The 72,089-nt window shown below is 37.8% G+C and overlaps 1 protein-coding gene and 1 pseudogene across 1 annotated transcript; both read left to right on the top strand.

Annotated features, from left to right (window-relative positions):
* Nucleotides 1–35,522: 35,522 nt before the first annotated feature.
* On the top strand, nt 35,523–42,466 carry LOC133796066 (coatomer subunit delta-1-like; annotated as a pseudogene).
* On the top strand, nt 39,714–41,669 carry LOC133793540 (N-terminal acetyltransferase A complex auxiliary subunit NAA15-like). The gene is made up of 4 exons (XM_062230868.1): nt 39,714–39,821; nt 40,281–40,430; nt 40,677–40,792; nt 41,482–41,669. The coding sequence occupies exons 1-4, from the start codon at nt 39,714–39,716 to the stop codon at nt 41,594–41,596; spliced, it is 489 nt and encodes a 162-aa protein (XP_062086852.1). The 3' UTR covers nt 41,597–41,669.
* Nucleotides 42,467–72,089: the final 29,623 nt, after the last annotated feature.

The following is a 72,089-nucleotide window of genomic DNA, read 5'->3' as shown; positions in this document are numbered from 1 at the left end:
CTAATCTTTCTCTTTCTGTTTAGTTATTTTTTTTTCTTTTCAAAATGTTGATTTTAAGGTCTTGTTCTATTCTCATTATTAGTACTTGTTTGTAAATGTTGTAGAAGATGGCATGCTTGTGTATTTTCATTACAGAGTTCAAGTGTTGGTATTGAATTTAGTGTTTGTATGAAATGTCAAGAGAGGTTGGTGGTGAAGTGCTAATGTATTTTTTTATATAGTTTTCTTGAATATTTTTTATAATAATGTTTACAAGTTATCAGACATTATATATCAACTGTAACGCCCTACTTCCTTAGAGCCGTTACTAAGTGAGTTTTTAAAAGAAAATTTGTGCAGTGAACTCGCTAACCGAGGATTTTAAAACAAAAGTGTGACTAAGAAAAAGTTAAGGCTGTAATCTTTGAAAATGCGTTGCTTCATTGAAAACTTCTAGTACTAAACATTTGGGATCCCAAAATAAGGTTTGAAAACTGTTTACAACCTAAAATAAGTTCATAATTGCCTAATTAGTAAAATCTCAGATTATTACAGCCATTTCTCAAATAAACCCCCAACCAAAGCAGTCGGGCAGGCCAAACATGTACGCGTCGCTTCACGCTCTCCGTACTCATGGCTGGTTGACTCAATCTATGCCCTTACCTGCAACACAGAGCACCCGTGAGCCGAAGCCCAGCAAGAAAACTCAAGCAGTTCATTATATGCAAATTATACAGTTAATCATATCAGATAGTCCACAGATAAACAGGTCAACCATTTGACTTAAGCAACCCGGCCATGCCGCCCCAAAAGCCTTACCAAAGCCTGGGGTCTCGGTCCTCACCTTAAGGATATCACATGTATCCATGGGGTCCCTCCCTGACTACAAGCACTCCACGTGCTATGTGGTACTTCCGGCCCCACTGTCGTTCTCGGCTCCATTGCTGTTCTCGGCTCCTCGCCGTATCATGCAACTATAATCACAGATAGTCTAACTCAAATAACATTTGAACATATATCAATTCAATCAAGTCTGGACCCTAACATGTAATGCGATATGGGGCCGTGCCCTGCAATCATCTCAGCATGCAATATAGGGCCGAGCCCTGCAATCACATCATGGGCCCATGCCCTGTCTTACGGGTGCTATAGTTTTCTTACCTTTCAATTCGATGGCTTTCAACACTTGACTCCTTGAGCACGATCCCACTCGAGCCTTAGCGCACACCTAAACACAGTCATAGGTCAAAGTCAACACCGAACCCCAAGTCTGAAAACCTAGCCTCGGGACCAATCCCGAGCCCCCCGGGAAGTCCTAGATCCACAAAACAAGGTGGCGGAGTCGAACCCCGAACCCTAGGTCAAAATCCCTCACAAATAGCCCAAAAACCCCATTCTGGGCGCAGGGTAGCGCTACAGCGCTCAAAAGAGAGCGCTATAGTGCTACAAGCAGAATCAGCACCACCCCAGAAAGAAGGCCTAGCGCTACAGTGCCCAAAGACTAGCGCTGTAGCGCTAGTTGCAGGCAGGCAAACCCCAACTTCTTTTTCTGCGATTTCTTTGAGCCAATCTCAACCCAAACTTCCCCAAATCTTTACCAAACTGAAAATCAAGCTTATAAACACTCTCCACTCATCCCAAGCATCCCCAAATCTCAAAACCCAAGCTCATGCATCCCATATCTCAAGATTCACCATAGATGAACCCTAAACCCAGAAATTCAGTCAAACCACAAAGTTAAAGGCTTAGAATTCATACCGTCGATGCAACTTCGACCTTGATTCATTCCCTAGACCTCCATAATTTGCTCTTCCTCAAAGCTTGCCTAGAAATTCCCATCAACTCAGCTCAAAACACAGCTCAAACCAACCAAACCCTTAAAACTGAAAACTCTAAAAACTTACCTCAAAAGTTGATGTGTTCTTGCAAATTATTTGCCAAATCTTCAAGTATAACCTTAAGATCCTTGATGCTCAGCCTATCCTAGCTCTCCTCTGAGCTTTGCTCCAAGAAAAATGGAGAGAAATGGTGCAAGAATGCACAAACCGATCCTTTGGAAAACCCCTCTGTTTTCTCTCTTTTCTTTCTTTCCTTTTTATTTCTTTTCTTTCTTTTTTCTCCACAGCCATCACACTTTCTCTATAAATCCCACTAAGTGTATAAAGCCTCAATAATAAATCTCTAAAAATCCAATTGACCAAAATGCCCTCCCTATTAATTCTAAACTCTTTTGTCCAAGTAGGGCCATTTTAGTCATTTTACCCAATTCCCGCTAATCCTCAAGTGTCTCTAATATTTTCCCGTTGCTTTCCAATACCTGATAAATCACCAAATATGTATTCCTTACTATCAAAATTAACCTCAATATAATCTCTAAATTCCTGCTTATACCCCCAGGCTTAACCCAAGCCGGGTATAAATTCTTCCTTGACTTTCCGCTAATCCGCTCACTGGGATCGTCTCGAGTCACAAGTCACAGATACATCCACATACCAATGTGGTCTCAACCATCATCACATAATAATACAGTTATGCCCCAAAATGGCCAAAATTACAATTATGCCCTTCTAACACAATCAGGGCCTACATGCATACTAATACACATAGTCATGCATCTCAAATATTCAAATAGTCATATAACACGCTTTAAATCATAATCATGCATAAAACTCATAAAAAATCAAACATAAAGTCCATCATGCCATCCAGGCACACTAATCAAGGCCCTTAAGCCTTAATAGCAATTTTGGGTCGTAACATCAACTAGCTCCCACAGGAAGGCCCTCATAATAACTACACTTGAAGAACCCAACTTCAAACGAAACTTGAATATTTATGCTGTTTAAATATAACAGTTCTTATATATACTTATATATATATATTGATAAACCTCCTATACAGTACACCTACTCTAGGAGGAAACACAATTAATGGCCAATGGCTGGTTGAATTCTTTATGGAAGTTTAATGATTTGGTTTGATTTTTATTTAATGGCTATTTCTATTTTAATAGTTTCTGTTTTGGGTTTGTTTCCTGTTTGGGATCAAGCGTGTTTGGGTAAGTCAGGGGAATAAAAAGGGATGAGAATGAGGAGTTAGGCATGTTTGATTTTGTGTAATTGAGCGCTAGCTCTTGGAGAGAAACCAGGTCTCTCGAATATCCTGGATTGTTCTTTGTTATTTCAATAAAATTCTCTCTCATTTTCCTCATTCTTGTTTTATATTTTCTGTGATATACTATCAGAGTGTATCGTATATATACTGAACAAAGTTCTTATATATACTGAACAAAGTTCTTATATTCAGCCAGATTTCACAGACCAATCATAATTACAATTTAGTACAAATTAAGTTACATACTCATGTATCACAAAAAATATATTGAATATAAATCCATATACATATATAATTGATAAATTACTACCTGTTCACGTGAGATTTTGGTCCCAATGAGCCCAGGTGTGACAATTGTTATGCCAATGATTGAACCAACTTCATTTCTCAGTGTCTCACAAAAATGCTGCCTTGCTTGCCTAAGTATATATAACAGAGAATACTGTAATTTACACAAAAAATAGGGCATTCTACAGTCCCAAACATTAAGCAAACTGTCATATAGATTAAAGACCAAACATATTGGTAAAAGTATCACATGCACCCAAACATTTTTCATGGACATCTTCTCTGTTCTTATATCAGATAAAGTATAATAAAATGGTTTAAATTGAGGAAAATGGATTGACAATATATCAAGAACAAACTGAAAAAAGTTGAACATGTTTAATTATTGGGATAAACTACCATCCACCATTTCAGATTCAGCCTTCTCATTTTTCAAGGTTGAACATGTCATCCTTCAATTAGATTATTTATTGAAAGAACATATTCTAAAGCAAGTGAAAGATGTTTGAGAGAAAAGATTGAAATAATAATATAGATATGTAGAACACTTTACATGACAAGGACAATGCTTGTTTTGTTAAACATACATTGTTAATCATAAAGATTACTAAAGGCTCATTGCTAGTTATGAAATGGAATAAAGTAAATGGATTGTATGTGTTAGATGGGTAAACTGTATCTATTGCTGAAGCCGATGCTATTAAAGTTCAAGAAAATGAGATGCAACTATGACACCAAAAGATGGGTCATATAAGTGAACGAGGCTTGAGGGAACTACATGGCTTTTGCTAATATATAGATATAGACTTCCTCTTAAGCTACTAAATATCTAGTGATCAGAAGGCTGAACTTAATTATCAATGGAATGCACAATTTACTTAATGATTGTGAAGTGTAATAAGTTCTGACACCATAATACAAAAACTATGTATTGGGTCATCCCATCAAGCAAAAGTAACCAACAATGACCTTTGTGTGCTTTTTTAATAAAATAAGTGGAAAAGTCTATGTTAAGTTCAGCTCTACTAGCACTAAAGCTATTGTCAAGGGTCAATTTTCAATAAAAGTTTGTTTTTTTATTATCTTCAGATTGAGAATGAATATGGAGTACAAAGTAAGTTATTTGGCCCTCCTACTCATAACTAAATGACTTGGGCTGCAAAAATGGCTGTTGGGTTGGACACTGGAGTGCACCTAAACAAGCAATCCATAGCATCTATATTTAATAAAAAAGACTTTAATAAAAAGGGCTGCTCATAACTATATTTCTCCTTTATTAAAGAACAAAAGACTTTCATTTATTAAAGAAACAAGCAATCCATAGCATCTAACACAAGAAATATACACAAATATGCACCTACAAAAAAAAAACACATAAAGCACACATATGCTTCCATAGGGATGAAAGAGAGAAGGAAATGGGTATACCAGGAAGAGACACGGGATATTTCCCATCATACTAATGGTTAGCATACTTTATACACTTAGGAAAGAAACACCTAGAAGCATATATAGGTAAAATCAAACTGAATACAATATGGAAGCCCACACTGCAATAGATCCTCGGGGCTCAATAGCTAAGAAAAATATATAGGCGTAAGCAACTATTTAATTGAATAAATTAAAATAAAATTGACGAATTGTTGTGAATCTTGTGATAGGGGAAATAGGAAAAGAGCAAAAAAGAAACTTGAATACCTTATTACATAATTTCCTTTATTATCAAAAGGGCATGGCAAAGAAAGTGCACGATTCTTTGTAAGAAACCAAAATTTGTCAGATGAGACAGGGACAGTGATCGGCGACTGCAAACACAGTTTGGTGAAGAAAATATCTTATCATCACATCAGCAGAAAACAGATTTAATTGCTAAACTGCAGTGAGAGTCACAGTGGGTGAATTATCTCATCTAAAAGTGAAAGCATGGTCCTTATTCATATTACTAATTTAAGCACAAGCTGAGGTAGATTTTGTTCCTTATCTAATGTCCAGAGACATTCATGTACACACTTAGTTTAACATAGGATCACTTCCCGAAAGTTTTACTGTATTACATTAATAATTTACATACATGACTAAAGAACTCGGTTAAAATAAAAGAAATCAAGGAGAGCAATCAATTACCTCTTCCTGTTTCCACTGAGGAAGAAGTTCGTTTAATGCCCGAGGTTAAAAAACATTCCCAGAAATTATGTGTGCACCTAATGAGAGTCATAAAGACAGTGAGCCACAAGCGTAAGAGATAACCCACCTATATCTGCAAGTCTAATACTTCGTAAAATCACAAGAGATAGAATCAACCAAAAAAACAAAAAAAAAATTGTATAAGGAACAAAACGAAAGAAATTATTTATGCGAATGCCTGAACCAGTCAATCTCATTTCACAAAAATGAGAAATAGAGCAATGCATTACCCAAACTGTAAAGAGAAATCTAAAACATAAAATGCAAAGATTTTTAATTTCTAGGGGAAACACAAACCAATTCGAGAGTCAATTTTTGGGCTTTCGGAAATAAAAAAAGAAAACAAAACTACATACCAATAATAGTAGCTCAATCATGAAAAAGAAAAACCCTCTCAAAATCGATTACTCTTTGGGTTCTTTCAAGCCTCTGAATAAATGGAGAAACGAGAAAGAAGAAGAGAGAGAAGAAAGGGAGCTAGAGAGAGAGCAAGGGAAAGCATTTGGTGATGGTGATGAGAACATTACTTGATTTCAAACCAAAGCCTCCAGGGAAGATCGTGCCTCCTAGCCTCAGAAGGGACTGGTCGATTCTAATGGTGGGTATTGAGTAAATGGAAGATTCGATGCAGGGAGAGGCACAGATGGGTGCGAAGAAGAAAACGGGGGAGTTATAGGCGGGCTAGGAAACGGAAGAGTCAAAGAAGCCGACGAGGCAAAGCCCCAGAGATTGAACCGAAGAGAAGTCGCCTCTCTGCCGCCGCCGACGAACTAGAACTCCTATATCGCCTTCGAATGTGGTGTAGCCCTTCTCTGGATTTGTCTTTCGTGAAGGGGAGTGAGAGACCGAGAGAGATAGGTCTCATTTAAATGGGTATACGGGAAATGGGTACACGGGAAATGGGTATACCAGGAAGAGAAATAGAGAAGAAAATGAGACACGGGAGAGTATACCAGGAAGATAAAGAGAGAAGAAAATGAGACGGGAAATGGGTATACGAGAAATGGGTACACGGGAAAGGGGAGTCTACTGTAGAAAAAACTTAGGCATATTTGGCGCTATTTTATTTTCCCTTGCCGCGTGAAACTTTCCTAATATACAATAACTCTTTTTAAATAGTATTATAATGATGTGTTATGGTAATGGGTGTTTGGTGTAGCGAGAGGGAATTCCTCCTCTAGGCCTAGCCAAGTCTGTCGCGTTGCGCCTGGGTGGAAGGCCCTAGGCTTTGCGGACGCTAGTGGCCTGGCGGAGTCATTGGACCCCGTGAACTTCAGGGTTGTTGGCTCGACGAGCCCTCTTCAATTTCTAGGATGCCTCAACCTTTTCTTTCCAACAAGGTAGAGGCGTCGGTGGTGCTCTAACTGGTTGTTCTTGTGCCACATCAACAGGGTGCGCAGGAGGCACACTCGCTGGTTGAGCAGGTGACACTCCAGCTGGGTTCGCAGGTGGCATGCCAGATGGCTGCCTCGGTGGTACTTCTCCTTTAGGGTCCACTTGCATCCCTTGAACTGCAAAAGTGGCCTTCATGGCATTAACCACCTCTTGTAAGGTGATGATACTACCCTCTTGAGCCTCTATATTTTGTTCTTGGGAGGAAACTTGGTTTCTAAGGGCCACTACTTTTGTTGGCTCCTTTGTTGAAACGACTGTGAGTACTAACTCTTGTAGTAGTCTTCTCCATCCTCACTGTCGTAGTCATCATTTCCATCGTAATAATCGACGTGGGTCACTATTGGATCAACCGGTGGAGGCAGTCAGAGAAGTTGTTAGTTAGTTAGGGATCTGTTATGAATCTGTTATTGTACAACTATAGTTTATTTTACAATTCTCTTCTCTTCTAGCTTAGACTTGTATATATAAGTTTTTTAGTTGTAACTTATCAATACACAAAGATTATTCATTCACAAACTCTTTCTTCATATTTTCCTAATAATTCTGTTGCCCCCATCATTATTAGTCGCTCCGACACCATCATCACCTTCTTCTCCAACCTCCCCCTCTCGGACAGAGCTCTCCAGACCCACAACTAGCAGTGGCAGCAAATAAATGACTATATTAACTTTGTATACATTAAAAAAATAATCGTTTTGATGATGAATTTTTTGATATTTTATCAAAAGTCATTTTACAAAAAATTATCAAAAGTTGAGATTTTTTAAGAGGTAATGATATTCTTTTTTAGTTAAATTTAAATTTTGTTTAGATTGTTTTTAATTGTTAGGTTTCATTTTATTTAAAAAAAAAGGGTAGGTAACCATTTGGTACCCTGTGTTTCTTCAAAGTATCATTTTGGTCTCCTATGTTTACAATAATGCTAATTTGGTACCTTATATTTTGAAATCGTACATATTTTGTACCATGTATTATAAAATCGTACATATTTTTTTACCTCAAACTCAAATTTAATTAATAAAATTTTACAAATTTAATCTAAATACTCTCAATTATACGAGTTCCAAATTTATATTTAATTACTTAATTACATTAACTGATGATAACTTAGTCATATTGACAAAATTTTATCTATCAAATCAAAGTCTAAGGTATCAAATATGTATGATTTTAAAATATAAGGTACCATATAAGCATTATTGAAAACAGATGATACCAAAATGATACTTTGCAAAATCACAGAGCACCAAATGAGTAAATTCCCTAAAAAAAATTATTATAGAACCTATATGGGTCCGGGAAAAAATAGAAAATCTTATTTCAATTTACATATTTACTAGAAATGAGACTCATTACAAGAATATTTTTTTAGTGTTAATTTTTCTTAGGGAAGTTTACAAAAATACTTAAGATATTAAAAAAAATATATGGAATCTCGAAAAAAATTACAAAAATATGGAGAGAAATAATCGTAAATATATAAATTTTTTATAAATAAAATTTACAAATTTGTAACCAAAGATTACAAATTTGTAACTAAATGTTCCAATTTTATAAAAACTATTTACAGACTAAATAGAAAACTATAACAAGCAGTAACAAGAGTGTTATCCATATTTTTGTTAAATTATTTATTTTTCAAATTTTTTAAAAATTTATAGTGCTATGTGTAATTTTTTCTTTTTTTAATTTATTTTAAAAAATATTTAAGAAATTAAAATTAAAATGGGCAAACAAAACTTTATAGTGACTTAAATGCACATTTTTAAACTACTTAATAATTTTGCTGAAAACTTTTTATTTAAACTAGCTTATCGGAAAATGACTAATAATTGTACTAAAATAATTAACTTTTGCCAAAAAAAATACTTTGTGATTTAAGTATAAAAAGAAATAATCAACGCATATTATATTGTATTACCACCTTATGTATTTTTGTAAAGATTTATATTATTAGATACAATATAGAAAATGACGTTGGCAATTTGAATGATTTTTTTCATGTTTATTATAGTTTTTGGTGTCATGTTTCTTGTACGCAAGGAGCATGTGGTAGTCTATGATTAGGTAGCTTTTTTCTTTCTCTCTCTCTATTTTTTTTGAAGGTTGGATCTAATTCTAATACAATAATTAAAAGTGGACACTAAAAGAAAAAACGCGATCAACTTAGTGACAATTTTTTTCCTAACAGCATAAATTTGTTTAACTAAATATCACTTATAATTTCAACAAATATTTATTGAATAAAAAAATATTTAATTATAAATTATTATAGTAAATTATAAATTATTATTGATATAATTGTAGTCATAATCATATATATAATGATAAAAATATTATGACAAAAATACAATTAATTATAGTAAAGTACGTTCTTTCCTCTAATACTTTTAGTAACACTTTCTTAGTGATGAAATAATTATGAATATATTTTTATTTATAAATTTTCGCTTTTAGCTAACACTAATCAACCAAATATATGATTGCCTCTGTTTGTTATCCATTTAAAAATATATATATTTATAATTTGTAACTTTTGATGAATTTATGTAATTAATAATCAAATTCAGATATACAAAATATAATAAAGTTTTGTTTGGATCTTTTGAAAGTAATTATTTTTTATTAATATTTGATGATGGGGATTTTCTTTTATATTCGATCATTAATTAATTAACACAAAAAATAGTATTATGTCAAATAAAATTTTAAAATTAATATGCACGTGATCGTCTTTTCTCGGTGCATAAATGCACTCTGAAAAGTATTTTCTAAAACAGCATCGGATGTGCATTTTTTTTTTTAGTGGTGTCAATTTTCTTTGGTATTTTAACTCGTTGGTGATTGTTTTTTGCCGGCGCGTATCATTTTACGCCGAGAAAAAATCAATTAGTGGGTATCTTTATCTGACGGCGTTCGCCGACAAAAGAAAGTGACAAAAAAGTTTTGAGCTTTCTTTTTCTAGTAAAAAAATTGGCCGAAAAAAGTCACATTGAGTGGCCATTGAAGTTTAGCCTTTTCGTACCTAACTCATCCATATTTATTTTGAGAAACATCATATATTTTGACCGATTTAACGTGGTACGTGGCTTGCCCCAATGAAGGTAGAAACCAATATGAAAAGTATATTTAGATTGATGCGATAACTACTAGTTCTTAGTACGTAACAAATTTAAATTAATTTTATAAAATGTTCTTTAGGTTGTTCTAAAGTTAAATTTAACATTGATTAAAAAAAATTAACTTTAATATTAGAAATAAAATTTAAAAGTATAATTAGAGAATGTTTGATAAGAATATGCTCATATTCATAAATATTAAAATATATTTATTATAAAAATTTATATAAATAATATTTTAAAAAAGAACAAAACTGAATATATCTTTAGCTAATTTTTTGTTTTCTCAATTTTTTTATCTTTTGTTTTTTTTTTCTATATAGTTTTTTAAAATTTGTGAGATATATATTTATGATTACTAATTTGCTTATGAAACAATCGAAGAAATAAACTTTTTGTAAAAACAACAAATAATAATGAAACGTTTGTTCATTTAAAAAAGATAATAATAATGAAGGAGAATTCTCGCATCCCTCACAGGACTGAGTCCTTCATGTGGGACCCAGATTTTTGTCAAGTGTCAAATTTATATTGGTATTAAAATATTGATTTTTTAGTATTTTGACTTAGTATAACCAGCTGTATTTTTTTAGCTGGCAATAGTTTAAATAAGTGGGGGTAGAAGCGTAATTTTAGGTCTAATAAATTGTATAGTTGAGGGTTTCATAGTAAATTCACGTAAGAGTCGGGACTTATTTACGATTGTGGACACGTAACTATTTGACTGTTGCTAAGTAACTATTATAATTGACTTAGACAAATGTATAATAAAATAACGTAACAAAAACTGAAGCCGTCTTATTTTTTTTATGCGGTATAAGAAATGAATATAATGTGGTGGCAAGTTTTTAATATTAATAATATATTTTTTTAAATGTATTGATTAATATTATATGTAACAATTATTTAAAAAACTACTAATTTGGTGGCTTTTGCCTATGTACATGGAGGGTGTACAAGTTCATATATGCACTGCGCAAATTGCCCTTGTTTTTGGTCCACTCCATTTGCATCAGTTTTGTCTTCTTCATGAACTCTTCGTAAGTCTTTTTCATAGAAGCCAGCTACGAGGTAAGAAAAGAGATGTCAAAGGTTGAAGCATTGTACATGGTCTCTAATGCACTCTGGTCGGTAGCCAACCTCAAGTTCTCTTCTATGAGATAGTTGATGTACTCCATTTGCTCAAGTCGTAGTTCAGCAAAGTGTGGGCAGCCAAACACATGCTTCTTTCCAGAGGGTGTGTACTCCATCATAAATAGAAAATGAAGACCAAGTGAAGAAAGTGGTTGATTATGTGATGGGGGTGAGGAGAACCATGAAATTTATGTATATATTTATATAAATGACAAATAAGATCATAAAGTAAAACTAGAAATGTGGTAACTTGTGCGAAGACGTAGTTGGTATTTAAATATTATTAATCAACCACTTAGTACACCATTTTATGTAGAAATATATGTGTTACATTATTACAGGAAGATCATAATTTATGTTTATGCACTAATTTGTTACGTACGACTTACGATTTGTTCTTTTTGCAAGCTACTTTTATTGCGTGGCATCTCAGACGCTGAAACACGTAACCCCTTATACAAGGTTGTCCATGATGACTTTCCTTTGGCTATTTACATATTAACATGAAAATAGAGTAAATTAATCATTTTGAATCTTATCCGCAGACAATGTATGGGCCCACCTACATGTGTTCTAAGAAAATAATTTATATAACAAAAGCAAAACATTCTACTGTAATCCCAAGTGGGTGAGTGTGCTTTCCATTATTTTGTTTTTTAATTTTTAAGTTTGTCGTGTCAAATAAATTCATCAAGTGACAGTGACTAGAGTAGGGCTTACGGCATGGTCTCCACATATTTGTCCACGTAATTAACAAAGAGTGAGCAACATGTAGCCATTTACTAAGCGGTACGAAGGGGTATACCTGTATTTTAACACATTGTTAATATCAGCCCCAATCTTACCGTTCACCAATAATCCAACAACTCACATTAGATGAAGGACTAAAACCTTCAAATACAACGGATGGACTTTAGAAAGGCCCAATAATGTAACGTTGTGAAAAGTAAAATGTGAAAAAAGACATAAAGCAATAAGTTACTTTATCAAACTATTTACAATAATAACATATACAAAAATATTTACAATTATAACATTTATTTTATACAGGATATAAATTCATTTTCTCTTATTCTCATCTTTCTCTATATATACATATATACATAGTACATTTTAATTTTTTTTGTTTTTTTAATGTTTCTTTATTTATCTCTCTTCTCGTTAACTTCAAAAATATTTTCCGGCCACATCGCTAGTTGGTTGGACTTAAAAGTAGTACCATCGCTACATATTCTTCAAGATGATCATTTTGATATGTGGGAAGTATATATTTTTTGGCCGTCACCGGAAAAGATGACCAAAATAAAAAGCAATATTTTAGTTTCTTTTTTATATTGTGTTGACCAAAAAGTAACTAAATTTTAAATTTGATCAAAATTTAATATACTAAAATTTGCACTACTATTTAACATTTAAAAGATAATATATTGTATTCTAAACAACTTAAATTTATTTAAAAATATTCCAAATAACTTTTTTTAAAATAGATTTTTTACGATATTGTTTGGTAACTTTTAAATAGAATATAAAAATGACTATTTTTTATAGCTCACTAAGTTTGTTGGTTACTTTAAATTTGTGGCATACTAAAAAGTTTAGTCATATATCAAATTGTAATCAATTGATATCTTAAATGATTTATAAAAATGAAAATTACATCTAGTATTGATTTTTTTTTTCATTTTATTTACACTTTTACCATTGTTGACTGCCTTTTTCGCTATCAACCTTAATAAGAGAGATTAAAGAAATGATTGTAAGAACTCAATGATTTTTATGTGGTTCATGTTATAAAAGAACCCTAGTTCACGAGTCTATAGTATTATGAGGATTGCAAGCTTGTGAATGCAAGCTTTTATGATTGCTCTGAGTACTAGTTGTTTTCTCTCCAAAAAATCGAACCCTTTACAATGAGACTCCCAACCCTATTTATAGAGGCTGGGGTCATTAATGTTAATCATCAGTAATTAATACACATTATTCCTACATTTGGGGGATTACTACACTTCAATGCATTGGGTTGCATTGAATAAAGACCACGACCCAGGAGAGATTTGCAGAGCCCACTGCAGAAAGGTCACCACTTTACAGGGAACATGCCCCTGGGATTGTCAGGGCATGCTATACGCACTCCTGTGTTAGGCGGCGTAGTGGGTGTGCGAATTTTCAAGTCGTACACTCGACAACAATGTTGACTGATCGCCTATAAAGGTTGTTAGACAATCCTCTAACTCTGAAAAGCCACACCTACTAACACGTTGCTCCTTATCCTAGGTCTGAGAACTAGAACCTCAAACCTGGGATGTGACCGAGAGACGAGACCCCTCGACTTAATCATCCGAGCTGGTAAACCTCCATCTCCGACACCAAACAACGGGGAGTAACTCACCAGGGCACCTATGACCCCCTGTTAGGAAAATATGTATTGAGTCAATGGAAATGGTAAGATAATACAACTCTATGCAATAATATTACAAATAAATATTGATTTATTAAATAAGGTTACAACTCTATAACTGAAAGTACAAACAAACAAAAAGAAGAAGAAGAAGAGAAGAAGAATAGAATAGTGAAAAATACAACACTAAGCAAAAGATTACAAGTAAAGTAAAGGTGTTTGAAACGAAAGAGAAGATTACAACTCTAAACAAATGTTACAAGCAAATAGAACAATAGAATAAGAAGAAAAGCAATAGAATAAAATGTAAGAACAGAAACACAAGTAAACTCTCACTTACACAACCTAAGTGAAGAGGGATGGAGATCACCAACTTGAACAATGTTTAAAAACTTTGTCCAAAAGCTTATTTCTCCCTAACTCAAGCACTAAGGGATCTCTCTCAGATTAAAGGAAAAATTTTCTGGAATTATCAAGCCTCAAGGTGTTTCTAAACAAGTGCTCTAATGGATAGAAATGTTGTGTCTTTCAAGTGAGCTATATGCTCCTATTTATAGAGTTTAGAGACCCCCATGACTGTTACCAATGTTTAATTGGATTAATATGGAATTAAAAATGAGATTTGTGAGTTATTTGGGCTTTTTTAGTTGTTCAACAAAGATTGAAAAAATTGAAAAATTGGTCAGAATTACACCTGTGGCTGCGACTAAGGACATTAGTGGCTGCGGTCACTGCTCTTTGTCTCACAGGCCGTGGCCACCAACATTCTGTGGCAGCGGCCACTGACCAATTTCAGTACTTGAAAATGTGTTGTTTTTCCAAACGGTTCCAAACCCTCCCAAATGATTTTGTAACCCTCAAAACACATTATTGGGGTTAAAAATCATATCTCTAATAGCCATTTCACATGTGGCTTAATGAAATTCATCTCAATATTATGTAACCCCAAATTTACACAATAAATGGTAATATTTGGAAGTTACAAATTTGTAACACCAAATATGTTACATATTTGGATATATCTCATATATCTAAATATTGTAACTCTCTATCATATGTTACAATATGTGACACTCTTTGTCACATTTATTTAATCTAAAACATTATAATATAATATAATATAATATAATATTACATTATATTATAAAATAATATAACATTCCCCCACTAGATTAAATAGTTATCTATTGTAACACTTAATTAATCAATCATTATATTTTAAAATATAACATCTCCCCCACTTGATTAAATAAGAACTCTCTCTTATAGGAGTCATTGCATTAGTGCATAAAGCAAAGTGTTTTTCAACTTGAACTTTATTATAATGTAATTATAAAAAAATTGTCGAAGATTTGGTTGCACTAGGCATTGAACCATCTTTTCATGATAACAAATCGGTGATAATATACACACCTTTGCGATGTTCACTTGAGACCTCTATGTCTCGCTTTGCACCGTTAATGGCCATGTGCACTTTCCATTCATGGTCATTCTGGAGAATACTCCCAATTCTCATGAGAGGCGGCACCACCTCTAGGTCCATGTAGGTAGAATTCTTACAGTATTTTGTTACCAAAATACTTGTCTTCACAAGACTGAATTCTATTAAAAAACCTTTCGGTTTTAACCCTCAACTTGGTAACTCACAACTACTTAATATCTCAGATGGGACTTGTTTTGAGTACAACTAATATTCACTTGATTGACTTATTGTTACCTATTGAACCTAACACTAGTTGAATAACTAGTGTTAAGATAGGTTACCATCAATCGTGAATCTCTTTAGGGAGTTTAAGTCCCATCCCTCGAGATGATGTAGCCACTAAATCCCTCATTAGTGGCTTAGTGAAAGGATCTGCCATATTTTCACTTGTTCTCACATAGGATATTGAGATGACTCCTCTTTGAATCAACTCTCTTACATATCCATGTCTTAGACTAATATGTCTAGACTTCCCATTATACACTCCGTTGTATGCTCTAGCTAATGTTGCTTGACCATCACAATGTATCGATATAGTGGATGCATTCTCTTTAATTAGGGGTATCTCTATTAACAGATCCCTTAACCATTCAGTCTCTTTGCCTGTAGCAGCTAGAGCTATAAACTCTGCTTCCATAGTGGAATGAGATATACATGTTTGTTTCTTGGAACCTCAAGAAATCGCTCCTCCACCAAGTGTAAATACCCAACCAGTTGTGGACAAGTTGTCCCCAAGATTGGATATCCAACTTGCATCTGTATATCCTTCTAAGATTGAAGGAAATTTGGAGTAGTGAAGGCTTAGTCCTTTACATTTCTTGAGATAACCTAGGACTCTTCCAATTTCCTTCCAGTGATCCACACTTGGATTACTTGTAAACCTACTAAGTTTACTTACCGCAAATGATATATTTAACGCCCTGGTTACCCCATAACAGTTACGGTGAACGGTGAACCAAAAATTTGACTCGCTACTCGAGTCCTTTGGTTAAAAACGTGCTTCTAAGTGTTATTAACAGGCTAAGGTGAAAAACAATAAAAAGGAAAGGATATATTTTGTTTAATACATAAAACTGTTCATGGGCCCATAAAAAACATTTACAAGTTATGTACAACTCAAAATGGTCACTACTGTTTCAAATTTACAAACCCGCTGACCTAAGCAGCAAAAATAGGGTAAACCCCCTAGTTCCTCTGAGAACTCCTTGGTTGTGGTGGTCAAGCGGCCACATATGTACACATCACCACCTAAGCTCTCCACTCAAGGCTGGGTGAGCTTTTCTTTCCCTTTACCTACACCACATAGCACCCATGAGCCAAGGCCCAGCAAGAAAACACAATATAGCATGATATAATATCAACAATGATCATAATAATCATTCAGGAATTTCAGTCCAAAACAGGTAAGTGACAGCCGCAAAAGTCACTAAGGTGGGTACAACTCCCTTTAGCCATGTGACGATAAGGTCACTGGGGCTAAACAAAAAAGTGAACCTTTCACTAGCTTAAATAGGATAGGTACATGACGACTAGTCACCAACATAACCTTCCTCCTGACTCTAGAGTCATAACTATGGCACACTGTTCCCTAGCCATGTGACAAGCAGTCACCTAGGCCTTTGGCCTTGGCTCTGAGTAACTAGTCCTAGATTACCCAAGCGCTTATAAGTTTCATCGACCTTAGGGTCGGTCCAGCATTAATGACTTAGAGTCATTCAACACTGATATTGATTAGATGTAATCTTCATTCGGCCATGCGTTCAGGACGCTTATGCCGTTTCTGACTCTTAGGTCAGTGATATACGACTAGTGCCGTCCCTGACTAGTCAGTGCCATACACTGTAAACAAAATTCACTAGCATTTAATATGCAATTAATGTCCACATTTATCAACCAACATACCTCAACAACAATCATGCATGTAACATACATAGGGTGCAGTTTTCTTACCTCTGATTCGAGCGAGAATGAATAAAAGAACGACCCTTGAGAACGATATGACTTTTAGCCCTTTAGCGATCACCTAGTCATAACCAAATATAGGACACCATCAATAAAATGATTAACAAAGGTTCCCGAACCAAGATCTAGCCTCCGGGACATCAATCCCCACTAATCCGGGTAGTAGGAACAATCTTGAGGCCTAAAACCAAGTTCGCGGGGCCAAAACACTCAAACAGGCTCAAACCTGTCCAAGGGCTGCGACCCTAACACCTTGAGCCGTGGCCCCCAGCCACTCCAGGAGCAAGGGCCGCGGCGCCCAGCAAGGCAAAATCGCTCCACCAGCTTATCCGAGCTAGGGTCGTGGCCCCCAACCCAGAACCATCCCCAAAATCGTTTTCCTTCATGCCAAACCCTCCAAAAACATACCTAAACACTTCCAAATCATCAAATCAAAGTTCCCAAGCTTCCCAATGATCCAAAACCATCAAATTCCGAGACTCAAACGAACCAAAAACTCAACGATTCACAAAAGCCAATTTGAAGCTTAGAAACTCTAAAAACTCCAAACTTAAAACTTTGATTACCTTTGATTGGGTTGTTTCTCATCAAATCCTTCGGTCAAGAAGCTTCTAATCTTTCCTAGGATCGCTATGCCTCGATCCTCGCTTGATTCCGACTCCTAGAACTCGAGATTTCTTCGAACGGTAAAACGAACTAACGGGAAAAGAATTAGAGGTTTTCTAACGTATGGTTCTATCTGACAAGCTACTTCAAGCTTAAGTAACCTCAAATAAAACCTAGTGCTCGGGGTCCTAAAAACACTCCCGGGGACATTATAGTCAAAACTTCCAGAATTTCTTCCTGATCTCAATAACTCCCAATTTATCAACAAATAACATTCTAATAACTCAATATCCCAATAAAAGACCAATATTATGATGAAACTGCTAATTTATAATATAAGACCTTCTCATGTCGAATAGCTCAAATATATCTCCATAACAATGGGATCTCATTCACAAATCACAATATGCACCCAAAATACACAAATATGCCCTCAACGGGCTAAATTACCAAAACACACTAATAATTAAATGTGGACCCACATGCATGCATATAACATCATATTATAATATAATTCACATAAACATGCATATATTCATTTAATGGCATAATTAAATAGTTATGGCCCTCCCGACCTACTAATCCAGCCATTAAACTGCATTAGGGATTCTGGGGCATTACAACTATCCCCTCCCATAAATTTCATCCTCAAAATTTACTTGAACAACTCGGGATACTGACTCTGCATATCTGAATTTAGCTCCCAGGTCGCTTCCTCGACCTTGCTGTTCCTCCACAAGACCTTAAGCAAAGGTATCATCTTATTCCTGAGAACCTTATTTTTTTTTATCAAGTATCTGAACTGGCTGCTCCTCAAAGGAGAGATCTGGCTCAAGCTCCAGATCTTCATAACTCAAAATATGATTCACATCAGATACATATCTTCGAAGAGCTGAAACATGGAATACATTATGCACGACAGACAACGCCGGAGGCAAAGCCAATCTGTAAGCCACTTGACCAACCTTCTCCAGGATCTCAAATTGACCTACAAACCTGAGGCTCAGCTTGCCCTTCTTCCCGAACCTTCTCACCCCTTTCCATGGCGAGACTCTAAGGAAGACATAGTCTCCCACCTGGAACTCCACGTTCCTACGCTTGGGATCTGCATAGCTCTTCTGCCTACTCTGAGAAGAGAGCATCCGAGCTTTAATCTTCTCAATAGCCTTAATTTTCCTCTGAACTGCCTCAGGACCCAAGTATCTCATTTCACTTGTCTCATCCCAATGAATGGGAGACCTACACTTCCTACCATACAGTATCTCATAAGGTGCAACTCCAATGGTAGACTGATAACTGTTATTGTAGGAAAACTCTATCAAAGGTAGATACTTACTCCAAGATCCACCAAAGTCCAGCACACGTGCCCGCAACATGTCTTCCAATATCTGGATCGTCCTCTCAGATTGCCCATCTGTCTGAGGATGATAAGAAGTACTGAACTTCAATTGTGTCCCCATGGCCTTCTGCAAACTCCCCCAGAACTTGGAAGTAAAAGTAGGGTCTCGATCTGACACGATCGACCTAGGCACTCCATGGAGGCGCACAATCTCTCTCACATAGAGATCTGCATATTAATCAACTGTATATGTTGTCCTCAGTGGCAAGAAGTGAGCTGACTTGGTGCAGTGATCCACTATCACCCAAATAGAATCATGCTGACCAACAGTCCTAGGTAAGCCCACCATGAAATCCATCGTGATGTCCTCCCATTTCCACTCTGGGATAACCAGAGGCTACAATAACCCTGCCAGCCTCTGATGCTCAGCCTTGACCTATTGACATGTCAAGCACTTAGCCACATACTCTACGACATCTCTCTTCATCCGTGGCCACCAATACAACGATCTCACATCTTCATACATCTTCGTGGTGCCTGGATGCAAAGAGTAAGGTGTAGTATGAGATTCATCCAGAATCTCTCGCCTCAAAGTAGTGTCTAACGGAACACATATTCGCCCCTTGTATCTCAACAAGCCTAACTCAAACACTATATAATCTCTGGATGCTCTAGCCAGAACATCCTCTCTGATCTTGATCAGTTGTGGATCACTCAGCTGACCCTCCTTAATTCTCTCCAACAACGTAGACTATAGCGTAATATTAGCCAACTAGCCCACTAGCAACTCTATACTAGCTCTGGTCATATCATCTGCTAACTCCCTGACTATTAGCCTCATACCATGAATCTGTCCCAGACCCTTCCTGCTTAAAGCATCAGCTACCACGTTGGCTTTTCCTGGATGATACAAAATCTCACAATCATAATCTTTTACTAACTCTAGGCAATGCCTTTGTCTCATATTCAAGTCTTTCTGGGTGAAGAAGTATTTCAGGCTCTTGTGGTCTGTATAGATCTCACACTTCTCTCCATAAAGATAATGCCTCCATATCTTTAAAGCAAAGACCACAACCGCCAACTCTAGATCATGAGTGGGATATCTCTTTTCATACTCCTTCAATTGACGAGAAGCATAAGCAATCACCTTCTCTGATTGCATCAGAACACAGCCCAAACCCTGATGAGAAGCATCACAATAAATCACAAACTTCTCTTGATCTGTCGGAAGACTCAAAATCGGAGCTGTAATCAATCTCTACTTCAGTTCTTGGAAGCTGTTCTCACATTTATCTGACCACACAAATTTCTGACTCTTGCGTGTCAGCTCAGTCAACGCAGTAGCAATCTTTGAGAACCCTTCCACGAAACGCCTATAATAACTTGCCAATCCAAGGAAACTTCTAACCTCAGAATCATTCTTTGGCCTTGGCCAATCTCTTACCGCCTCAATCTTTGCTGGATCTACCTTAATCCCCTCCTTACTGACAATGTGCCCAAGAAAGGATACATGAGTTAACCAGAACTCACATTTCTTGAATTTGGCAAATAATCTATGTTCCCTCAGTCCCTGTAGAACCAACCTCAAATGCTGTTCATGCTCTGACTCAGACTGAGAATATACCAGAATATCATCGGTGAAGACGATCACAAACGGGTCCAGATAATCCTTGAACACTCTGTTCATCAGATCCATAAAAGCAGCAGGGGCATTAGTCAATCCAAATGACATAACTAGGAACTCATAATGTCCATACCTGGTACGAAAAACAATCTTTGGTATGTCTTCCTCCTTGACCCTCAACTGATGATAACCAGAACGAAGGTCGATCTTTGAGAATACCTTCTTACCTTGCAACTGATCAAACAGATCATCTATCCTTGGCAAAGGATACTTGTTCTTAATTGTCAACTTATTCAGTTTTTTGTAATCAATACACATCCTAAGAGAACCATCTTTCTTTTTCACAAACATAACTGGCGCACCCCAAGGTGAGAAGCTAGGTCTGATAAAACCCAAGTCTAACAGTTTTTTCAACTGTACTTTTAATTCTTTCAACTCAGTTGGGTCCATTCTGTAAGGTCCTTTAGACACTGGCTCTGTCCTTGGTGCCAGTTTTATAATGAATTCAATTTCTCTGTGCGGTGGCAACCCTGGAAAATCTTCTGGAAACACATCCAGGAATTCACAAGCAAGTCTAGTCTCTTTGGGTCTCATTGGTACGACCTGAGTGGTATCAACCACACTGGCTAAGAATCCAATGCAACGTCCTTGCAATAAATCCCTAGCCCTCAATACAGAAATCATAGGTATGCGAGGTCCATGCACAGTACCAACAAACACAAAATGATCCTCACCTTCAGGCTCAAGGGTCACCATCTTTCTTCTGCAATCAATGGTTGCCCCATATTTTTCCAACCAATCCATACCCAATATCATATTGAAGTCAGTCATAACCAACTCTATCAAATCCACTGAAAACTCTCTGCCCTCCACTATCGCTGGCAAAGATCTGACCCATCTCCTGGATACTACTAACTCTCCAGTGGGTAACAAAGTTCCAAACCCCACAACATAGAAATCACAAGGTCTACACAGTCTATCAATAATACTACTAGCAACAAAAGAATGTGTAGCACCAGAATCAATCAATACATTATAAGGGGTTCCAACACTAAAAATTTGACCTGTAACTACTAAGGGAGAAGCCTCAGCTTCTGCTTGTGTCAATGCGAACACTCCAGTTGGGGCCGGTCTATCTGCTTTCCTGGGTTCTTCCTTTCTAGCCTTAGGGAAATCCTTTTTAAGATGACCCACTGCTCCACATGAGAAGCAGGCCCTTGCCCTACACTCTCCCAAATGATGCCTCTTGCATCTAGGGCACTTAGGATAAGACTTCCAGGCTTCATTACAACCTGGACGACCCATTGAAATACCACGGGGCCGCCTATTAGGACATGGAACTGGGAAGGTGTCAAGAACCTTCCTCTTATGCTCACTGAGGCCTATACCCCTACCAGAACACACAAATGGTGGACATGTCCTCCTGAACTCCTTTCTGGTTGCACTGTCTCGCCAAATCTTGTTTTCTGCACTCTCAGCTATGAGTGCCTTCTCAACCACCTTTACATAGGTAGTAACCCCAGCCATAGTGGTGATAAGTACATCACGGGCTAATCTTAGCTGTAGGCCCTGAAGAAATCTCTCTCTCCTGGTCTCATCAGTGGGCACCAGTTCCATGGCAAATTTTGCCAAACGATCAAATTTCAAGGCATACTCAATGACTGAAAATTTTCCCTGAAGTAGCCTAATAAACTCCTCAGCCTTCGCCACCCTGATATCATCATTATAATATTTTTCATTAAACAGAGTTTGAAACTCCTCCCAACTCAGGGCATTAACATTTCTGGTCTGGGTAATAACCTCCCACCAAATCCGGACATCCTCTCGAAACATATAAGTGGCACAGGCCACCCTCTCATTACCAGATACCCTCATGAAATCAAGGATAATGGTAATCATACTCATCCATTGCTCTGCCTTGGCAGGATCTGCAGTGCCCTCAAATACCAGAGGTTGCTGCTTCCTGAACCTTTCATAAAGAGGCTCCCATTTATTTCCAACCTCAAGTAGCTGCTGGCACCGATACAGGAGGTGCCTCTGATACACTGGCCACTGCAAGCACTTGCTGCTGTCTCAGGAGACGAAGCTCTTCTCCCTGTCTCAACACTCTCGCCTGCAGATCATTGATTATTTGCTGCCAGTTTACAGGAGCTGGCTGTGGAATCTGTGACTGGTCATTTTTCTGACCCTGACTATTATTATTCTGGCCTTGATAACTTTGGCCAGCTGAAGTATCTGTTTGCCCTGGATTCATTCTTATCTGATACCTTGCTGAAATAATGATCAATACGGCCAGTCAGGTAGTAATAACTAAGCCTCTTGCTGCCTTACAGTCCAAGAATAAGAAGACAATTATCATATTCCACAGTCATACAATATATAGGCAGATACATGTTTATAACATTTAGCACTTAGCATATATCACATAATAGTTCACAATCAACCATACTAATAAGTATGTTCCAGCAATTTCAGTACTAATTAGCACATGGTTTTTGAGAATATAATATTTCAGGGCACAGGTTTAACATGATGTCTCATGCTTACAGGTAAAGAATATATATTATATTTAAGCAGTTATACATATAACTACATAAATAATTACCAAACCATGAGTCGAGAGGATACTTCAGACAGTATGTCAGGAACTAGAGTAATAATCAGGCTTCTACTAGCCGGAGGGCAGTTGCGTCGCCGCCTGCTCAAAATAATAATTCCTGAGCTAGAGAAGAAGATAGGGCCCCTCCGATTGATGGAGAAGACTTGATAACCATCTCGGGCGGGCCTCATCTTGTAGGATCGGGCAAGAATGCCCAAAAGCGATACGTAAACGAGCTAAAAACTAGGTACGGGTCTCCTTATGAACCCGAACCTAGAGCTCCAAAATACCAAAACATTGAGTCTCAACCAATAACCTTTACTGAGGAGGATGCGTCCCATGTTCAGTTTCATCATAATGACCTACTGGTCATCACTCTCTAGCTCGCGAATAAGAGAGTTAACCAAGTTCTCATTGATAATGGGAGTTCAGTGAATATTCTCTATAAAGCCACCTTAGAAAAGATGGGACTCACGCTTTGAGACCTAAAAGCTTATGCAACGACATTGTACGGTTTTTCATGAGAGGGGATTGCTTGTATGGGGTCCATTGAACTCCCTGTAACCTTGGGAGACTATCCAGTCTCAACAACCAAGATGATGGAGTTTGTAGTAGTGGACCTACTGTCGGCCTACAACATGCTGCTTGGGAGACTCGCCCTAGTAGGGCTGGGGCCAGTCTTGTCTGTAAGGCATTTGGCCATCAAGTTCCTGACTTCTAGTGGCATCGAGACGTTGAGGGGATACCAGTTAGCCGGGAGGAAATGCTATAGCATTTCAATAAGGGGAAAGAAGCAGACGAGCGCACAAGCGCTCGTCATTATTCAGACTAAGGACGGGACAATCCTGGAGGTAGATGAAGAAATAAATCCAAGAGTGGAGGAAAGAGCTGATCTCGAACCATTGGAAGAGCTCGAAGAAATCAGGCTCAAAGAATCAGACCCCTCGAAAATGGTAAAGATCGGGAAAAACCTCCACGAAGAAACTAAATAACAATTAAATTGCTTTTTGAAGAAGAGCCAGGATGTCTTCGCGTGGTCACATTCGGACATGATAGGAATAAGTCCAAATGTAGTGAGCCATGCGCTAAATATCAATAAAAGCTTTCCACCGAAGCAACAAAAGCGAAGACAACTGGATGATGATATGAAAAAGGCCCTTAAAGAGGAAGTTGACAGGTTAAAAGCAAACCAATTCATCAGGGATACTTTTTACCCCGATTGGGTCGCCAATCTGGTCCTGATCCCGAAACCCAATGGGACGTGGAAAACTTGCATTGATTACTCGGACCTCAATGAGGCTTGTGCTAAGGACTGTTTTCATTTATCACGGATTGACCAGCTCGTGGATGCCACGGTAGGGCATGGAAAAATGTCATTCATGGATGCCTATTCTGGATATAACCAGATTGCCATGCATGCCCTTGACCAGGAGCATACAAGCTTCGTAACAGATAAAGGGTTATATTGTTATAACGTCATGCCATTCGGGCTAAAAAATGCTGGAGCCACTTACCAGCAGCTCATGAACATGATGTTCTCTGAGCAAATAGGAAACTACATGGAAGTTTATGTTGACGATATGTTAGTCAAATCATAACTTAACAATAACCATGGTGATGTCCTCGAAGAAAGTTTTGCCGTGCTTCGGAAATATAACATGAAGCTTAACCCTCAAAAGTGCTCTTTTGGAGTATCTTCAGGAAAATTCCTAGGTTTCATTGTAAATGCTCAAGGAATAGAAGCTAATCCAGACAAGATCCAAGCCCTGATCGATATGCCTTCACCTCGAAAACACAAAGATTTCCAGAGTTTGACTGGTAGGATGGCGGCATTAAGTAGGTTTATATCAAAATCTACAGACCGTTGTCTCCCATTATTCAAAAAACACATCATTAAAAGATTACAGACCGTTGGCTTTTCAGGAGCTCAAAAAACACATCGGAAAACCTCCTATCTTGTCAAACCCATTACGGGAGAAGTTCTGTACTTGTACCTTGCTACGACCGAGCACGCCATAAGCGCAGTACTCATACGAGAGGAGGAAAAATTTCAAAGGCCCGTGTATTACATCATTAAAAGATTACTGGGGGGCAGAATCAAGATATCCCTTGATGGAGAAACTAGCTCTTAGCCTAATTCACTCATCTCGAAAGATTCGGCCCTATTTTCAAGCGCACCCCATCCATGTACTAATAGATCAACCACTAAGACAAGTCTTGTCCTTGCCGGAAGCTTCAGGTCAACTTCTTAAATGGGCCGTCGAACTCGGACAATTTGAGATCACCTACCATCCAAGGATGACCATAAGGGGCAAGCCTTGGCAGACTTTATAGTGGAGTGTACCGGCATGGCCAAAGATGAAGTTATAACCCCGACCCACAAGCTGTGGAAAATTTACGTTGACGGGTCTTCTAATGAAAATGGATTGGGGGCAGGAGTAATTTTGATCACCCCTGCAGGAAGCCGATTTCACTTTGCCTTAAGATTTGACTTCGACGCATCAAATAACGAGGCCAAGTACGAGACTTTCCTCGCGGGACTTCGCATAGCCAAGGAACTCAAAGCTAAAGTAATACACTGCTATAGAGACTCCCACTTAGTGGTTAACTGAATCTTGGGAGAGTACCAGGATCGTGGTACGAGATTGGCGACATACTTAGAAAAGGCAAAATCAGCGTTGGAGCATTTTGAGTTCTATGCAATAAAACAGGTCCCCCGAGAACAGAACTCAAACACGGACGCCTTAGCCAAGCTCGCAACCTCCACTGAGAATGACGAACTGAATGTCGTACCAATTGAACATCTCTCGGCACCCAGTAATGACGAGCTAGAATAGGAGGACATATGTATGATCAATTCCGAGCCTACCTGGATGGCTCCGATAGTTGAATATCTCGAAACCGGAATTCTCCCGGAACAACGGGCCAAGGCCCGAAAGTTGATGTATCAAATCCCTCATTATGCCATTATAGATGGAAGGCTGTATAGAAGAGGATACTCCATGCCAGTACTCCGGTGTGTGACTCCACCCGAAGCTAAGAAAATCATAGAAGAAATTCATGAAGGGTTCTGTGGAGACCATACTAGGGCATAGCCTGTCCAAGAAAATCATACGCCAGGGATACTTCTGGCCTACCATCAAATCAGACTCGTTCAACTACATAAAAAGGTGTGATAAATGCCAATGATTCGCCACAATTCCTTGAGCTCCACCGTCCAAACTAACTATGATGACCTCCCCATGGCCATTTGCGGTATGGGGAATCGACCTCATAGGCTCCTTTCCGACAGGCAAGGACGAGGTATAATATGCGGTAGTCGCCGTAGATTACTTCACAAAGTGGACAGAAGCTGAACCTTTGGCGACAATAACCTCCAAAAAATTCATTGACTGTGTGGTGAAAAACATCATATGTTGATATGGGATGTCGAGGAAGATTGTCTCTGATAAGGGAACCCAGTTCAACAGCGATCTGTTTACCAACTTTTGCAAAAAAAAAAATGGAATAATAAAGAGCTTCTCGTCAGTGGCTCATCCCCAGGCAAATGGCCAGGTCGAAGCTGTAAACAAGACTCTAAAAAGTTCGTTGAAGAAAAAGTTGGAAGAAGCTAAAGGAAGATGGCCCGAAGAATTTCCCCAAGTCCTATGGGGATATAGGACCACGACCCGTACATCAACATGACATACCTTATTCTCTTTAGCGTATGGCTCCGAGGCTATGTTGCCAATCTCGGTCGAAATTCCCATAATTCGAGCCCTCGCTTATGATCAAACCTCGAACCACTCTCAGCTCGAAGAAACTCTTGACCTGATCGAAGAAAGAAGGAACAAAGCTCAATTAAAAAATGCTGGATACCAACATCGAGCTACCCGATACTTCAACAAAAGAGTTCGGGATCAAAAATTTGGCATGGGAGACTTGGTGCTAAGGCGTGTATTCTTGGCATCACGGGATCCAGCAGCTAGCGTGCTCGGGCCAAATTAGGAAGGACCCTACCAGATAGAGTTAGTCATCTGACCCGGTGTGTACAAGTTGGCAAGATTGGATGGAAGTCTAGTACCACGAGCATGGAATGGCGAACACCTATGACCTTATTATCAATAATATAGGAAGGATGTTGCCTATAACCATGCTTGTTTATCTGTACTGTTTTTCTATTTTTTGATTTTTTTCAAATAAAGTTTTATTTCATTTAATATGTTGTATTTTTTGCAATCTCTCTTAATTTAATAACCTATGGTCACACTCATAGGATATTAAGGGGGCATCAGTGGTACATATACCACCAGCTTGAAAAAATAAAATATCATATACGAAATGCATATAACTGTTTGGATATAACCAAACTGTCAAAAATATACCAGTGTTTGGATATAACCAAATGCACGAAATGAGATAAGTTTGGATATAACCAAATTGCCAAAAAAAATGTTTGGATGTAACCAAATATGCAAACTAGAATAAAAATATAAGTGTATGGATTACAATCCTAACACGACCTTAATAGGTTTGGAACAAATCAACAAAAAACTAATCGGCAGTAAGTTGGAACATAACCCACTTCGTGCTAAGTCAAGATCGAGGCTGGAGTATCTTGCAAAACAATAGTTTCGACCTCATAACCTCGGAGAGAGCTAACCGAGGACGAGAAAAAGCAACTAAAAAGTAAGATACAACTAAACCATCTGCATTACACGCCATATAAGTACTTTCGGGTGCATGGTAAAAGTAATATCTGATTTCGACCTCATAGCCTTGGAGAGAGCTAATCGAGGACGAGAAAAACCAACTAAAAAGTAAGAAACAACTAAACCATCTGCATTGCACGCCATATAAGTACTTTCAGGTGCATGGTAAAAGTAACATCCGACCTTGACAGACAACGAGATTGTTGTGCATGAATGCATTGAACCTCGAGCTTAAATCCAAATTATGTTTGTATGAATAAACAGGCACATATGACACTTTAATTTAAATTGCCAAAAATATTTCGGCTCAAGAAATGTAAATTAAATATATTAAAGTAAGTTCAAAAAAGTAATACTAGCTCCTTCACAAGCCATAAAATTGTCTCGGCCCCATGGGCATAAAAAAAAAAAAACAAAATAAAACGACTTTTACAAAAGATTCAAAGGGACATAGCCCCGAGGTAAGAATTAAGAAGGAGCATTCTCCTTGGCCTTCTCAGCATCAGTGTTCCCTCCGGCTTTCTCCGCCTCATCTCAGGCAGCCTCCTCATCATCCAGCCGAGCCTGCCATTGGGCCACGAGCTTTGCTTCAAGAGGACCTAAGAAGCTGGTGTCGAGGTCGACATTGTTGGCCCAAATTCTATACATGGCCATGTCGACTGCCTGATCCTTCTTCTCCTTAAAATCCTCGAGAAGATGACTCTTTTCACCTTCCATGATCTCTAAAGTGACGACCTTCTCTTCTTCAAGCTTGGCATTGGTCTCCTCGACCCGGACATTCTCCTGTTCAAGCTCCGCGATCCGAGCATTCAGCTTTTCAAGCTTGGAAGACTTGGCCTTTAACTCCTCAGCCCCTGCCTCCACCTTTGCCTTTGTTGCATTGAGCTCATCACTCAGTTTGAGCTAAAGATCCCTCGTCTCCTGAGCAATTGACATGCTCGAGTGGACCTCATGGTTCAGCTTATAGTTGAGCTAGGCAGAGATAGCAAGAGTCTGGCATACAAAGAAATCAAATTAACATATGAACAAAGTGTAAATACAGTTAATACTGAAAGATGAGGGAAGTTACCACAGCAGTGAGCTCGATACTCTTCTCATAAAGCGTATTGCAGTATCAAGCATTATTCAAGAACTGCCAATGAGGAGCGTCAAAGCCACTAAAGCTCTGGGATCCAGCAGCATTGTCAACTACATACTCATCAATGTGAGTAGAAACTGACAACTTGCGTGCTGTGGAAGTTGAGGGTTTTTTCGGAGGTGGGCCAAGTGTTGAGTGAACCATGATGGGAGGACGTTGGAGATCGACCGTAGTGGACGCTTCGACCTGAGGAGTCGGCTCCACAACCAAGCTCATAATAGCCAGAGCTGGTGGAGGAGGTGTCTTTTGAGTCCTCTTAAGGACCTTGGTGGGACGCTCGGACTTCCGTGAGCCTCTCAGGCGCTTGCTTCTTTTGGCCCTACCACTCTCAAGGATGTTGTCGAGATCGGAGTCCATTTCGCCTGCACAGTTACACCACAATATGAGTTATCAAATAATAAAGTAACTCAGCATAATGCAAACATACATGGGATAAAAAGACAAGTGGAGAGAAACCTAACTGGAACTCTCCCCCGAGCTTATGCTCGGCGACCACGAAATTCCCCCATCTTCAGAAGAGGCGGGGGGAGTACTTTCCCTATAGGTGGACGTCAAGCTGGAAAGGTGCCTGTAGTCGTTGGTCCCATATTGGACAGCTATTTCGTTCCATACCTCGTTCAGGCTATACATGGTATCATATTTCCCGAGCCAGCTATCGAACCTATGAACCCGTTCATCCACCCAAGAACATACATAAGAATGGTTCTTATCGTCCTCACACAATATTAATCTATCGAGTTTATACTTTAGTAGTGAGGGGGACCACATATTCGAGCTAAGGATGGCTGTACCTTGTTCATCTGAGCCCGAGCTTGAGGCCTCGTTGTTGGCCTCATTCCCCGATTGTGGATTCCTATGGCGAGCTGGAGACGGAGGCCTCAAATCTCTCCTTGGGTGAAGGTTGTTGGTTGGCAGAGGCACGAGCTCCCACCACTCATACTTTTTATTAGACCAGTCTGATGTAGACTGATCTTTCTCTAAGAGCCCAGCTCGGAGCCTGTCTTCATGTAGGAGATAGGAAAAGGATCTCCTGCCATAAGGAAGTTGGAGCAGAGCCTCTCTATGCTCCTTCATCTCCTTGGAAGGGGTAGGGCGATGGTAGTTGGCTGGAAAATCAAACGCATGTCAACTAAGTACGGGCCTAAGAGCAAAGTTCGAATACAAAAAAGAAGGAAGTTGAAATACTTACGAATCTGTCTGAACGAATAAAATCGAGACGGGGCTAGGCCATCTGTCTAGAAGAAGGCCTTCTTGAAGTGAGGAGGATGATTGGGAAGATCCTTGAACATCTTCTTCTCCTTCGGATAGCTCGAGAGGTAGTAAAAACCGTCTCCTCCCCGAGCTCGGGATGGATTGCTCTTCAAGAAAAAGAGATATAAAATCTCTTTTGGCAAAGGCCCTTTTCATTTCAGCTCGTGATACAGCAACCTCAGGGCAGACAGGGCCCTATAGGAATTGGTATTGAGATGGAAGGGGGCTAACCCAACAAAGTATGTGAAGTCTTTGAAAAAAGATTTCAAGGGTAGTATCGCCCCTGCTTTCATATGCTCCTGGATCTAAGCCACACATCTCAGCTTGCTGTCAGGATTTCCATCACCTGGAGCACGGCAGCTTCGCTCGTGAGAGGTCAAGGCTCAACACCTCAGCGAGCCTGATAGTCCTAGCATGACAACATGGAAGGTCGCTTTTGCAGGAACTGACCTACTATGTATTCAACAAGCATGGGAGGTTGGTTCACACAGAATCGACCTAGCATGTCCTTATGGTAATCAGCCTCCCATGCTTACCTTGGACATACATGATAGGTCGGTTCCATTTAAAGCGACTTATGATCATGTGTTCAGTTAGTTTATGGAGAATCGACTACTCATGTCCGATGGCTGATGTCCAAATTGTAGTAGTGATGCTTATTAATAAAGCATATTGCATACTCTATATGTGGACATTGATTACATATTAAATGCTTAGCAATCTTGCTTATCAGTGAATGGCACTGACTTATGACTCAGGAATCGACAATGGTGTCAGTACTGACTGTGAAGCTGTGACTCATTAGTCATGTTCGGCAGTAGTACTGAGCACTGGTCGTATGGTATTTACTTATGAGTCAAGAACGGTATTAGGTTGTTTAACTCGAGCCAAAAAATATTAGATCTAATAGACATAAGCATTATCGTCATAAACATGGAATGCTTGACCGGCCTTAAGTTTGATGAAAACAAAAGCGCTTGTCTAGTCTAATGGCTAGTTACTTAGAGCCGAGGCTAGAAGGCCTAGGTGCCTGTATTGTCACACGACAATAGGTACGGAGCCCTAGTTCATTACTTACTCATTAGTCACTTATCAGATTCAAGTTTGTGACTCCATAGTCACTCATCTAGTTTAAGTTTGTGACTTACGCATCAGTCACCATATGATCAGTGCTACACACCCCAGCATGATTATTAGAATCTCGATATTATCTGATTAGGGCTATAAGCTCCAGCATGGTTACTAGAATCTTGAAGTGACATCCACTTATCTGTTTAGGGCTATAAGCCCAGTATTATTATCATAATCATCAATTGATATTGCATACATGTACTAATGAGTTTTCTTGCTGAGCCTTGGCTCACGGGTGCTATGTGGTGCCAGTAAAGGGAAAGAAAAGCTCACCCAGCCTTGAGTTGAGAGTTTAGGTGGCGATGTGTACATATGTGATCGCTTGACCACCACGGCCAAGGTGTTTCTCAGAGGAACTAGGGGTTCACCCTATTTTTGCCGCTTAGCTCGGCGGGTTGTAATATTTACACTGTAATGACCATTTTGGATTGTAAATAACTTCTAAATGCTTTTATGGGCCCATGTACAATTTTATGTTTTAAATAAATATATCCTTCCCTTTTTAACGAGATTTTTCACCTTAGCCTATTAATAACACCTATATGCATGTTTATAACCAAATGCCTCAATTAGCGAGTAAACCACGGTTTAAAGCTCACTGTAACGGTCTTGTAGTAACCAGGGCGTTATAACTAGTTACTCAGAGCCAAGGCTAAAAGGCTCAGGTGATTAGAATGTCAGATGACTTAGGGCACAGGACCCCAAAGAGACTTATTAGTCATCTATTTAGGGCGCAGGATCCCAGAGAGACTTATTAGTCATCTATTCAAGGCGCAGGACCCCAAAGAGACTTATTAGTCATCTATTCAGGTAGCAGGACCTAGACAGACTTATTAGTCATCTAATTAGGGCACATGACCCTAGAGAGACTTATTAGTCATCTGTTCAGGGCGCAAGTCCCCAGAGAGACTTATTAGTCATCTGCTCAGGGTGCAGGACTCCATAAACATTTATTTGTACTTGCCTGCATGCATGAATGGGGTTATTACTGCTAGGCATGCTTATTATGATTTGGTGACATGTTATTGTCTGATTATGAGCATGTTTGGGTTTTCTTGCCGAACCTCGGCTCACGGGTGCTATGTGGTGTAGGTAAAGGTATAAGAAAGCTCGAACATTCTTGAGTTGGAGAGCTTAGGTGACGATGTGTACATATGCGGCTGCTCGACCACCATGGTTGAGGGTTTAAAGAGGAACTAGAGTTAAACCCTATTTTGTCGCATAGGTCGGCTGGTTGTAACTCTTTTATTGTAATTAGCCTTTAAAATGTATTTTGGGATCCCAATGTATATAGTAAATGTTTTAGTGAAACATTGTATCTTTCACAAAAAAATTTAACCTTAAACCGTTAATCACATTAAGTTGCACGATAATAGCAAAATGACTCGATTAACGAGTTTAACACTGTTTAAAATACACAACATAAGGGTCCTTGGGTAGTAGGGCGTTACAACTTGGTATTAGAGCGAGCCAAGGTTAAGGGTTCCTGTAGACAAGCTGGGCATGTACACTTGTCACTAAAGACAAGCTTCACTCAAGGTATGGTAACTATTTATGTGGTTATGTGCTAAACTGCTTAAAGAGAAAGTAAATGCTTTACCTGCACGCTTTATTAGAGAGCATGAGATTCTGTTAGGGCTTAGCCCTTGACTATTGATATGATTATATGATTACCTGCTCAGTGAAAATATGAACATGTTATTTGTATGTCGGAGTTGAGAGCATGGTATGTATGCTGGAAGAGCAGGGGTTATGATTGATTTATGAATGTTGTGGGCGTGTTTTTAGCACTGCAATGGTTTGTGAATGTGGTGCTCTGTGATTTTTCCCATGGGGAAGGCTTTTGAATGTGCTCATCATGTTTAATGGGTCAAGTTATTGACTGCAGATTCAATCAGAGTTTATGTACCCATGGCAGTTAATGAGACCTGGTGGTGGTTATACCGAGGCTGAGAATTACAGCTAGGGCCTGAGTTCTTCAATTGCCCCTCAGAATTTGCAGCAGGTGTTTACATATTTGCAATTAAGATTGTAGAGGAAAGAGGATGAGATCAGGTGTTTAAAACCACAACAAGTTCTGTCAGGGAACACCTCTTCCTTTGCTATGCCAGGAGTGGCACCAATATTGGCTCAGCCTAGGGTTGAGAACAGGTGGGAATTTCTTTGTGGTAGATTCCAAGAATATTTCCCTCCAATTTTTTAGGGAGGCCTAGATTCATTTAGAGCTAAGCAATGGATGGGAATGATCAGTTCCATCCTAGATAGTTTGGGGGTGGTAGGTCACGATATGGTGATTTGTGCAACATATGTGTTGCGAGAAGATGCTGGACGTCATGGGAAGTGGTATCCCAGACATGAGATACATCTGCGATGGAATGGAAAGAATTGAGGCAACTGTTTCATGAAAGATATTACTGTGATGCAGTTAAGACTGCTAAGACAAATGAGTTTATGGACCTGGTTCAGGGAAATGCAACAATAACCGAGTATGTTAATAAATTTGATGAGTTGGCCAAGTTTGCTTTTGATATGGTACCCACGAATGTAGCATAGAAGGAAATATTTATCCAGAGATTGAATTTCATAATAGCTCAGGGCGTTAGAGTCACCCTAGTACATGAAATCTCTACCTACACTTAGGTGGTACGGAAGGTTGTTGCTGTTGAGAGCACATGAAATGAGATTGTGAAGGAGAGTGTTGGAGAGCGTAGTGCTTAAGTAGTGATACCTCCATTGGTTTGATCAGGTAGGGAAAATGATGATCAGGAAAGAGGAGTTATCAATGTATTCAGTATCTCTGGTTTAGGAAAGGGGTTCTGAAGTGCTGCGGTATGCCATCAGGGCAAGGACGGAAATTTGAAATTTTACCCAAAATGCACTCGGTGCAAGACGCATCATCTGAAGGAATGCAACGCACAGACATGTTTCTTTTGTAGAATGGTTGGGCACCTCATTAAGGACTGCCCAAGACTGAGGACAGATGAGAAAATGGGGTCGGACAGCTCGACTCCAGCTCGAGTGTTCGCTTTGACGTAGTAAGAGCCAGAGACAGACTGAGACTGAGGCTGGTTCCTCAGTAGTGGCAGGTCAGCTTCTTTGTTCTGATTTTTGTATAATGCTAACTAGTTTTGGTGCCATGTTGTTATTTTCTTATTGCATCTAGAGAGGTATAGACTTGATATGCAAATTACATGGTTATGTTTTGATGAGAATGTGATATTCTATTGGTAATTTTAAGAGATGGGTTAGGTTATGGTGAGAACACTACAACAAATAACCCTTTCTACAACACAAGAATATAACTTTATTGAAAAAGTATTATAATAACTAATAAGTAAAGTAAAAAATTCAGTAATGAAAAAGAGGGAAATGAAATAAAAAGGCGGCATCTGTGGAAAGCCCGCTCAAATAATACACATTTTTTTTTTATCTAACTTTAGAATAGTTTCAGTCACTTTTCCAAAAGTGAAAAAACCTCCTCATTTCCAATCTCATTCCGAACCCAGTTCTTCTTCCTCAACTCTGAAACACCCAAACCTAACCTTTGAGAGGCTGACATTCTCCTTCGTCTGTGCTCGATCTTTGACTTCCCCGGCCACACCCCATCAACGGGGAGCTCTTCAACTCAAGCTACTGGAAACAAAGAAATTCATAAGGAAATGAGTGTAAAACCAAGCGTGGTTGTTAGCTTGGACTAGAAGAAGAAGATCAAGTGTGAGTAATACTTTCAGGGTTTGTTCATGGGCCTCTGCTTTCACTCAAGGAGCATATTGAAATACTTAGCTGGGAATGTTTGTTTTCTTTAGGAGCTTCCGTAGGAAGTTTTGGTTTTTACTTTGTGAGATCTTGTTTTATTACTCTGGATTTCCAAACGTGATCCACCTTATGTTGTCTTAGATCTTAGCGAAATTACTGTTTCGGGTGTTTGAATGCTCAGGGTGAATTGGATCTAGTTTCGAAATAATTTCTATTCAAATCTCCATTCTTGTCAGGCCTAACTTTTTCTTGGTGAATTTTGTTGTACCTCGCCGGGGTGGTGATAATATTGTCTACGAATTTCTATGAGACATTAGAGATCTATAGTGAAATGGGATCACAAGTTTATTAAAATTAGTATCTTTTGTAGACTTAAATCCTAATACATATGTGAAGTTTTTCATTCCCTGATTCGAAATATTTCCACTACTGTGTATTTAGCATGCATTGGTGTGCCTATAAGAGTATGTGATTTGATTATCAACAGTTGAATGACGACGTTGGGTTGCATGATGATACTCCATATTTTGTTGATTTTGGCAATTGTGTTAATGTCTTAAGTTCACCAAATTTCTGCATTTTAGGTGCTGGATACAATCTCCATTTTGGTCATGCTTGTTTGTTTTTATATCTCGACATAACAAGATGGTAAGAGTTTTCTCTTCCCATTATTCCTTTGTTCAAAGTTGGGTTTTGATGTTTGATTATTTATTTATTTACTACTACTATTATCATTATTATGGATTTGAGTTATAGCATCGGTAAGTAGTCCATTTCGCGTTTGGAGACATGCAATGAAAATAAGCATGCATTAATAATTTTGAGTGATTGAAATGGTTAAATGCTTGTAAATATTACCAAGTATTTTGCATTTTCAAAATTTGACATTTATATATTTTTTTAAATTACATTTATCTTGTTGCAAATATATATATATAAATATGTATTACATTTATTTGTTGCTTATCAATCATCTTCACTTTCTACGTAGGTTGTTCTTGCTGCTTCCATCGTAACCAAGTCTGGGAAAGATGTGTATTTGTTTGTCCTACATTTTTTTTATTTAATTTATTTATCAGTAATATTTGAGTTTTGAGTTTGTCAGTTTCAAAATTTCATGTAATTACATAGGGCTGGACAAGAGAGAATACTTTTATTGTAATTGCAGAACTCATGTCTTGTTCAGTTGCTACTGTGCTGTCTCGTGTACAGTTCAATTGCTAAATGTCTAAACTACCCTAGGAATGTTATATTATGGGTTAAGATGATGGTAATGAAACAACCACTTCGATGTAAAACTGGATTTTATAATGAAGTTTTGTTTAGATTTTTATTATTTTTATGTTAGCTACCTAATAGAATGCAATTGTGGAAAGAGTTTGTCGTGGATATAGGCCATATTTTATAGGCAGATCAGAAGATTGATTGACAGGAATTGGTAAAGTACATTGTTCATGGAGGTTTCTGGTAGCTCATAAGTCTTTAAACTCTGCTTTCTCACATAGTAAAGTTATTTTGTAGCAACAACTTCAGAATGGATTTTTTTGTTTTTGTTTTGGGTAAAATGGGATAGGAATGTGAATGTGAATGAAACTTTCAGAATAATGGTACACCTCTTGGCATTGTCTAAACCTTTCTCTTTATTTATTTATTTATTTTCTACACCTTCTCCTTTTCTTTCTTGCATATAAAATCCTTGCAGTAATTTCTTTGATTTTAAGGGCAAGCACCATTTTTACATATAATTTTTCACTGTCCTCGAGTACCTGGCATTGTTATTTATTTTCATCTGTACATGAGTAAAATGTTGTTAAGTTTCATTCTGCAAGTGATTAGGAGTTCTAATTGGTGGTTTTATTTCTTGCTTTGGCAGTACTTGTTTCTAGACAATTTGTGGACATGTCTCGCATAAGAATAGAAGGTCTTCTTGCAGCTTTCCCAAAGTTGATAGGCACTGGAAAACAACATACATATTTTGAGACATAAAATGTTCGCTATGTTTACCAGCCTATTGAAGCTTTGTACTTTCTACTTGTTACAAACAAACAGAGCAATATTCTGGAAGATTTGGAGACACTGTGACTGCTCTCAAAGCTTGTATCTTTTTTTTTAAACGGTTTATGATTTTTATCACATTGTCCACACAAAAGCCATTTTTTTACATGTTTCTATGTTGGGTTTATTATGAAATGTTTTAGCATGTGTATTCTTCTCTGCCCTTTTTCTCTCTCTATTAAAAAAGTATTATATCACATGAATAACTTGGCAACTTTCCCCCTTTACCATAGATATTTTCTGTTCTGCCTTTTGTCAATTATTCTTACCATGTATGTTCTAATTTCAATGAAAAGGGCATGAGAGATGTATTATTAGGCAAGAGCACAAAGACTGTTTCCACTTCTTTTGCTCTACTCCACTTTTGTTAAGTGTGAACTTAAATTCATGTGCACCATTAGCTCACTTTGCAAAATAAGAAATCATTTTTCTATATTGGCATGTTGAAGCCTTTACGAAAATGTCAACAACTTCATTTGCCTCACAAATCTCTTAGTTAGGAAAAGTATGACATTGGGGTCTTGGTGAACCCTGAAAATTTCCAGCTGAGCCTTCTGCCATGTATATGTCACTGTGGTGTTTCTTTTGGTCTTATTTATTCAATTTTTCCCCTATTTTTTTTTCAGTCGTTTGTACAGTATATCCATTTTACAATTTGAATGGGTTTTATTTCCATCAAATTGCTATCTAAATAAGTAGGTGGAAATATCTGTATAAGTTTATTCCTTAACTAGCTTTAAGTGCCGGAGTATTCTATGTCTCTAGATGAAGAGGGTGTTTGCAGGACTGCTTTTGAGCTGATTTTTGCTTTTGACGAGGTCATCTCTCTTGGACACAAGGAAAATGTAACTGTAGCTCAGGTTAAACAGTACTAGGAAATGGAGAGTCATGAAGAGAAGCTGCACAAACTTGTAATGCAGAGCAAGATTAATGAGACGAAAGATGTCATGAAACGTAAAGCTAGTGAGATTGACAAAAGCAAGGTACTATACGAGGCTTCTGAAATGGCCTATTCAGTAGTTTTATTCATTGTATAATTTCCTTCATTTGTATGTTATATCAACATTGTGCATCATCATATCATTTGCAGATTGAAAAGAATAGGGGTGATAAGGGAGGGTTTATGTCGATGGGCTTAGGAAGAATACAGAGTAGCTTTAGTGAGATGAGCATTTCAAATACTGGAAGCGGTTTTGGGAGTGGTTCTGGTTTTGGATTGAACATTGAGATCGATCCATTTTCTATCAAGTCTAAAGGTTTGTTCATGCTCTTTAATATTGAATTTGATGTGTAATGCTGATACTTGTTTCAACTTTACTTTCAGTTCTTTCAAAATAATTCAGCAGTACCTAATTATACTCTTTGAACTGGTCAGTTCATTTAAGATTCAATTTTGAGAGCGTGCTTCGTTAAGTTCTTTTTTGGTTGTCTTGTGACAAATATCAAATCTATTTCATCTCTTCCAACACCATTGGTTTAATTGTATATTCTATATTAACAAGGTTCAGGTCGTCAACCTTCGGCTGCCAATGCTCCTCCGAAAGGTCTTGGTATGCAGTTAGGGAAATCACAAAGGACTAACTAGTTCTTGGAGTCTTTGAAAGCAGAAGGGGAGGTTATGCTTGAAGATGTGCAGCCAAAAGCAGGCCAATCTAGATCATCTGCCCCACCTTTAACTGATCCCGTCACTTTGGCTGTTGAGGAGAAACTAAATGTAACACTGAAACGAGATGGTGGTGTCAGTAACTTTGATGTTCAGGGAACACTGTCGCTGCAGATTCTAAATGCAGAAGATGGGCAAATCCAAGTTCAGGTAACATCTGATTATTGAGACAATATTATTATTTTATAGAAGTAAATATTCAATTAGGTTTAAATTGCATAATTATTATGTTTGTTAAAGGTGCCTTTATTTAAAGTGCAATACCGATAAAATGGATATTTGGAAGAATTTTTGATGTTCCATTTGGCCATTCCTCACTGAGTTTGGTCGTTCAAGGAAATTGGTAATTTATTGAAGCATAGGCTCAAGTTTCATTTATGAGTGTGCTTTGTTTGTGTGTAATGAAGTATCATTAGCACTCTATGCTCACCCTCTTTTATATTCCTTCTTATTGCTTGACATGTGAAATCTTATTACCATAAGATGAAAATTAATATTAAGACATTAACTTTTTATTGCTCTTGTCAGGTAATGAGAGGAGTGTAAATTGTAGAAGATAGTGAGAAAAAGAGCATTGTTCGCATTGCTCTAAGTTGTCCGAATTGTTAAGGATATTATTTTTGCCAAACAAAGTTGGATAGGCGTTTATTTCCCCGTCTTTTTGTTTAGTAACTATTTTCCAAACTTTTATTGGTGGAATTGTGTTCTCTTCTAGTTCTCTATGCATCTAAATTATTTTCTCTGATTAAGAATTTGTATGGATTGTCACTTTTGAAACACGTGGATTGTAACATTTAGGCAGATATGCAAGTGAGGGAGAAAATCTTGGTCTTGCTTGACTATCGGCAAGAAGCTTTTGGTGGGCCTGGAGGAAAGCATTCTCAATATTATTGGGCATATGATGAATTAAGGGTATGCATTTAGCTCCATCTTTTAGATGCTATGTGCTCTTCCTCCCTGTGGCACTAAATCTAGAAGAGTTCTTTTTTCCTTTTCAATTGTTCTCACCTTTTTAGGTTTGATATAGAAATTTGGTATTATGAGGTTTGATTTGCATATGATGGAATGTTGCTTTTTATGTCGTGGGACATAAAAAGCTCAACTTAAATTTCATTAGTGCTACTTCAATAAGTTTAGTTATCACTATCCTTGCTTGAAAAATTATAGCTATATTAGTGTTTTAAGTTAATAGAATTTTGAAGTCTAAATGAAGGGGTTGACATTAAATTGCATGGACCATAAATCTGAAGAATATGAGCTTGTTCGGCAAGGATTAAAAGTGAGGGTGTTGTCTAAAATTTTAATGTTCTATTTTTTTTTTCAAAATCAGTAGGGTCTTTAGTTCTCTAAGGCTTTCTTGTCTCTTTGCAGAACGATCTTAAAAGTCATGTATGCTGGCATGTTTATGGTCTTCTTTATTGGTCCGATAGAGAATACAGGGAAGCAATCAAATGCTATAGAAATGCACTGAGGATCGATCCAGACAATATTGAAATTTTGCGGGATCTGTCACTGTTACAGGTATGCTTTTGATGTTAATTTTCTTCTTTTAGAGACTTATGCTCTGTTGGTAACTTAAAAACAATATTGAAGTTTAGCACTTATATTTTTTGTTTCAAAGTTAACTGGAATACATGACACTTGTTAAATATAGCTGCTAGTATCATGCTTGTTTATTACATCATTTTTTGTGAGTAGTGCCTTTTTCTTGATTTAAATTCTTAATTTGTTTTGGTTAATGATGGCTCTTTATCTATTGTGGTACAGGCGCAAATGCGAGATTTGGCAGGGTTTGTTGAGACAAAACAACAGCTCTTGTCTCTAAAATCAAATCATCGTATGAATTGGATCGGCTTTGCTGTTGCTCATCATTTAAACTCAAAGTACGAATTTGACCTTATTTATTGATCGTTTATTTATATATTTATCTTTCTAGTGGCCATCATTTATAGTGACAAACCTAAATTGTTTTTCTTGTTGGTCCCACTTACTAATGTTACTCAAATACTTAATGTTTGATATAAACAACCAAGAAGTTTCCAAACTTATGTTCTCTCATTCATAATTCAAATTGATTCGTGCTTTAAACACAACTGGAAATTTCTAGACTATAGACTGTAGATCTATGACTTCATATTTTCAAACAGTGGTTTTGACATTGGTCATGCTATTGTTGTTAATTTTTTGCTAATAGTTGTCATGGTTCATGCAGTTGTTCTCAGTACAAAATTACAATTGTAATTCATGTTCTGAATTTATTGTCAAAAAGTCTGTTATATAGTGTGATGTAAGCTGAACCTTTTAAAAATCTAGATCAAATAAATCATGTGGAAGTTAATACAGTCCATCCGTTGCTTTTAGAAAATGTTATTCCTCTCTTTTGTACATGTGTTTAAGTATTATATATATATATACAAACAATACTTTTTTTTTCTTTCTATACAACATATGTAAATATGTAAGAATAGTTCCTCTTTACATTTTCAGTGGATATATTCTTCTTGGTTGTGTGTTTGGGTTATTAAATTTGAGTATAAGTTATGGTCTATTAAATTTGATTTTTTCTTGTTAGTTCTTTAAAAGCAGTTGAAATTCTGGAAGCATATGAAGGGACACTAGAAGATGATTTTCCTCCTGATAATGAACGTTGTGAACATGGGGAAATGCTTTTGTATAAGGTATTCTAAGTGGTATCTTTTGTATATTGTTTCTTATGTTATATATTAATGTAGATCTTATAGGTGACTAGCTGTCTATTATGTTGATTTTTAGGCTTGTTTTTTTATATGGGTTTTAGTTATTGTTGGGTTTTGTAGTTGTCTAGAAGTTTTGTGTGTATTGGAGCTGTTACTGGCTATTTATGTTTCAGGTTTTTCCCCACCTATTCTTGTGGTCTTTTTTTTTAGGTTCCCTTGGTTTTCCCCACAGAAGGTTTTGCTTGCCTTTCAGGTAAGCTTTTGTTTAAGCGTGTGGCTTAGAAGCTTTTATTTTGACCCTCTTTTTGTCTTGAGCTGCATAAGGCTAACTGATGACTAAATTGTCTTTGGAGTGCAAGCTGTAAAGCAACTACTGAGGTTGAACACTGAACACCCAGATACACATCGCTGTTTAGTATGTATCTCTGTTATCTATGGCCATCGTGTTTGTATATGTTCTTATCAGTTTGTGGTGATCTGTCTATTCCACTCGAACTTATTGTTAACTGCTCGAATAAGAGGAATAGCATGAGCTTCATAAAGGATCTCTAACAGCCATATTCACATTCTACTTGTTAATTTGGATGCCATACTTGATGCCCTGTTGGTTACTTATGTTCTTAATAATAAAATGACTTTTTTTTTTACAATGTGCAGGTATATTGAGATGATTTCTTTGGAGCAATTTTTGACAACATTTGTAGTTGAGGCCTTTAGAATGGAAGAATGTATTTCACTAATTTTTGTATGCATTTCTTGTTTTTTATTTAGTGATAAAGGAATCTAAATTGGGCATAAATTATGTTGTAATATGATTTATTAAGCCTAGACTAGTCGACTAAATATTGTAATTACATTTGAGTAATTAATACAAATCTATTTATGTTACCTTATTTGGCTTCAACTTTCATATTTGTTTTCCTAGTTTTGTGTAAGTAAAAAAAGATTATGTTTCTCTAAGCTAATATATCACATGTGTTATACTAAAGTGTAGTATAACACAAAAAAAAAATGTTATACTAAAGTGTAGGATAACACAAAAAAAGTGTTATACTAAAATGTAGTATAACACAAAAAGAGTGTTATATAATCGACTATAAATAATATAATTAAACACTTATCTATATATTAAAATAACACATAAATTGTGTTATCGTTGATAGTACAATAACACATCTGTATAACACTGATAAAGTGTTATGTAAAGTACCCTGACCTACGATAACATAGTCGGTCTTAACACATCAGAAAGTGTTATCGTATGTTTTGATAACACACTTTCGGTGTTATTAAAAGCATTTTTTCTTGTAGTGAAGGACTCATCAGTTGATAGAGTTGGTTATGAATGACTTCGATATGATCCTGGATATGGATTGGTTAACCAAGTATGGGGCAATCATAGATTCCAAGGAAAGGATGGTAACCCTTGTATTTGTTGGCACTGTGCATGGACCTTGTATGTTTATGAGATATGTATTTAGAGCTAGAGACCTATTGCTAGAGAATGCATAGGACTATTAGCTAGTGTGACGAATAGCACTTAAGATGTGTCAGTGGTACCAGGACAGACTGGATTAGTTTGTAAGTTTGTGGATATGTTCTAGATGATTTGCCTGGTTTACCTTTACACAAAGAGATGGTGATTATGTGGGTGCCAGGGACAGAACCATGTCTAGGACACCATATTCAATGGCTTAAAAAGAGTTGTAAGAACTAAAAGGTCAATTATTAAGTAAGACGATATTCTCCAAGGTGGGTCTTCGATCTGATTATTACTAGCTAAAGACCAGTGAGAAAGGTAAGTAGAAGACTACCTTTTATACCAGATAAGGGCACTAAGAGTGCTGAGTTATGTCTTGTAGATTTGGCTTATGCCCTAGTTGTTTTGACAGAGCAAATGAACAGGGTATTCAAAGATTATCTGAATTAGATTTGTGATCGTCTTTATCGACAATATTGCGTTATACTCTCAGCTGGAGATTTGCCGAGGTCAAGGAATGCCTAAGAGGATAGGATTTTCTTGGACGAGCAGGATATTACATGTGTTTTGGGGAAGAGTTCTGAGTCTTCCTACAGATCAGAACCAATTTATAGATTATTATGATATCTCATTGATAGAAAAGGTGATTGCCTAAGCAACATGATATTTGAAGGATATGACCAGAACTAGAGTAGAGTTACTGGTTGGTTAGTTGGCCAATATTACACAATCAATTTATCATTTCAGATAGGATCAAAGGAAAAACAGTTAAGTTAACCACAGACAGAAAGAATTAAGGGGAATGTCATAGCTGGATTAGCTAAGGATTATGCAGTGCCAGGTATAAGTTTATTGAGATATAGGGATCGAACTTAGAATTCGATGGACACTAAGATTAGATGGAAGGTTCTGGATGAATCTCACATCATCGCTTATTCTCTTCTTCCAAGCACCATGCAGATGTACTAGGATCTAAAAGCTTTATATTGGTGGCCTGGGATGGAAAGGGACATGATTGAATATGTGGCAAGGTTCCTAACCTGTTACCAGGTCAAGATAGAGTATTAGAAACTAGTAGGTCCATTACAGCCTTTGTGTATTCCATAGTAGAAGTAAGGAATCATCGCGATGGATTTTGCGGTGGGGTTGCCTAGGATAGTGGCCTAGCATGATTCGGTTAGGGTCATTATGGATAGGTATACAAAGTCAGCTCACTTTTATTAGTAAGGACGAGTACTACAGTTGATCAATATACAAGTCTCTATGTGAGAGGGATAGTATGCCTTCATGGAATTTGAGCTCTATCATATTAGATGAGGACCCTGCTTTTACTTTGAGGTCTTGGGGAAGACTATAAAAGGCGATGAGTATATAGTTGGAGTTTAGTACAATTTATTATTCTCAAATTGATGGTGAATTAGAGGGAGTTATCCAATTATTGGAGGGGCACCTTATGAGATGCTATATGGTAGGGAATGTATATCGCCCATTTACTAGGATGAGATGGTTAAGATGTTATATTTGGGTCCTGAGGTAGTTTAGGGGACCATTGAGGCTATTGGAAAGGTTAGATCTCAGATGCTCGCTTCTCAGAGTAAATGGGAAAGTTATGCTAATTTGAAGTGAAGGAATGTGAAGTTCCAAGAGGAAGATTGTATCTTCCTTAGAGTCTCACCATGGAAAGGGGTGAGGACATAAGAGCAAGTTGAGCCCTAGATTAGTAGGACCGTTTGAAATCCTGGATAGGAACGGTCAGGTTGCCTATGGATTGGCCCTAGCTTTGGCACTGTCGGCCATATACAGTGTATTTCATATTTCCATGTTGAGGAAACATGTGCTAGATGAGACTCATGTGTGGAGTTATGATAATCTGCAATTAGAGGCTAAGTTATCCTGTGAGGAATAACTAGCTCAGATATGAGATAGAAAGAACGAGGTTCTGAGAAACAAAGTTGTACCTTTGGTTAAGGTAGTGTACAAAATAGTAAGGTCAAAGGAGGAACCTGGGAGCTGGAATCATATATGCGAGATTTGTATTCCGGGCTAGTCAGATAAAATTTTGAGAACAGAATTTCTATAAGGAGGGTATAGTGATAACGTCCCAAATTTCCTAATAAGGCTTAGGGCCTTGATTAGGGCGCTAGGATGGAAAATTATGGAATTATGTGATTATGTGATATTTATGTGCATTATTATGCGATTATGTGAGTTATATTATAATATGACTTGATATGCATGTTAGGTGTTTGAAATATGCATGTGGGACCATTTCTGTTTAATTGGGAAATTTTCATAATTTCGCCAGTTTCATGGATATTTGGCATATATGTGTATGTGAGAACACATTATTATGTGAGTATGTTTAGGTTACTCGGCACGAGACGATCCTAGGGAGCAAGCTAGTGGGAAAGTCACAACGGGACCCATACTTGACTCGTAGTGAGTCAAGGGGTATTTATCACATTAGTGGGATATTGGGTAATGGGAATCATTATTTCATGATATATTGGGAGATAGTGAGATTAGGAGGGAATTCTGGGAATTTTGACTATTTTACACCAGGGGCCATTTTTGAGACCCCGATCATTAGGATTTGCTTAAGATTAGTTAAGCTCGAAGTAACCTGTTAAAAATAAAAAGAACTTTCTTTCTCTCTCTCTTTCATTTCCCTTTTTGTCACCAATCACATTTTCGAAGGAAACTCAAGTTTTAGGACTCGAATTTAGGCAAGGATCGAGGTATAGAGATTCTAGGGAAGATTAGAAGCTTATTAGCTGGAGGTTTTAGTTGGGAAATAGATCAATCAGAGGTAGTCCGAGTTTTAAGTTTTCAAGTTTTTAATCTATGATTGGATTTTATGTTTTGATGAGTTTTTGGATGGTTTGAGATTTGGATTTTGATGGTTTTGGATCATTGGGATGTTTTGGAACTTTGATTTTGGCATTTGGATATGTTTGGATAGGTTTTTGGAAGGTTTTAAATGGGAGAAAACGGAGAAAATGGCTGAGTTCATGGTCAAGTCGCGTCCTTGTACTAGGAAGTCGTGACTTGAGTTAATCCAGAACCAGGAGGAGTCTGCCTGGGGGGCACGTCGCGACTCTAGAGGGCCAAGTCTCGGCCCGCACCCTGAAGTCCAGGCAAAGGGCTCTCTGTGAGTGAGGCAAGTCGCGATCCGCCTATGCATTTTTGGCCAAATTTGGTTTTTAGTTGTGGGAACTTTACTCTAAGGTCTTCAGATTGATCCTACTGCCCAGTTGGGTAGGATTCGACGTCCCGAAGGCTAGGACTTGGTCCAAAAGTATTTATTTACTCGCTTTTGATGAGATTTTATTTAATGGTTGTTACTAGGTGATTGCTAGCGGCTTGGACACATGATCGTGCTTGAGGGTCATTTATTGCTCTCCTGTGCATGGACCAATGGTAAGAAAACTGCAACTAGTATGTGATGCATGTGATACATGTGGTTATGGCATGGCATGAATGTTCAATATTGAATTGATCAGAGCTTGAGTCTCTGTAATTGTGCATGATAATGATCATGCTTTTGATTATTGATTAAGCATGATGAATGCCTTTTATCTGGATATTTGACATATGATATATGTCTGTGTGCATTATCTCATTGAGAAATCACTGACTTATTAGTTAAGAAACTACAATGGTGTTTAGTACTGGTCGTGAAGCTCTGACTTATCAGTTATGATCGACAATAGTACTGAGGGTTGGTGATATGGAATTGACTTTTGACTCAAGAGCAGCATTAGCTTTTTTAACGCAGGCTGAAATGATTAGATCTAATCAACATGTTCATTAAATGCTTGACCGACCTATTGGACGAAAAAAACTAAAGCGCTTGGCTAGCCTAAGCCTAGTTACTCAGAGCCAAACCTAAAAGGCTTAGGTGACTGGAATGTCACATGACTTAGGGCGCAGGACCCTAGAGAGAGTTATTAGTCATCTATTCAGGGCGCAGGACCCTGGAGAGATTTATTAGTCCTCTATTCAGAGCGCAGGACCCCAGAGGGACTTATTAGTCATATATTTAGGGGCAGGACTACAAAAAGACTTACTAGTCATCTATTCAGGGCGCAGGTCCCCGGAAACACTTATTAGTCATCTACTCAATGCCCAGGACTCTATAAACATTTATTTGTACTTGCCAGCATGCATGAATAGGGTTATTACTGCTTGGCATGCTTATTATGATTTCGTGACATGTTATTGTCTGCTTATGAGCATGTTTTAGTTTTCTTGCTGAGCCTCGGCTCACATGTGTTATGTGGTGCAGGTAAAGATAAAAGAAAGTTGGACCATCCTTGGATTCGAGAGCTTAGGCTACTCTACCACCATGGCCGAGGGTTTAAAGAGGAACTAGGGTTAAACCCTATTTTCCCGTATAGGTTGGCTGATTGTAACTCTTTCATTGTAATTAACCTTCAAATTGTATTTTTGGGATCCTAATGTTTATAGCAAACGTTTTAGTGAAACATTGTATCTTTGACCAAAAATTTTAACCCTAAATCGTTAATCACATTTAGTTACACGATTATGGCCAAATGACTTGGTTAGCGAGTTTAGCAATGTTTAAAATACACAGCGTAACAGTCCCTGGGTAGTAGGGCATTACATTAAGAAATATCTTACCAAGCCACCAATCTTGTCAAAACCAATCACAGTGGAAGTCTTGTACTAATACCTCTCCACAATTGAGCATGCCATTAGTGTAGTACTTGTTCGGGATGATAAGAAAGTAAAAAAAAAACTTGTTTACTACATCAGCAAAAGGTTACTGGGGGCAAAATCAAGATACCCATTAATAGAAAAACTTGTTTTGTGCCTAATACATGCATCTTGAAAGCTTCGACCCTATTAATTGGCAAATTATGTACGCTAGTGCACTCAATCGTAAACAAATAATAAAGTGATAAATAGATTATCGTTCCCAATGATTGAATATAAATTACCAATGAATTAATTTCTTAGTTTGATTTGGTTACTAAATATTGGATTTCAAGAATAAAAAGAAAAAAGAACAAAATAATTAAATTAATAATTGAAAATAAAATGAAACAAATAACTCAATGGATGAAAAATCTAGGGTATTTAATTTCATCATTTATCCACTCTATTATATCATCAATACAATTTTTATTATTATTTCTCTCCTTGTGATAGCAGGTTTACTAAAGCAATCTATATTCTTATTAGAATATATAAATCTCAACCCTATATGCAAACTTTATACATCTTTGTGATAAGTTTCAACATACAACAACCATTAAACATAGAAACCTAATTGCTGCACAAACCATATAGGCACTCTCGTCCAATGTCAAAATTTGTGTCTAAACAACTATAGCATATTTAACTCTCACTTTTCATATTTTGAATTTAAATCATATAAATCATGCAAATGGTGATCAAGAATTCACAAACATTAAACAGAAATTGAGTAGATCACAAGTATGAAGAAGAAATCATAAAACTTGCATTGAATAATAATTGAGTATCAAAATACTATCTTAAAACCCAAAAAATGAAAATTAGTTCATGGAAAAGAATAGAAAAAGAAGTAAGAGAAGAAAGAGAGGAAATAGAGTGAGGTAAAGAAGAAAAAGAGAGTCATCTAAAATAGTCTAAAACATTCTTTTTATAGTGATAAGGTTGTGAAAAGAGTTTTCTAGATGTTTCCATTTGTTACTTGATTATGTTCCAAAATATCTTTATTTAAATTTAAAATCTCGTAACTCTAGCTTGTGTAATCTTGTAGGTCAAATATCACCACATAAACATCCGAATTTGACTTTTCTTGTGAAACAAGTCTTTGAATAAGCTTTACTATGCCACCAAGCACACGTAAATTGGATAAGCGACTCGAGACATATGGTTTAAATACCAAAACTATCTCAGATTCAAAATATCTTAGATTTTTCCAACAATTTAAGTTTGAATTCTCTTTTATCTTCTCCAATCAATTCAAATAAATATCTTCTATTATTTTTTCTCTTGATTAAAGATAATATTTCAAGTAAATTTTGAAATATTTATCAAATATCTTTTTAACAAATGATAACCTGAAAAATACAACAACCACACATAAAATGAACTAAAAATATATAATAATAATAATAATAAAACAAAAAAAACTAAGACTAAAAAGTATTAAAAATCTATCCTATCAAATTCCCCCAAATTAAACATTTACTCGCACTCAAGTAAAGAACAGAAAAGACAAACAAAAACCAAACTAAAGACTTAAAACAACCAACACAAATGAATCAAGCCAACAACAACAATTTAAGACTCAAAATATTATGAATAACATGCTTATATAATTTCAGGAAAATAAACTAATAATCGAGATTTTCAATCAAAATATTTTTCCAATTCACTTAAGTCGAAACAAAAATAAAATCTCTCATAATCATGATTAATAAATAAAATGCATTTGAATCAATTCATGCTCACCAAATTATTTCATTACAGTCAATAATCAATCATTATCCCATAAGCTTGTTATACTTACAAATCTCCACTAATGTTGACAACACATGCTCAAAAATCAATAGGACTTTCATGGCTTATAATTGAACAGTTTAGTTAAAGGTAGATGAATAAGTCATTTAGGCTCAAATATACCATAAGCATACAAACCAAATAAACCAATCTTATGACGAACTTACAAACCCAAAACATTCCCAAATTTCCCAATCTTTCTTGCTTTGAGAGAGAATTGATAGGCTTGGATTTTTTCTTCTTTTTTTTCCTAACACTACACTCCCCCAAACTTATTTCTTTGTATTTTCAATTAGAGTGTAGTTCATTTTCAATATTTTTTCTTTCTTTCTCAATTTTTCTTCTTCTATGGACACAGATTTCTAAGTATAAAGCCAATTACAAATCATTCTCCAATCACTTTACACATGCTCATAGTACAAATCAAAGGAAATAAAAAATAACAAAGTTTTAAATAGGCCCAAAATAAGTGTCAAATAACAAAAAGATTTACATTAAGCTAAAAAATTGGTAACTAATGATTTAATACATCAAGGTTGGCTTGAAAAGCTCAATCGCTCCAAAGAATTGCCTAAATCATCTTCCTAAGCATGCATAATCTATGATTTCAACTCAAAAAGCAAGCAAACAAGTTCTAGAATAACAACATTCTCGTATTTTATTTTTATTTTAAAAATTCAGCAAGTATAAATAATATTCAATCACATAAAGTTTATTAAAAATCATGATTAAGCTCTCAATTATTTAAGTAGACAACGTAAAAATGGAAAGAATTATTAAACCAAGCACACATATTTTTATAGCTTCATTCTCATTCAATTTATACAACATATCATTCAACATATTATCATCGGCTAATTATTGCCAACTTGATTCACACTAACACTCTAAAGAAAAACTAAACAAAACATAAAATAAATATCGACCTAACAAAACTTAAACAAATTAAGATATCTACAATGAGCAAAACAATAAAAATCAAACCCCTTCCCCCCAACTTAATCTAAACATTGTCCCCAATGTATAAATAAAAGAAAAGTAAAAGAAAACTTCCTTGTAATCCAAAGTATTGCTCCATTGTATCAACTGTCATCTATGTCTACCTTAGTGTTTTATATGTCGAAGCACATCAATGAGTGGTCGACGCCCATAATAAGCGTCATACAAGACAACTTGAAGGTTGTCATTGCAAATGCCCTCAAGCTTAGCAAGATATGAATCTAATATGCACGTCACACCAACAACACAAGACTTTGAGTGACGAGCTTGGGGAGAAAACTTTGGTAGCTCTGGTGGTGTATATGATTGAAGCATTGATGAACTCAAATTAATGATTGCAAGTGCTATTGGGAATTGTGCCTTGAAAGCATATGTAGTAGACATTGTTTTAAGAAATAAATAAATAAATTGAATTTGTTATGCTTATATTTTATGGACTATATTATTATGTGATAATATTCTGTAAATATCAGAAAAATTCCTAAGCTCATATATGTGATCTCAACCACGTATTGGTACGTGAGGATTGTGTTTGAGATAAATGAACTTGAATAGTTCGCAATAAAATAATGTTATGGAATCTTTAGATTAATTACTGTAAGTACGGTCCATTACTATTATGAATACATGTGATCTAGATCCGGATCACTAGTGTGGTAGGACACTTTAGTGGAGGTGCTTTATATATTAGAGAATATATAGAATTGGACCAGATATGTTTATTAATACTTAGTTAAATACCATTTCGACCCTAGTGATGGTAATAACCTATGTCCACTTAGTGTTCTTATTGATGTAGAATCCCAAAAACTGTGATCAATGAACTAGGGTTCACGAGTTTCACAATCTTCGGGTTGAATACAATTTTGGTGGATAAAAACACTATAATTCTTTCTCGGAATTCTAAAGTTCAAAAAATTAAAAGTCCCCTCTCTTGAGCCCTTTGAATCTTATTTATAGGCTCAAGGAGTTATAAATGGGCCGATGGGCCTTAATTACAATTAATACAGACGTATCTAAATAATAATGGAAATCACAATTATTACATAAAGGAAAAAGTACATATCTTAAGGATGTCTGCTGAGTGATTTCTCTTCTGGTCGATGGTCGAACATATCATACTCACTTAAACAGTCACGTGTATCTCACGTGTATGTTAATTATGCCACGTCATCAGGTAGTCCTTTTTGGGTAAACATATTTTAATTAATTGGTAGAATTAATTAAATATCTTTATTTGAGTGGGAGATAATAATCTAACAAGTTCAAATTAGATTTGAATTTAAAAGATTGATATTTATTCAAATAATTAATTATATTTGATAATTAGTTAAAAAGATATTTAATTCAAATTTGAATTAGTTATCAGGTTGTTAGATTTTTGTCTGGCAAAGTAGTTTGAATAAATAATTAAAAAAAATAGAAAAATCAAATATCCCTAAAATATAGGGTGGAACACGACCACACACAGTCTATGGACTGTGTGTGGTGTGTATTGCATAATTTTCAGGGATAGATTTTTCAAATTTATTTATTTAATTAATTAATGGAAAATCAAAAATTAGTTTTTTGATATTTTCATCAATAAGATAACTAATCAATTAAAATATTAATTTTAAATTGGTTACATATTTATTTTTTAAATTTAAACATTTTCTATTTAAGTTAGACTTATCAGAAAATATTCAAGACAATTATTTGCTCTGTGAAGAAGAACGATACTTTTCTATCTCTCCCTGAAAAAGATACAGAACCAATTTCAGGCCTTATTCTCTTGATCTCAAGTATTGAGTACATCAAGTAGAATAAGAAATTAATCATCCGTTATTCTCTAAGTGCTCACACACTTCTTGAGGTGTAGAGAACATTGTGGAAGATCTTGGTGTAAGTACCTAGGAGCAGCTTGGAAAGGAAGGTCGTTCAAATTACAAAAAGATTGCAAGGACACTTGATAGGGATAAAGAGATATGTTTTCCATTTACTTGCTTATGATTAATGTATGTATATTAATGGATCCACATATTTAAAGGTAGTTTAAATATGTTACAAAATTTTTGTTGTACACTGGGCCAATTCACCACCATTCCGCTGCATATTGGGAAACTCATTCCTAACAGGTGCTTCCTCATCCTCCAAAGTCATATTTTCTCGTCTTCATTTGTGAATTCCTCATATAACCCTTATGATTGTTTTTCACTCTCCACATGGCTATCCATAAACATGCTTGTGATTTGATCTTCAACAACTTCATGACAATGGATGGAATTTACTTCATTTACCACACCATAATCATTATCTACCAAGCAAGTATCCAACTTAGCAAAATTTTGAGTGAATATAACTTCAAGGGTCTCTTATTCATCAACATTACCCTCAATCTCTTCTAATGGATCACCCACTGGCACTTCTGTAGTATTCGAATAACTCTCACAACCTTGATTCTTTGAGTAATTGTCCTTAAACCACTCCATATTCTGCACCATTAAATTTAAAGTGTTCTTCCATTTAGTCATTACTTCTTCAATTTCTTGTTCATGCCCTTCATGGTTGAATGGTTGGGGTATAATATTAGGATCTTGGAATGATGGAGGATATTGGTGACTCCAACCTTGCAATGAAAGATCTCAATGCCAATGGTAATCAAAATATGCCATATCATTAAGTAACTCCCTTATATCGTCATGACATCTTGTTAATAAAGGTTCATCAGTTACCTCTGCTCCATAGTTTACCCAATATCTTGTTGCGTCGTCTAATCCATTGTACAAGAAAAGTGTAAGACACCCCCTTGAGAAATTGTGATGACATCCATCCACCAATTCATTAAATCTCCTCCAGTAAAATGGCTCCATGTGTTGTTGGGAAAAACCCATGATGTAATCTTGATGGAACAATTTTTTTACCTGACAAATCAAACAAAGTAAAGAAACATAAGTTAAATAATAAAAAAACCCAAGTTAGAATAAAAATAAACTATAATGATATTAATAATACAATCCCTAGCAATGGCGCCAAAAACTTAATCGGTAAATTATGATACGCAAGTATACGCAATCGATTCAAGTAATATAGATTGTAAATAAGAATCGTTCCCACAAAGACTATAACCCAATTACTAATAATTGCTCTTTACTTTCTATTTGGTAAGTAAAATTAAGATGAATAAATCTAATTACAAACACAATTTAAATAACTGTAAACAAAACAATTAATCAAAGGATGAAAATCAATAATAAAAAGTCCTAGGGTATTAACTTCATCAACTTTTCATTCTATTAATTTTATTAATCAGTTCTAAATTTCTTTCTTCCTATTCTAATAGTAGTTTAACATAAATTGATTCCTATTCTTTTTCAAGATATAAGATCTCAACCTATATGGAGGTTTTCTACATCTCTGCGATAAACTTAAGCATAGAAACCTAATTGCTACACAAGCCATACATGTACTTTCGTCCAATATGTAACCTATGTAAATATAATGATATCATATTCAATTCGCATCTTTCGAATTTTGAATCAAAATTATAAATCAAGCAAATATTAATTTGATATTTACTAGCATTAAGCAAACATTATATAGATTAGAACAAAAAAGAAGAATCAATAGAACATCATAATAACATTAAATAGAAATCCAAGCTACTACATTAACCCCTAGATAGAGGATTTAGTTCATATCAGACATGACTGAAATAACAAAATAATTATTTAGAAACATAAAATTCAAAAGCTTGAAGAAGAAATAAAAATATGAAAGTGCAAAAAAAATTGTCTCATAATCAAATTTTACTCTCTAAATTCGTAATTAAAATCTGACCTAACCCTAATTAAAACATAACGTATGAATTTATACTGAAAAAACTGATTTCCTCTTTTTTTCAAGGGCGGGCCGCGACTTGGCCTTTCCTAGGTCGCGGTCCGTGTCTTCTTTAAGCCTTTGAGGATCTGGTTAGGCCCTCCAGGCATCCGACCCTCCAAACCCAGGTCGCGGCCCACTTGTTGATGCACCTCCTGGTTTTCCTCTAACTTCTACTAGTGCCGTGACTCTATTGACTAAGTTGTGGCTCTAATTCCTTTCAGCAACCCTTCAGCGTTTGACTTTAGTAGAGTCATGGCCCTTAACACCATGCTCCGATTCTAATTCTATTTTTTTTTAGATTTTAACCTTTCAACATCCTTCTTTCATCAAAAACTTATTATAACTCATTCATACACTTTGAGTTAAGCAACCACTAAAAGCTTGATAACTCCATTTTAGTGTCATTTTAGGATGTGTTTTTGTGGTAATCTTGATTATTTATGTTTGTTTTGCGCAAGATTACACTTGTGTTTGTCTTTGTTATAAGTCGGTGCGTTGAATCATGAGATATATGTGAAAAGAAGAGGAAATGGTGAAAAAAGGAGCTTTCAGTGGTTGAATGACTCAAAATGATGCTAAGGATGAGTTATAATAAGTTTTTGATAAAGGAAAGATGTTGAAAGGCTAAAATTTGAAAATAATGGAATTAGAGTCGCGACATGGTGTTAAGGGCTGCGACACTAGTAAAGTTAGAGGTTGAAGGTTGCTGAAGGGAATTAGAGCTGCGACTTGCTCTTATAAGTCGTGGCGCTAGTAGAAGTCAAAGGCGAACCCAGGTGGTGCATCAACATGCGGGTTGAGACTTGGGTTTAGAGGGTGACAACACCTTAAAAACGACACGGGCAGCAACCTAAGACAGGCCAAGTCGCGGCCCACTTATGAAAAAAAGAGGAAATCGTGTTTTTTTGGTATAAATTCATACTTTAGGATTTGATTAGGGTTAGGTCATATTTTAATTACGAATTTAGAGATTAAATTTGATTTTGAGACAATTGTTTCTGCACTTTCATAATTTTATTTCTTCTTCATGTCTTGGAATTTTATGTTTCTGAATAATTATTTTGTTTTTTTAGTCATGTCTGATATGACCTAAACACTTCTGTCTATGGGTTAATGTAGTCATTTGGATTTCTATTTAATGTTATTATGATGTTCTATTTATTCTTCTTCTTTATTATAATCTATATAATGTTTGATTAATGCTACCAAATACATGATCAATATTTGATTGATTTATGATTTTGATTCAAAATTCGAAAGATGAGAATTGAATATGCTATCGTTATATAGACATAGGTTACCTATTGGACGAAGTACATGTATGGAATGTGTAGCAATGAGGTTGTATGGAATGTGTAGCAATTAGGTTTCTATGCTTAATGTCTGCTATATTTTTAAGTTTATCACAGAGATGTAGAAAGCATGCTTATAGGTTGAGATCTGATATCTTGAAAAAGAATAGGAATCGATTTATGTTAACCTTCAATTAGAATAGGAAGAAAAAAATTTAGACCTTATTAATAAAATTAATAGAATGAAAAGTAGATGAATTTAATACCCTAGGTCTTTTTATTATTGATTAATTTTTTTTATTAACAATTATTTAAATTGTGTTTGTAATTAGATTTATTCATCTCAATTTTACTTCCCAAATAGAATGTAAATAGCAATTATTGGTAATTGGAGTATAGTCTTTGTGGGAACAATTCTTATTTACTATTTGTTTACCAAGTTTTTTGAAAACTAGAAATAAAATGAGAAATAAGAGCTATAAAGAAAGGATCACAGATAAACAAACATTATTTTTACGTGGTTGGGGCTTTAATGAGCCTTAGTCAGCGAGTTTCTTCTATTAGTTTTTAGAGAGCTTTTGACAATGAAGTTTTCTGCAAGTTTGAGCAGAGTAATTGCTTACAAGCAAAAATTTGGGTTCCCTGCTACAGTTTACAATTAGCCCTATTTATAGGCAGTCAAGTGCAGTGGGCTTGGGCCAGACTAATCCGAGCTCAATAGGGATGTAATCACAGTTACTCACTAATGGTGTCATAATACAAAGAATGTTTTATAACATAATGTCGTAATTTTGGCCCATTGGGGTGGCTTGGGCATGGCCGAGCCTTACAGCTACCAATAGTACGTAATTTTAGTCAGGTCCGTGTGGGCTTCTAACGGGATCCTAGGGACAGGATCTATCAGAGTAGTGGTAGTACTGTTTCCTAGGAACAGCGTACGTTCCGTGTGTAATCTCTTCTACAGTTTAATTGAGGAGACCAACTTCATTGTTTCTTGGGGACATGTTAGCGTCAGGGAAATTCAAACTTGCCCTATCCGAACGTCAGGTCTGGGTTCCTTTGCTAATGTCCCGGTTCACTTACTATAGTCCTTCCAGACTAGTGAGCCTGCAACCTCTATTGGCATCCTGAAGGATACAGGTAGGTTGGGACTTGCAAGATGAGTTAGGCCTACATCTTTGTCCTGGTTCCCCTGTTATGGTCGCACCCACCAAATGTTTTTGGGCTTCTTGACGATTGGGCTATTAAGACTCTCTTCTTCCCTGCTCATTGGACACATGATTGGCTTGGATCTCTTTAAGAGAGCCCTCGGACCCACTAGGTCATGCCACGTGTTACGGGTGGAAAACAGTGATAACATCTACCCCCAAGTCTTCATCCTTGTTTGCATGGTGGAGACTCGCCTTACTCTCCTGGATCAAATCCAAATATCCTGGTTCATTTTCTAGAAGTCAGGTTCATTTACTTGGGGGACACTTGGGCGATCCCCGTCCATTCATATTCGCAATGTTTCACACATGTGTCTTAAGGTTGATGGTGCATTTGTGCCACTTGGGCCCTAAAAATCTGGAAAGACTCTTTTGATGACCCAAGTGACCGATGGGTGTCATCGCAATTCTCGAGACGTCCCGTCTGTACGAAAAATGTATATTGGGTAGTCGAGTGGGCTGTTTAATGCTTCAACACCATTTGGGACGGTAAGATGGGGATAGCCTTGGGAGTTTCGACATGGACCGTTGGATGAGGCAAGTGTGGATCATGGAATGACAAATCCACAATTTAGGACTCGACTAGGGCAATTAAAGCCTCTGCACCATCTGGGACCGTTGGATGGGGATACTCTTGGGATCCCCACTGTGGACTGTTGGATCAAATAGTGCATTTCTGCCCTATAAGTACCTCTACAGTTTCATTTCAAACTTTACACATTCTATATATTCAGAGCAGAAAAAAGATCCTTTTATGTCCCAATTTACCGACGAGGTTTTCCAGTGATTAGTTCATTTCCGTGTCCATCTATTTCTGACCAGACCTCTTTCCGTTCAGACATCCGACAGTTTAGTCTCGGTTCAGCAGCAGACGAGTTGCTGCATTGCCTTCTCAGATTTAAGGTTGAGATTCTGCCAACTTTGACGTCTGAGACTTTACAAATTTCAAACCGAGAACCTCTTAGTAAGTTTTCTGGTCATTTTTCTCTCTCCTTTTATTCTTTTGTACTGCAATGTTATTCCTGCGACCATAAAACTGTTAGGGTTGTGACCACCGTGTAGGGTGGTTCTAGGTTGGATAGTGTAGGTTTGAATTGTAGATTTTCTAGGTGATATTTCCTGTCTAGTTATCTCGGATCAATTTGGACATTCCAAGGGTGACTTAGGAGAGTTAGAGAAACCTCTTATTTTTAGTTCCCGACTAAAGCTCTTGGGATCTTTATTGATCCCAGACCTGAGTCCGGAGGGGACTTCTCCAAGCAGTTTTAGGAGACCACCCGTTCCTTAACCAATTTTCTTCAGTTTTGGTGCTAACTGCTTGGTGTTTTCTTCTTTGTTGCTTCCAGGTTCCTGATCATGAGTGGTGGTGTCACTAATCACCAAGAACATGTCATCCAGGTGGACCCTTTAATCCTGGAAGGGTCTAGACTCTCCATTGGAAACACATGGGAAATGGACAAGGAGATGAATGAGTTCCATAATTACCAGATGCTACATCAGCTGGAGAAAGCCCTTGGAGTGGAGACGACTCCAGGAATTTTGTACAACCGACTGTCCCAGAATGAAGGGAAGTCCCATACTAGCATGTGCATGTTCGGGGCCTAAAGCGTGGAGCACATCAATTTGGGAGCTACTCTCCTACTGGACAATTACTTCGCGTGGTTCCTCAAGGTTGTGGGGATCGCGCCTTTCCAACTTCTCCCCCAAACGTACAAATTGATTGCCGGATGGTGCATATTCTGGGCCTTGAAGGAGATCCTGGCTCCTACTCCCGTGGAGGTGCTGTATTTCTACAAGTTGTAGCCGCAACTCAACTCTAAAGACAAGATGCTTGATAAATTTTAAAGATTGAAAGCTCATGGAATCAGTCCGACTCCATTCAGCACATGGAAACACCCCCCGATGTCAGGCATTATTGGTTGATGACATCCGGGTTCCTCTTAGAGAAGAACCCCACTTTGGTGCTGGACTTCTAACGTGTGAGTAAGTTTTTCTTTTTCACTTCTTTTTTCTTTAGCCATCATTTTCTGGAACACAGGTCCGTAGGCTCAGACCAGGTTTACCTAATTGATCCTAGAGCAGAAGAAATTATATGCCACTTTGAGCGCCAAGGAACTGGACGTGGGGGGCTTCGTAACTACAGAGAACATTCGGCTGGTCAGGATGCTGGCCTCTAACCAGTCGATAGATGCCCCTAGTTTCCGGGGGCTGCAATGTGAAAGGGATCCTACCCTGAGGGAGGAGCTGGTGCTCACCCACAGTGAGGCAATGGAGGCTGTGGCCAAGGCGGATGTAGAGAAAGCGAAGAGGGAGCAGGCCCGTTAGGCGGAGAGGGTCGACTCTGAAGAATTGGATGCCCTTCTTAAGGGAGGCTGCCAAACACTTGATCTCCTGGAACTAGCATTTTAGGTCAAGGTAACTCGCCACTGATTTTAACTTATGCTCCTTATTTTGAGGACTTAATTACGAATAGGCAACAATACCGGGATTATCTATTTGGGACCGTCATCAAAGTGAGGCTTCCTTGCCCCATTGTTATAGACATACTGACCCTCATGTACTCATCATGGTTCTTATAGTACGGTTACTTTTTGGATTTGGATGACATGGGGGACAAAATTCACTCTTTCGCCCTAGGGAATTGAGTTGTGCCCGCTCTTTAGATAAGGGTTCATCCCAGAGGACTTTAGACTTGAATATTTACTTCGTTTTTTACTTCTATCCCCATTCGTATATTTTACTGATTAATTTCTTTGTCTCTCTATCTCAGGTGATCCAGAGATGTCCAACCCTGTGGCAAAGATGAAGGAAATGATCAAGGCCAAGGCAGTTGTAGTCAAGTCGTCGGCGAAGAGGGCCGGCCAAGGGCCTAGCCAAGAAGAAGGTCATAAAGCTGATCCTCGGGGATTCAAGGCCAGTCCAGAAAGTTTCTGAGATGGCTCCAGCTTCGAGTACCCTCCCAATGACTCATGCTGAAATGGTCTCGCTCCCGTCTACTCCATTCCAAGTTATCAATTTGGATCATGAGCCTTCCGAAGGAGGAGAGGCGGCCAGGAGGAAAGCTGACCTTGTTGTTGCCAATTCCCCAAAGCGGCTCTAGAGGGCTAGGACCAAGGAACTTCCCTTGGTTGAGGAACACTCCTCTAGAGAGCCTGATGATCACGCCACAGCTTCCAGATGCTCCAAGACTTCCTGTCAATCCAGCCCTTCCTGAGGGGGAGGACTTGATCCTCCAGGAAAAGAGGATTAAAGTGGTTTCCTAGTCATGGGATGAAGGTCACGACCAACGGGATGAAGTGGCCCGGGCTTTACCTACTCATCCAGCAGAAGGTGGAGTTTTCCACTCGTTTGGAGGCCTTTAACGCTCCCCAACCCATCGTGGACTGATTGGTGGCCGAGATTGGGTTTGGGCCTGTGGTGGGTCAAGACACATCTTTGTTGGATGTTGATTTGCTAGCCCAGGTGGGGAATACTATGTCCACCCTCCAACTGAAGCGGTATGCTACCATGGCTAGCCAGGATGCCATATTCGTTTCTCAGGCCATTCGTCACCAGGCAACCACAATAAATCACATGCCCGTATGATCTTTTATTTTACCATACTTATTTCCTATATATTTTCTAACTTTGGTTTGTTCCAGGATTCCCTGTTGGCACATAGGAATGCGGATCTGGTGGCAGAAATTGTGATGAAGCTGGAGATGGTTCAGATGGTGCTAGAGGCGGCCGTTAACCAACAGGAAGCTGCTAAGGAGGCCTTGGCCAAGGAAGCTACCCGGATTAAGGCTGACCGCAAGGAGGCTGCCCACGTTCAAGCCCAGCATGAGGAATATTTGTCTAGGATGGACGTCGACTGTAACGCCCCAACTCCAGGGACCGTTACGGTGTGCCTTGTAAACAGTGCTAAACTCGCTAATCGAGTCATTTGGCCAAAATCGTGTAGCTAAGTATGATTAGCGGTTTAGGGATTAAAATTTTTGGATAAGATAGAACGTTTCACTAGAACGTTTAATATATATATATATTGGGATCCCAAAAATATAATTTTAGAGTCTATTACAGAAAATATTTACAACAGGTCGTTCTAAGCGGCAAAACAGGGTTCAACCTAAGCTCTCCAACTCAAGGATGGTCCAGCTTCCTTTTGCCTTTACCTGCACCACATAGCACCCGTGAGCCGAAGCCCAGCAAGAAAACACAGTATAACATGATATTATATCAACAGTGATTGTATTGATTATTCAGGACCAACAGTTCAACAAATAGGTGACTAATACAAGAGTCACAAATATGGGGACAGCACCCTTTAGCCGTGTGACGATAGGGTCACCAGGGCTTAACAGGTAGGTTGTCCTTTCATAAGTTCGATCAGGATAGGTGCATGGTGATTGGTCACCAACATAACCTTCCTCCTGACTCTAGAGTCGTAACTATGGACAGCGTCCCCTAGCCATGTGACAAACAGTCACCAGGGCCATATGCCCTGGCTATGAACATCTGGTCCTAGACCAGGCAAGCGCTTATAGTTTTCATTGACCTTCTGGTCGGTCCGGCATTAATACCCCATATGAGTCATTCAATGCCGACCTCGATTAGATCTAATCTTCATTTGGCCCGGCGTTCACAATGCTCTGCCATTTCTGACTCTTGGGTCAGTGAAACACGACCAGTGCTCAGCCCGTTGTGAACTTAACTAATAAGTCACAGCTTCACAGACGGATCTGACACCATTGCCGATTCTGACTAATAAGTCAGCGCCATACACAGGTAAGTCATGCCACCAAACATATGTCACATATCCAATATCCATAAACAAGGTATTCAGCATGCTTACTTAACAAGTATTAATACAATTAGGACCATGCACAAACCCAGGGGCACAAGCTCTGAACAATATCATAATCAGTACTCAAAGCATGTCCTAATCACATGTTTCTCATGCATCACAAGCATTATACTTAACAATCCAACATGCACCAATCATAGCCATGCATGTCACGTTCAATAGTCAACCAACATGCATCAAGAATAGCCATGCATGTCATACTAAATAATCAACCAACATGCATCAATAATAGCCATGCATGTCACATATACACAGGGTGCGGTTTTCTTACCTCACAGTCGAGCTAGGATGATTAAAAGAACGACCCTTGAGAACGATCAACTTTTAGTCCTTTAGCGGTCACCTAGTCATAACCAAATATAGGATAACATCAACAAAAATGATCAACAAATGGTTCCAAAACCAAAACCTAGCCTCCGAGACATCAAACACTACTCAACCGGATAGTAGGTTCGACCCCGAGGCCTAAGGCTTGAATCCCCAAGCTAAAAACTCATTTCTGGCCAAAAAGCCACTAAGGGCCGCGGCCCTCCCTGGCTACGCCGCGGTGCGCCCCTCAAACAGAGGCAACCCTCTCTGTCACACGCCAAGAGTCGCGGTGCACCACAGCCATGCCGCGGCGCTTAACCCAGACCAGCCAAAAACTCAGCACGCACCAGCTCGCCTTCCCTTGCGTTTTCCCTTGAAACCAGCCCTTCAAACCTGTCCCAAACCTCAACCTAACACCCAATTCAACCACCAAACATCATCTACAACTCACCCTCATCATAACCCAAGTTAAACATCAACCAAACTTCTATTAATCCAAACTTTCTACAAGAAATTCACAAGCTGAAAACTAAAGCCCAAAACAGAGCACACCATAAAATTCATGACTGCATCTTACCTCAAGCTTGATTTGAATCCTTCCCAATGGCTAAACTCAAACTATAATCCCTAAGCCTTGACTCCCTAGCTTGCTTCTTCAATTTGGGCTCTCAAAATTCAAAGGAAAGAATGAAGGGAAAACTTGTACAGAAGAGAAAGGAGAAGATGAGGATGAGGCTCTGCTTTGTTCTGTTTTCCACAGCCTTCTAAACACTCCCAAAGGCTAATACAAATCCTTAAGGTCAAAAGACCATAATTCCCCTAGGCCAATTAAATCCCTCTAAAGACTTCCGAGGGTAAAACCGTCCTTTCCCGCCTATCACGTTAATTATAATTAACACTCTCCAATTCCCATTATTCACAACATTCTCAAACACCAATAAATTATACCCCATTACCATTTAATTCCCGGTAATGCTCTAATCATCAAAATGACCCCGAGACTCACCCCGAGCCGCGAACTTAAACCCGTTATGACTAGACCGAACACTTACATCCCATGATCGTCTCATGCCGAATAGCTCGAACCCATCCACCTTATAATATGTCCATATTAATTAATCACAACCATGCACCCAAAATACACAATTATGCCCACCGCGGCCAAATTACCAAAATGCCCTCATAATTAACATATGAACCCATATGCATGCATTCACCATCATATAATAATATAATTAACGTAAACATGCATATAATAATTAAATACCATAATAAATCAATTATGGCCCTCCCGGCCTCCTAATCAAGGTCCTAAACCTTATTAGGAAATTTGGGGCATTACATCGACCATAAAGAGTTGGTGGACAACCTAAAGGAAGAGTTGCTTCGTGTTTGTGGCTCAAAGGCTTCGATCAAGGCTCTTTTGGAGGCAGCTGAGGCCCAACTTCGCTAGGAGCGGGAGAAGGTGGTAAACCATGAGTCCTAGAACCAAGCCTTAGATGGCATTATTCAATTGGAGATGAAGTGGAGAGATGAGGATTGCCGAGCGAAGGAGTAGGCTGATGCATTGCTGGAGCCCACTTATGACGAGGCCATTCACATGGACTGGCTCCAGGACAAGAACATGTATCTCCTCATCTATCCGGATCCAGCTGCAAAAATGGCTGAATTTGAGGCCAAGGAGAAAGCAGATGCGACGCTGTTAGCTAGGGATGAAGAAGGCGAGAATATTCCAGATGTCCTGGTTCTGGAGGAAGCCTAGGCCTAGGCCTTTCTATTTTAGTTAGGGCTTCCTTCCTATTTTTTTTGTAATTGTATTATTTTATGGACGCAGATGCGTCTAAGAAAATTTTTATCATTCGTATTTATATATTGATTTTACTTTCTGTACTATGATTTCCATTTTACATTCGTCTGTTTTTCCTCGAAATTCACAAAGTGTTTTATCACTCTATATGAATCTGGGTAGAATGTTGGGTCCAAGTTCCAACGGCCGAGACCACTAGGTAAATGTTGTAGAAGGTATTTAGCCTGTCCTGAGACCCATGTTCGGGTCCTGATAGCCTGGACTATTTTGGACTTCTCTATATAACTTAACTGATTTATCGTGACTTTATAGTTCAGGCTCAAACAACCTGGACCGTTAGAGATTTCTTTTAAATATGACTTAATTAGTTAACTCATTCTAAACCAGACGTTCAGGGTCCAATAGCCTGGACCGTTAAGGAGTCAACAACTTTTGCTTTATTTATTTCTCCTGACTCTGGTGTTCAGGTTCCAATGGTCTGGACCATCGAAGATTAGTTGATTAGTATATTTTGAACGTAAGGATCAGGTTCTAATGACCTGGGCTGTTTATAAGACTGATTTTAAACAACTTAAACCTAAGACTCACGTTCCAATGGTTTTGGGCCATTATAAAGGAAACATGAATAGGGATTTGGTTATTTGAGACCATATTAGGTCAACCAATTTTTATGAGTTGTGTTTAGTCCGGGTTAGGACTGGGCTTTGAGTCTTGCGTCCTATTGGGTTTTGAACCCCCCGCACCATGTACGTCCAGGTTAGAATTGGGCTTTGATCCTTGCGTCCCATTGGGTTTTGAACCCCCCGGACCATGTTTGTCTGGGTTGGGACTGGGCTTTGAGCCTTTCATTGTTGGGAATTGTGCCATGAAAGCATATGTAGTAGGCATTGTTTTATGAAATAAATAAATGAATTGAATTTGTTATGGATATATTTTATAGACTATATTATTCTGTGATAATATTATGTAAATATCAGAAAAATTCCTAAGTTCATATATGTGATCTCAAACACGTATTGGTACCACAGGATTGTGTTTGAGATAAATGAACTTGAATAGTTCGCAGTAAAATAAAGTTATGGAAACGTTAGATTAATTATTGCAAGTACGGTCCACTAGTATTATGAATACATGTGATCTAGATCCAGATCACTAGTGTGGCAGGACAATTTAGTGGATGTGCTTTATATATTAGAGAATATATAGAACTAGACCAGATATGTTTATTAATACTTAGTTAAATACCAATTCGAATTATTAATTAAATATATCAACAGATGATCATATACAAATAAATCTTAATTCTGAAGTTACTATGAACTCCTGTTTATGCTATATGAGTTCTTTGATTCACTTGTTAAGGTCTATCAGAATGATCAGGCTAGAAACTTTTGTTTTGGGAACTCATTAATGTAGATGGCTGGGGACATAGTATACAGATATGCAATCTATGCCTTCTCACAAGAGATTGAATGATGGTTCTTGACTTTTGGGACTGAAAGGTTATTGAGCTCAAATTCATAATTTAGTTATGAATTAACCTTCACTATCAAAGTCAATGGTACTTAAGGAAACAAGAGATAATAAAAGGGTAAAACAATAATTTTATTCCTGATTAATTATGAACCATTATTAGATGGTCAATTTGTATGCAATGATTATATCAATGGACGCTTTATAATTATAAAGTACTCAGTAAATGAAAGGTCTATAATTACAAGAGTGCAGTCTCATATTTATAGTGGAATAATCATGAGATTAATAAATTAAGATTATTTAATTAAAGAGTTTAATTAATAACCTCAAATTTATTGGAGCTTGGAATTATAGGTACATAAGTCCCCATAGTGGCTCTATCAACACTATTCAAGGTAAGAGTTTATATGAAGGGAAAAATAGTTTAAAGACATATTTAAGAAGAAATTTGTTCTTCAGGCCAAATATGCAATTATAGGATAATAGTGATTAATTAATTAATTCAAAATTAGTTGTAGTTAACAAAATTAATTAATATTTAATTATTATAATTTTCGATATTATATTAAATAATTGAATTAATTTTGAAATTTAATTAATTAATTATAATTTTCAAAATTATAATAAATTAAATATTTAATTTTGAAATTATTGGATTTAATTAATTGGTAAAATTAATTAAATATCTTTATTTGAGTGGAAGATAATAATTCGATAAGTTCAAATTGGATTTGAATTTAAAAGATTAATATTTATTCAAATAATTAATTATATTTGATAATTAGTTAAATTTAAATTAGTTATCAGGTTGTTAGATTTTATCTAACAAAGAAGTTTGAATAAATAATTAAATAAAAAAAAAAAAATCAACATCCTTAAAAATAGGGATGCTACACGTGCACACACAGTGCTTGTACTTCTATTTTCAGGGATCAGATTTTCATTTTTATTTATTTAATTAATTAATTAATGGATAATTCAAAAATTAGTTTTTGGATATTTTCATTAATAAAATAAATAATTAATTAAAAGATAAATTGTAAGTTGGTTACTGATTTATTTTTGAATATTTTCTTTTAAGTACGACTAATCAGAAAATATAAAAGAACCAATCTCAGAAAACTAAGTCGATGATTCGCTCTATGAAAAATAGAACGATGGTTTTCTCTCCCTAAAAAATAAAGAACCAATTCTCAGGCCTATTCTCTTGATCTCATTTATTGAGTACATCAAGTAGAATTACAAATAAACTATCCTTCATTCTCTAAGTTCCCACACACTTCTTGAGGTGTAGAGAATGCTTTGGAAGATCTTGGTGTGAGTACCTGGGAGCGGCTTGGATAGGAAGATCGTTCTAAATACGAAAAGATAGCAAGGACACTTGATAGGCTTCAAGAGGTATGAATTATATTCTTAACTTGCTTATGATTAATGCATCTATATTAATGGATCCACATATTTAAAGGTAGTTTAAATATGTTACAAATTTTTTTTTTTTGTACACTGGGCCAACCTAACCCCCATTTCGCTGCGTATAAGGAAACTCGCTCCTAACATGCATCCTATTGGGTTTTGAACCCCCCGGACCATGTATTCTAGGTTGAGACTGGGCTTTGAGCCTTACCTCCTATCGGGTTTTGAACACCCAGGACCATGTATGTCCGGGTTAGGACTCAGCTTTGAGTCTTGCATCCTATTGGATTTTGAACCCCCCAGACCATGTATGTCCAGGTTGGGACTGGGCTTTTAGCCTTGCATCCTATTTTTTCGGGAGTTGAGTTTTGCACCCCTAGTCTATACAAGTCTGGATTCAGGACTAAGTTTTGAGCTTTGCATCTTATTATCTCTTTATTCCTGGAGTTACTTGTATAGATGGTCATACCCCCCCAAGTGACCGAAGAGTGTAGTCTTAGGTCACTTGCTTGTGTAAAAAATTAAGACGGACATGAACCTTTTCTTTTCTTACAACATTTCTTATGATGTTTTGTATACACCATTTTCATTAAACAAGAAATTGCCTTAGGGAATACAGTGTAAAAAAAAAAAAAAGATTAGAATGGAAAACAAAATCAGATCCTCCCGACTACTGGTAGTACTAGCAGAGGTGTTCTGTGTTCCAGGCCCTTAGGACCTCCGTTCTATCTAGTCGCCTTAAGCCATACATTCCCGAACATATTTTGTTTTGGAATTCACAGGGTCCTTCCCATTTTGGTCCCAGAACCCCCTCTCCTGGATCTTGAGTCACAGGGAAGACTCGTCTAAGGACTAGATCACTGGTTTTGAACTTTCGGCTCTTAACTTTAGAGTTAAAGTGTTGAGCGATCTTTTCTTGATACTTCTTCAGCTGCACTTATGATTCTTCTCGGATCTCTTCGATGATAGCACTTCTAGGTGCTCTTCTAATCCCCCCGTACAGTCCCCACTCCTCCATTATCGCATGGGAATTTCATGTAGAGGTGGCTGATGGAGGTCATGGCGCCTAAGTCGACCAATGCGAGACAGCCAAAAATAACGTTGTATGCGGTGGGGCAGTTCACCACTACGAACATACAATATTTGAACCATCCTTGAATCTCGTTCCCTAATGTCACAGGTAGTTGAATCTTACCCATTGGGAGTAACGAATCCTCATTGAAGCCATAGATCTGTGTTGGGCTAGATTTGCCTAGGTCAAACCAATTGTTGTGAAGGCCGGCTTGAACAGTACATTGGGTACTACTGGGTGGGGTACTGTATCCGGTGGGCTTCGTTCCATACCTAGAAAATGGGGTTGATGGAGATGGAGCATATATCATTGAAGTGGGCCCACAGACCGTTAGAATCATGAATGGCGTCCCATGTGTACCAGTGGATCCAGAAGCCACCGGGGGTTCCAGTTGGAAATTTCTGGGATACTGCATTCAATATCCGAGGAAGGTTTGGGCAATCGACTGTGTTGTCGGCTTCACCCCAAAGGGTTGGATTCGGGCCTCCTCCCAGTTGATGAAACCTTGTGCCCTCTTGATGAACTCTTCAAGGGTGGCTGCCTTGATGCGCTGCATGTCATCCAAGAGACAGGATCTAGGTCTGATCCCAGATTGGAGAGCCACCAGGCGCTGTCCGTCATCCACTTTAGTTTTGAGGCTTCCACCGTGAAGCGCTGGATGTAAGCTCTGAAGGTCTTCGTAGGATGCTGCTTGACATTGGCCAGCACACTAATTTGCATGTCCATCTTTATGGCGGCCACGAATTGCTTCCAGAATGGAACTGCAATCCGGACCAAGATTGGATTGATCCTAGCTTGAGTCTTTTCCACCACTCTTCTACAGGTCCAGATAGAGTGATCGAGAACCATAAGCACTTGTCGTTGTCACAAACTTGAGCCACGGTCATCAGGCAATTATAGTTGGACAAATGGTCCCTAGGATTCGCGTTCCAGGTGTAGGTGGGTAGGTTTGGCATCTTGAACCCATTTGATAGTACCATATCCAGGATGTGTTTAGCGCATGCCTCCTTTTTCTCTTCTTCAAAATTGGAACCTCTGCCTTCTCATTTTCAGACCAAGCGATCCGTGACCTTCTTAAGAGTGGCCAACTGTTCCATGAATTGTTTGTCCCTTCCATCATCCAGGAAGACTCTCTCGTTCCTCCTGTCGTTGAGGTTATTCCTCAAGTCGCCTCCTCGAGGGTGAATCTTTCTTTGGGGGTCTGCTCCTTTCGAGCATTAAGGCCATCATACAAGTCCACCCAGGAAGTATCGACTCCCGAACTGATGGCCTCTGGTTCTCCTTCACATTTCTTCCCTCCATGATCTTTGTTCACTGCGGCGTTGGGATAGAAGCATCGTTCCCGTTCGTCTTTTCTAGGGACATTTCGGGGCTTGACACCCTGCGGGTTCTACCCATGCAGATCGTTTGGATGATCCAGTCCTGGGACAAGATTCATCCGTTCTTTCCTAGGGAATTGCCTTGGGTTAGCCCCAGTTTTTAGAACGAGGTGAGCTTTTGTCTAGGGGTTCTTTTTCCCACAGGATCAGCCACTTTCGATTTTCCATTCCCTTGAGCAGTATTCGATGGGCCGGCTCTGGGATATGGTCTTGAATGAGGGATAGGGGCAGTGTTGTTAGGTACGCCAGTCCTGATCATTGGGATAGGCAGCTGCGTTCCTGGAGGCGGAATGGTTGAAGGATTGGATGCCAATCCTTGTGCAGCAATGTAGGCCGGAAGAGTCAGGAGGGACTCTTGCATTTGGAGAATGACTTCTTTTTGTTCAGTTATCCTAGCTTCTTGACCCAGGACGTGTTATTTCAGGCGAACCACCTCTTGATCTTCTTTTTCAGGCTCCATATTCGTTTCTTCAGGATCGACGGGGTCTTCGGCGTTGTGATCTTCATACTCCCCTTCATCTTCCTGGTAATATTCTTCGTCATAGTCACCCCCATCTCCGAAGTTCTGGGAGTCGTAGAGCAAAGGCCCCTGATAAGGCGTATTCTTAGGTTGGTCTTGAGGAAATGTTTGATCGGGCAATGATTCTCCATTGTCTTGTTGTTGGTGGTGAGCAGCATCAAACAAGGTATGCCTAGTGTTTACTATTTTTGCAGATGGTCGAGATTTATTCAACCTTCCTTCAACTCTCAATGAAAGCACCAAAATGTTTACCAATTTTTTCAGAAACTAGAAATATAATGAGAAATAAGATCTAGAAAGAAAGGATCAAAGACAAACAAACAGAATTTTTACGTGGTTGAGGCTTTAATGAGCCTTAGTCCACGAGTCTCTTGTATTAGATTTTAAAGAGGTTTTGACAATGGAGTTTTCTACATGTTTGAGCAGAGTAATTACTTACAAGAAAAAATGTGGGATCCCCGCTACAGTGCACAACTGGCTCTAGTTATAGGCAGTCAAGTGCAGTGGGCTTGGGTCGGACTAATCTGGTCCCAATAGGGATGTAATCATGGTTTACTCACTAATGGAGTCATAATACAAAGAATGTTATATAACATAATTTAGTAATATGGGCCCATTGGGCTGGCTTGGGCATGGCCAAGCCTTACAGTTGCCAATAGTACATAATTTCAGATTGGTTCATGTGGGCTTCTAAGGGGATCCTGGGGACAAGATATGTTAGAGTCGTGGAAGTTCTGTTTCCTAGGAACAACGTACGTTCTGTGCGTAACCTCTTCTGTAGGTTAGTTGAGGAGACCAACTTCCGGTTCCTTTGCTAATGTCCCGGTTCACTTACTAGAGTCCTATTTCGTTCACCAGGACTCGGGTTCATTCTTGACATGGTCTATTCCTAGACTAGTGAGCCTGCCACATCTATTGGCATCCCAAAGAATACGGGTAGGTTAGGACTGGGCAGATGAGTTGGGCCTGTATCTTGGTCCCGATTCCCCTGTTATAGTCACACCCATCGAACGTTGTTGGGCTTGTTGATGATTGGGCTATCAGGACTCTCTTTTTCTCTGTTCATCGGGCTTAGGATGGGCCCAGATCTCTTTAAGAGAGCCCCCGAACCCACTAGGTCATGTCACGTGTTACAGATGGAAAACAAAGATAACACTATCTATATTACTTGAATGGATTACATATACTTGCGTATCATATTCTCGTGATCATAGCTCATTTTTTCACCATTTCCTCTTCTTTTCACATTTATCTCTTGGTTCTACGCTTCAACCTACAACAAAGACAAACATAAGCATAATCTTGCACAAAACAAACATAAAGACTCAAGATTACCACAAAAACACATCCTAAAACGACACTAAAAGGGAGTTATCACATATTTCCAAGCACATTCTATCCACGTGTTAACTGATCAGCCGTTAAGCCAAGTATTATCCAAGCCTGAAGCATCCGGAGATTGTCGAAAGTACAGAAATCTCCAACGAGAAAGTCGTAACCTCAGCCTGCAATCTGTGGAGAATTTATGTCAATGGATCCTATAATGAAAATAGGTTGGGGCAGGAATCATTTTGATCACCTCGACGTGACACCGTTTCCATTCGGCATTAAGGTTTGGCTTTGAGGCATCAAATAATGAGGCTGAATACAAGGCATTATTAGCAGGTCTTCGGATAGCCTCTGAGCTCAAAGCAAAGGCTACCCACTGCTATAGTGACTCTCATTTGTTCGTTGACCAGGTGCTAGATGAATATCAGGCTCGTGGCATAAAAATTGCAGCCCATCTAGAGAAAGTTAAGGCATCATTTGGGAAATTTGATCTTTACGCCATAGAACAAGTTCCCTAGAAACAAAATTCGAATGTAGATGCATTGGTTAGGGTCGCCACGACCAAAGAAGCTGGCATACTCAATATGGTTCCAGTAGAATTCCTACTGGTTCCAAGCATAATCGAGTCTAAGGAAGAAGATGTCAGCATGATTGACTCGCAACCCAACTGGATGACCCTGATAGTTGACTTCCTCAAAATTGGAAGTCTCCTAACAGACCGGAACGAGGCTAGAAAACTTAAGTATAAAATACCAAGATACGCCACCTTGGAAGGAAAGTTGTACATAAGGGGATACTCCATGCCACTACATAGGTGTGTAACTCCCCCCAAGGTAAAGAAGATTTTATAAGAAATCCACGAAGGATTTTGCTGAGACCACACTAGGGGGCATAGTCTATCAAAAAAGGTGATTAGGCAAATATATTTCTAGCCAACAATGAAGTCATGCTCATTCAATTACATTAAGCATTGGGAT

The sequence above is a fragment of the Humulus lupulus genome, chromosome 8 (assembly GCF_963169125.1).
Source record: "Humulus lupulus chromosome 8, drHumLupu1.1, whole genome shotgun sequence".
NCBI classification, from domain to species: Eukaryota; Viridiplantae; Streptophyta; class Magnoliopsida; order Rosales; family Cannabaceae; genus Humulus; species Humulus lupulus.
The sequence above is the reverse complement of the archived record's forward strand: the minus strand, read 5'-3'. Positions and strand labels throughout refer to the sequence as shown.

Bases quoted from the DNA above. Each gene is read 5' to 3' on its own strand.
- LOC133793540 (XM_062230868.1), top strand. From the start codon at position 39,714: ATGCAAGTGAGGGAGAAAATCTTGGTCTTGCTTGACTATCGGCAAGAA. The intron at 39,822-40,280 runs GTATGCATTTAG...GTCTCTTTGCAG, and splicing joins GGGCATATGATGAATTAAGG to AACGATCTTAAAAGTCATGT. The intron at 40,793-41,481 runs GTACGAATTTGA...TTTTCTTGTTAG, and splicing joins GCTCATCATTTAAACTCAAA to TTCTTTAAAAGCAGTTGAAA.